The 52,721-nt window shown below is 48.5% G+C and overlaps 2 protein-coding genes across 2 annotated transcripts; both read left to right on the top strand.

The window, feature by feature from the left end:
* The first annotated feature begins 16,985 nt into the window (after nt 1-16,985).
* Nucleotides 16,986-41,592, top strand: LMBR1L (limb development membrane protein 1 like). The gene is made up of 17 exons (XM_049783432.1): nt 16,986-17,158; nt 22,599-22,683; nt 24,665-24,698; nt 25,839-25,978; nt 26,123-26,226; nt 27,380-27,503; nt 28,162-28,230; nt 28,357-28,421; nt 28,962-29,034; nt 29,121-29,204; nt 29,298-29,374; nt 30,399-30,476; nt 30,582-30,655; nt 30,879-30,969; nt 31,073-31,139; nt 40,646-40,807; nt 41,005-41,592. Exons 1-17 carry the CDS (start codon nt 17,084-17,086, stop codon nt 41,070-41,072), a joined length of 1,470 nt encoding a protein of 489 aa, XP_049639389.1. The 5' UTR covers nt 16,986-17,083; the 3' UTR covers nt 41,073-41,592.
* A 2,442-nt stretch (nt 41,593-44,034) lies between these two features.
* Nucleotides 44,035-48,323, top strand: DHH (desert hedgehog signaling molecule). Its single transcript, XM_049783499.1, has 3 exons — nt 44,035-44,337; nt 47,029-47,290; nt 47,625-48,323. The coding sequence occupies exons 1-3, from the start codon at nt 44,035-44,037 to the stop codon at nt 48,248-48,250; spliced, it is 1,191 nt and encodes a 396-aa protein (XP_049639456.1). The 3' UTR covers nt 48,251-48,323.
* Nucleotides 48,324-52,721: the final 4,398 nt, after the last annotated feature.

Genomic DNA, 52,721 nt, shown 5'->3' with positions numbered 1-52,721 from the left:
TACAATGTCACATTTCTAGCTAAAAGAGCAATTTATTAAGTTTTTTGTTTGTTTGCTTTTAGGCCTTACCTGGCAGTGCTCGGGTTACTCCTGGATTTACGTTCAAATATTACTCTTGGTAGGCTAAGGGGATCATATGAAATGCCAGGGATTTGAACCCAGGTTGGTCCCATACAAGGCAAAAGGTCCTACCTTCTGAGCTATCACACAGGCCCCTACTATTTATTTTATTTTATTTTATTTTTTATTTTTATTTTATTTTTTTTTGGTTTTTGGGTCTCACCCGGCAGTGCTCAGGAGTTACTCCTGGCTCCATGCTCAGAAGTCACTCCTGGCGAGCACGGGGGACCATATGGGACACCGGGATTCGAACCGATGACCTTTTGCATGAGAGGCAAACGCCTTACCTCCATGCTATCTCTCCGGCCCCTATTTTATTTTATTTTTATATACTTTTGGTGTTTGGGCCACACACGGCAACACTCAGGTTACTACTGGCTCTGTGCTCAGAAATCGCTCCTGACAGGTTTAGAGGACCATATGGGACGCTGGGAATTGAACCCAGGCCTGTCCTGGATCGGCTGAATGCAAGGCAAACACTGCTATTACTTCAGCCCTCTTAAGTTTATTTTTATTTATTTTTTTTGGGGGGGGCCCACACTGGTGAGACTCAGGGGTTACTCCTGGCTATGCGCTCAGAAGTCGCTCCTGGCTTGGGGGACCATATGGGACGCCGGGGGATCGAACCGCGGTCTGTCCTAGGCTAGCACTGGCAAGGCAGACAACTTACCTCTAGCGCCACCACGCTGGCCCTTAAGTTTATTTATTTATTTATTTATTTATTTTTTGTTTTTGGGCCACACCCTGTGACGCTCAGGGGTTACTCCTGGCTATGCGCTCAGAAGTTGCTCCTGGCTTCTTGGGGGACCATATGGGACGCCGGGGGATCGAACCGAGGTCCGTCCTAGGCTAGCTGGGACGCCGGGGGATCGAACCGCGGTCCGTCCTAGGCTAGCAGGCAAGGCAGGCACCTTACCACCACCTTGCCACCGCCCGGCCCCCCAAAAAAAAAATTCCTTAAGTTTATTTTTAAGTCTGACTGGCTCCATGCTCAAGGGATCATGCTGTAATGCAACCGGGCCTCTTGGGTTCTAGGCATGCACTCAGTCTATTGAGTTATCTCCCCAGCACTGCACTTTAATTAGCATGAGCTACTTATGACATGTGCATCATGGTCCAGTTTGTTCTGTTTTGTTTGGAACAGGAGAGTAGTACAAAACCTAGCAATGCTCAGAATTTCTGGCTCTGTGACCTCTTGGTGCTGGGGATCTGATCCCTGTTAGCTACATCAAAGCAAGAACTCCATTGGCTGTCCTATCTCTGGCCCAAAACAGAGAGGGGGAGATAGTATAAGGATAAAGTTCTTGCCTTAATGCAGATAGACTCCTGACCCCAAGCCTGCATGATATCAGAGAGTACTGCAAGTTGTGACCCCTAAACCCCAAAATTAAAGTAGAAAAGCAGACCAGGGACCAGGAGATCTTTTTTTTTTTTTTTTTGGGGGGCCACACCGGTGATGCTCAGGGGTTACTCCTGGCTACACCATATGGGACACCAGGGGATCAAACCTCGGTCCATCCAAGGGTAGTGCAGGCAAGGCAGGCACCTTACCTCTAGCGCCACCGCCCGGCCCCCATAGACCAGGAGATCTAACCTATTTGCCTTTCATGTGGTGAGAACCTGAGTTCTATTCCTGGAACAGAATGGGGGATGGGTGAGTTATAGGAAAACTAAGATCAGCTAAAGATCTTGGTTACATGTACCACAAGCAATCTTCTGGCCTAGAACAATAGTACAGTGAAGAAGTGTGCTTGCCTGTACATTGCTAACCTAAGTTCTAGCCCTGGCACTTCAGAAGTGATACTAAATATTACCTGGCATGGCTCCCAAACTAAAACTAGAAAAAAACAAACAAACAAAAAAAAAAAACATCCAATATGTGTGGCCAGAGATGTAATTCTCAGAATTAGACTAATTGTCTTGCAAGTGCAAATAGTGGGAACCACTCCTGCTGGTGGGGGTAAGAGGAATTTCAGCAACTGAGATGGAACCTAAGTGTGTGTTACCATCTGCCACTGGAGCTACAGGAGAGAGGCAGAGCACCTTCAATTATGGGCAGCACTGGAGATTAAGGTCAAGACTTTAACCTTACCCCAGGTGCTTCCTATGCCACTGAGTCATCTTCTAGGTCCCAACATTTTTGTTTGGTTTGATTTGGGGGCCACACCCAGCAATGCTCATGGTTTACTCCTGGTTCTGTGCTCAGTGATCCTATTGGGCTCCAGGGACTGTACATGTTGCTAGGAATAGAATCTTGTTTGTTATGTACCTTATTTACTATACTATCCAGCTACCCAGTACTTTGTTTTATTAAGTGTAAACCTTCTGCTTTAAGAAGAGGAGGTTTGGGCCGGAGAGATAGCAAGGAGGTGAGGTGTTTGCATTTTATGCTGGCATCCCATATGGTCCCCTGAGCCTGCCAGGAGTGATTTCTGAGCATAGAGCCAGGAGTAACCACTGAGTGCCACCAGGAGTGATTTCTGAGCATAGAGCCAGGAGTAATCACTGAGTGCTGCCGGGTGTGATGAACCCCCCCCCCCCAAAAAAAAAAGAAGAGGAGGTTTCCATTTTTTAGCTATTTTGTTTGCTTTTGTTTTGGAACCACACTTGGTGGTACTCAGGGCTTACTCATGTCTCTATACTCAATAATTATTCCTGGTGGTGCTTAGGAGCCTGTATGGTATGGTAGGGGTAAAACCTATGGGGCCATAGTGATTAGCACAACGGTAGGGTATTTGCCTTGCACGTGGCAAACCCGGGGCCGACCCAAGTTCTATCCCCAGCATTCCATATGATCTCCCAAGCCTGCCAGGCGTGATTTGTGAGCACAGAGCCAGGAATAACCCCTGAGTGCCACCAGATGTGTCCCAAAAACAAACAAACAAAATACCTACATTGACTTTATGCAAGGCAAATACCCTATGAGATATATAAATAAATATTATATATAAAATAAAAAATATATATTTTGGAGCCACAGCTGGCCATAGTTAGGATTTACTCCTGGCTCTGCACCCAGAAATTACTCCTGGCAGGTTCTAGCAATATTATGAAATGCTTGGGATTGAACCCTGGTTGTTGCAAGTCAGCCCCTGAAGAGGTTGACTGATGGAGGGATGGAGGATGAGGTCTTTCCCCTCCAGCTCGGAGCACGCATCTGCCACCCTGTCCAGCTGACGGTTCTGAGGTGAAACGGCGGGTAAACAGCTCGCAGACAGTCAGGCTTGTGGAAATATTAGCTTTATTCGGTGGACAAGACTGAAGTCCAAAGACTCAGCATAAGTTCCAGCCAAAAGCCTCTCACCTTCCACAGACCCTTGTTTTTATCCCCCAGAATCAGTTACCACCCAATGGTGGGATCAGATACCACCCAATGGTGGAAGCAGAATCAGGTACCACCCTAGGGTGGGGGCAGAATGCCAGGTCACACCCTAGGGTAGGGCACAATCACTGATCAGGGTAAGATCAGTAACATAATAATCCCCTAAAATATTTACATACACAACACCTGGTCATTTGCATGCAAGGCAACTCTACTTGCTGTACTATTGTACTATTGCTCCAGGCCCTTAAACTCAAATTTTATTTATTTTTTATTTTGTTTTTGGGCCACACTCAGCGGTACTCAAGGATTACTCCTGACTCAGCTCAGGCATTGCTCTTGGCAGGCTCGGGGGACCAACCATATGTGATGCTGGAAATCAAACTTGGGTCCATCCAGGGTTGGCCACATGCAAAGCAAATGGCTTACCACTGTGCTATCTCTCTAGACCCAATGCAAGGTAATCAATCATCTTACTCTCTATAGCCTCTCCCCAGGTTTCTTATTTTCCTCTTTGCACTAGATTTTTTTTTTGGGGGGGGGTTTGTTCTAGGGCCACACCCAGTGACTCTCAGGGGTCACTCCTGACTCTGCACTCAGAAATCGCTCCTGGCTTGGGGGACCATATGGAATGCCTCCGGGGGATCAAACTGGGTCCATCCTAGGCTAGAGCGAGCAAGGCAGATGCCTTACCGCTTGCGCCACCATTCCGGCCCTGCACTAGATTTTTCATCCTGCCTTTGTTAACTAGAGGTGCCAATAAGGCAATCAGGTCTTGAAGGACTTGTAAACTTAGAGATGTGTGTCCAAGATTAGATGAGGAGGAAGACACTCCAGAGCTTGATATTTCAGTAGCATTCCAGAGCCATGAAAATAACCTTTGGGCCAAAGAGATGGTACAGAGATTCAGATGTTTCGTCTTCCATGTAACTGTCCAGTAGAATAATCAGCACCTTAGGTGGCCACCAGGAGTGATCCTGAGCACTGAACCAGTGGTAAACTCTGAGCATATCTAGGGCAAAAAAAATTGAAAAGTAAGTAGTCACTTATTCAGAAAAGAAGTAGAACTAAGGGACAGAAATATAATACAGGGGGTTTGGTACTTGCTTTGCATGTGGACAACCCTGATTCAATTCTAACATCCCATATGGTGTTTGTTTGTTTGTTTGTTTTTTGGTTTTGGGGCCACACCTGGCGGTGCTCAGGGGTTACTCCTGGCTATCTGTTCAGGAATAGCTCCTGGCAAGCATGGGGGACCATATGGGACGCCGGGATTTGAACCAACTACCTTTGGTCCTGGGATGGCTGCTTGCAAGGCAAACACCACTGTGCTATCTCTCCAGCCCCCATTTGGTCTTCTAAACCAGTCAGAAGTAATTCGTGAGGGTGCCTGAGAGATAGCACAGCGGTAGGGTGTTTGCCTTGCACGTAGCTGATCCAGGATGGACAGTGGTTCGAATCCCGGCATCTCATATGGTCCTCTGAGACTGCCAGGAGTGATTTCTGAGCACAGAGCCAGGAGAAACCCCTGAGCATCATCGAGTGTGCCCCCCCCAAAGCAAACAAACAAAAGAAGTAATTCCTGAGAGCAAGTAGAGCCAGAAATAATATCTGAGTATCACTGGATATGACCCAAAAAACAAATACAAGAAATAAAAATAAGTTTAAGCCTGGGGGAGTTATTTTGTGTTAATGAGGTTGATGATAGTAATAACAATATTAACTTTATACCAACTCTTGCCATTTGTACATGCCTGTTCTTTTTGGGGGCCACACCCGGCAGCACTCAGGGCTTACTCCTGGTTCTGCATTCAGAAATCATTCCTGGCAGGCTCGGGGGACCATACAAGATGCCAGGGATTGAACCTGGGTCTACTATGTGCAAGGTAAATGCCCTATAGCTGTGCTATTGCTCTGCCCCCATCTTTTTTTTTTAAACACTAAAATACTTAAATGTCTTCAAACCCAGAATTGTTTCTTTGGTTTTTTTGGGGGGGGGGGTCACACCTGGCAGCACTCAGGGGCTACTCCTGGCTCTATGCTCAGAAATCGCCCCCTGCAGACTCAGGGGACCATATGGGATGCTGAGATTCAAACCACTGTCCTTCTGCACGCAAGGCAAACACCTTACTTTCATGCTATCTCTCCGGCCCCCCAGAATTGTTTTTTAATTTTTATTTATTTATTTTAGTTTTTGGGTCACACCCGGCGATGCTCAGGGGTTACTCCTGGCTGTCTGCTCAGAATAGCTCCTGGCAGGCACGGGGGACGATGTGGGACACCAGGGATTCGAACCAACCACCTTTGGTCCGGATCGGCTGCTTGCAAGGCAAACACCGCTGTGCTATCTCTCCGGGCCCTTGATTTATTTTTTGTTTGGGAAACACATCTGGCAGTTTTCCCAGAGAATCTTGGGGTACATGAGACTGAATTCAGGTTCTTTACATGCTTTTAGCCCTTTGAGCCATCTCTTTGACTCTTGGAATCCTAGCATTCTCCCTTCTTTTCCTTCCTTCCTCCCTCCCTCCCTCCTCCCTCCCTCCCTCCTCCTCCCTCCCTCCTCCCTCCCTCCTCCTCCCTCCCTCCTCCCTCCCTCCTCCTCCCTCCCTCCTCCCTCCCTCCCTCCCTCCTCCCTCCCTCCCTCCTCCCTCCCTCCCTCCCTCCCTCCCTCCCTCCCTCCCTCCCTCCCTCCCTCCCTCCCTCCCTCCTTCCTTCCTTCCTTCCTTCCTTCCTTCCTTCCTTCCTTCCTTCCTTCCTTCCTTCCTTCCTTCCTTCCTTCCTCCTTTCTTTTTTAATCTCATGGAGCCCCATGTCTCTTTTTTGTTTGTTTTTTGGGCCACACCTGTTTGACGCTCAGGGGTTACTCCTGGCTATGCGCTCAGAAATCGCTCCTGGCTTGGGGGGACCATATGGGATGCCGGGGGATCGAACCACGGTCTGTCCTACGCTAGCGCTTGCAAGGCAGACACCTTATCTCTAGCGCCACCTTCCCGGCCCCCCATGTCTCTTTTTCACAGGTGAAAAATCAATCAGGGAAGAAGGAACAAGATTTCACAGCTGGGCCCCGAGAGATAGCACAGCAACGTTTGCCTTGCAAGCAGCCAATCCAGGACCAAAGGTGGTTGGTTCGAATCCCGGTGTCCCATATGGTCCCCCGTGCCTGCCAGGAGCTATTTCTGAGCATCGCCGGGTGTAGCCCAAAAACCAAAAAAAAAAAAAAAAGATTTCACAGCTGTTTATTGCCACAAAATTAGAGGAAATAGGGGCCCAAGCAGTGGCCCAGCAGTAGGGCATTTGCCTTGCACATGTCTGACCTAGGACGGACCATGGTTTGATCCCCCAGTGTCCCATATGGTTCCTCAAGTCAGTAGTAATTTCTGAGTACATAGCCAGGAGTAACCCCTGAGAGTCACCAGGTGTGGTCCAAAAACCAAAAAAAAAAAAAAAAAAAAAAAGCCCCGAGGAAATAAAGGTCTTTCATATGTGGAAGTGTGGAAGATCAAGGATGTATTTATTGTAGGGACATAATGAGGTTAAGTTGCTTGAACAACATTGACAGGAGTGTATGGAATGACCAGAGTTGAGGGGTTAAGACCCTTTGAGATTGATCCTGAGCACTGTGCTTCTCTAGGATGTGCAGGGGTAACTCAGGAAATCCCCAGCACTTAAATGCTTTAGCATGAAATACTGGCCAGCAGCTCAGAATTGCTGGGAAGGGACCTTCTTAGCAAAAAAAGAAAAAAAAAAAAAAAAGACAAAATAGGGAGTAGAGATGCCATTTTCCCCTCTCAAGCTTATCAGATTCCTGGGATATTCTTTAATGCCCTGCAGATGGCACCACCAACAAGGATTTCTCTAACCAGAAGAGTTCATTTGTGAACTCTGCCTTATCATTTTGGAACTAAGCATAGAAGACAAACAAACAGGAAGTGACTAGTCTGGCATCCCAGCCCATTAGCATGCTTATCACCTTTGTCCTGTCCATTCCTGCAGGTGCCTGAGTCTGATGCCAGGTCATTAACCAGACAGCTACCAAACATGTTGGAAGTTCTGAAGTTCCTCAACGCCTGAGGAACTGCATCCAGAACTTGATGTGAAGGAAAATATGACCTTGGGGAGGTCTCCTTATAGAAATGGAGGGGGGCATATTCTAGATCAAGCTTACGTCAAAATCCAAAATGAGAAGTTGGAGAGACAGTACAGTGTCCAGTGCATCCAGTTTATCAATTAACCCCGGATGGTCCCCTAAGGATTGCCAGGAGTACTTCCTGAGCTTAATTCCTCAGGAGTAAACCCTGAGCATTGCAGTGTGACTCCCCCCCAAAATTTTTTCAAAATAATACAAAGCCACTAAACACCTGAAGGCAGCATCATGCAGATTCTGATGTGTTATGGCTTCTTCTGCCAGCTGGCCCATGAATTACAATAATACCCTCTACCAACTTACTGATCCATCTCCCAACTGACAACATGCTAGATCCAATTGTGATAGAATTGTGGAGACGAGTTCTGAACAAGGAGGGATGCCATTTTGTAAAGGCCACATGGCAGACTTCTCTTCTGTTCTGAACAAGGAGGGATGCCATTTTGTAAGTACCACATGGTGTAAGCCACATGCTAGGTTAACACAAGCCTATTTCCATTAACACCACCCCAAGCTACCTGGCCATATCAAGTAGACTATCGGGAAGGACACAAGGGAGCAGGGCATTTGCTTTGCACGTGACAGGTCAGGTTTGATCCCCAGTGTCCCATATGGTCCCCTGAGCCAGGAGTAACCCCAAACAACCACCAAGTGTGGCCCCAAAACTAAAACAAATAAAAACTATCTTTCCAGCCTTGAAAAGAATTACTAGGGGCCGGAGAGATAGCATGGAGGTAAGGCGTTTGCCTTTCATGCAGGAGGTCATCGGTTCGAATCCCGGCGTTCCATATGGTCCCCCGTGCCTGCCAGGAACAATTTCTGAGCCTGGAGCCAGGAATAATCCCTGAGCACTGCTGGGTGTGACCCAAAAACCACACACAAAAAAAAAAAAAAGAAAGAAAGAAAAGAATTACTAAATAAAATCCCTTAGCACCATCCATGGCTCATGATACAATCATGCTCACATTGATCAAATGAATGCATGTCATGAACCAAGGTAAAACTCATCTATTAAAACAAGATGATGTCACCTTAGACAGTGTATAAAACTGGGGAGGTGAGCTTGTACCATCCTCTTCACTGAGATCATACTACTGCGATCTAGTTCTGGCATTTCAAGAATTATTATAGGGCTTGGTAAGATAAATCAAAGAGGTGGATGGAGCACATGTCTTGCATACACAAAATACTGAGTTCAGGTGAGCACGACTAGGCCTAAGCATTGAACCATCTAATTCATACTGCTGGAGGAAATATTTCTGCCCACAGGTTGCCCCAGTCTTAGAGAAACACTGAGAAAACTCTTTTTTTTTTTTGGTTTTTGGGCCACACTCGTCGGTGCTCAGGGGTTACTCCTGGCTGTCTGCTCAGAAATAGCTCCTGGCAGGCACGGGGGACCATATGGGACACCGGGATTCGAACCAACCACTTTTGGTCCTGGGTCAGCTGCTTGCAAGGCAAACACCGCCGCTGTGCTATCTCTCCGGGCCCTTTTTTTTTTAATTTTTAAAAAATTTTTTGGTTTTGGTTTTTGGGTAACCCGACAGCCCTCAGGGGTTACTCCTGACTCTACGCTCAGAAGGAAACTCTTTTATTTTTTTTTTAAATTTTTTTTAATTTTTCGGACCACACCCGTTTGATGCTCAGGGGTTACTCCTGGCTAAGTGCTCAGAAATTGCCGCTGGCTTGGGGGGACCATGTGGGACACTGGGGGATCGAACCGAGGTCCTTCCTTGGCTAGCGCTTGCAAGGCAGACACCTTACCTCTAGCGCCACCTCACCGGCCCCTTATTTTGGTTTTTGAGTCACACCTGGCAGCGCCCAGGGGTTACTCCTGGCTCTATACTCAGAAATCACTCCTGGTTGGCTCGGGGGACCGTATGGGATGCCGGGATTCGAACCACCAACTCTCCACACGCAAGGCAAATACCTTACCTCCATGCTAACTCTCCGGCCCCGGAAACTCATTTTTTAAAGTGTGTGTTGAAGTAGTAGAGCAATGCAGTTTGGGGAGAGTAATGACCACTATGACAGTGACAGTTGGAACTGGTGTTGAACAGAGATAGAGTGATAATCACTTTATGGATAAATCACTTTATAGATAATTACTTTATGCTATGGAGGTACCCTATAGCAATTGTGCAAGCCACAATCTCTAAGAGAGAGAAAGAGAGTCTGTCCTGGGTCAGTTGCCTGCGAGGCAAATGCCCTACCACTATACTATCTCTCTGGCCCCTAAAGTATTTTTTGTTGTTGTTGTTGTTGTTTTTGGGTCACACTCAGCAGCACTCAGGGGTTCCTCCTGGCTCTATGCTCAGAAATCGCTCCTGGCAGGCTCAGGGGACCATATGGAATTCCGGGATTCAAACCACCGTCCTTCTACATGCAAGGCAAACGCCCTACCTTCATGCCATCTCTCCAGCCCTCATGCTTTCATGACCTCAAACAACAAGTTTTCAGATTCAAGTTACAAAAAAAACCTCTGAAGTTTTGATTTCCCTGGCTCCTACATAAGAAGCAATTCCAGAGTCCATCTGCTAGACAGCTTAAAAGACTAGGAAATATGTTTTGCATGCTAGAAGCTCAGGTTCAGTCTCCAGCACCACATGGTCATCTGAGCACATTGTTCAGAGTAGCCCTTGAGTACCATAACCAAAAAAATAATTAGGTTAAATAAAAGGACATTTCACGACCACTGCAGATAGGTACAACAGGTAGGGTTCTTGGCTTATATGAAACTGACTCATGTTCAATCCCCAGCACTTCATAAGGTGTCTTGAGCACTGACAGAAGTGCTCTAAGCACTGAGTATTTCATAGTATAGTTCCAAAAAAAAGAAAAGAAAAAGAAAGAAAGAATAATAATATAAAGAAGGCAAACCAAAATAGCTGTTTAGTGGATAGGGCATTTACCTTGCACGTGGCCAACCTGAGTTTATTTCCTGGCATGCCATATGGACTTGAGAGCCAGACAGTGCTGGCTCTGAGAGCAGAGCCAGGAGTAACCCCTGAGTATTGCTGAGTGTAACCGCAAAACAAAATAAAAGTTAATGTCAAAAAACCAGTCTGGGGGCTTGAGAGAGAATCTGGAGCTGGGCTAATGGGCCAGGCTGAGGTAGAAACAGTGTATACCTGAAAACTCATTATAAGATAAATCAGTGTCTAGAGGGTAGAGAGCTAGTAAAAAAAAAAAAAAAAGAGGCAAGGTGCTTTCTCTGCATGCTTCTGACTGAGGTTGATTCCTGACACCCATATATTACCCCCAAGCCTATCAGGAGTGATCTAAGCACTGCTGGGATCAGGAGGTCATATTGGATTAAACCCAGGAAAGCTAAATGCAGGCAAGAGCCTTACCTGCTATACATTATTATGGTCTGATAGTTACTTTTGTTTATTTTGGGGTCAACCCAATGTTGCTCAGAATTTTATTACTGGTAGGGATCAGGGGATCCAATGGGATGCCGGGTATAGAACCTAAGCTGGCTGTGTGCAAGACTAGAATCCTAGCCACTGTACTATTGCTCCAATCTTGGCAATTACTTTTTTCCTTTTTTGGTTTTTGGGCCACACCGGAGGCACTCAAGGCAGTATGGGATGTGGGGGATCATACCCGTATAGCTGGGTCAGCCACATGCAAGGCAAATGCGTTACTTGCTGTGCTATGGCTCCAGCCTCAAGGGCTAGAGCTATAGCACAGTGGTAAGGTGTTTGCCTTGCATGCAGCTGACCCAGGATAGATACAGGCATTCCATATGGTCCCCAGAGCCAGGTGCAATTTCTGAGTGCAGAGCCTGGAGTAACTCCTAAGTGCCACCGGTGTGACCCCCCCAAAAACAAATAAACAAACAAACAAAAATTTAACAACCAGGGGCTGGATTGATAGCATAGTGGATAGGGTATTTGCCTACCCTATCTACACGTCTGACCTGGGTTCTATCCCTGGCATCCGCTATAGTTTCCCACCCCCACCCCACCTCCCACCCCCGAGCCAGGAACAAATTTTGAGTGAAGAGTTAGGAGTGAACCCTGACGACTTCTGGGTTTGGCCCCAAAACAAACAAACATGGCCGGAATGCTAGCACAGCGGTAGGGCTTTTGCCTTGTGTGCATCCAACCGGTTCAGTTCCTGGCATCCCATGTGGTCCCCCATGCCAGCCAGGAGCAATTTCTGAGTGCAGAGCCTAAAGTAACCCCTGAGAGCTGCTGGGTGTGGCCCAAAACTAAAAAAAATACAAAAACCAACCAAACTTAAAGTGTCTGTTGTGATGGCAGATTAGGTGTTGGATGGGGGGTTGGGATATGGGATAGACACTGGGAACATTGATTGGGGGAAGTTGACACTGGTGATGTATTGGGGATGAAACATTGTATGTCTAAAACTCAACTATTAATAACTTTGTAAATCACTACTTTAAATATAAATATTTAAAAATAAAAGTAAAATGTAATTGTTTTTGTTTGGGTCTCATGTTTATGGTAGTATTGAACCTAGTAGTTTATTTGGTTTTGTTTTTTGGGTCACAACCAGCAGTGCTCAGGACTTACTCCTGTCTTGGGAGCCATGTGGGATGCCAAGGATTAAACCCAGGCTGGCAGCATGTGAGGTAAATGCCCTACACACTTCACTATCTCAGCAGTATCAGGATCTGGTCATTTAGATATAAACAAATATTTTGCCTTTATATAGTAGGACAAATATTTTAAAAAACCACACAACTTCTAAAACTGTGTTGTAGGATGAGTGAGAGCAATAGTACAGTGGGTAGGGTGTCTGCTTTGCACGCAGACCCTGGTTTAATCCTTGGCATCACATATGGTCCTTTGAGCTCTCCTGAGATTCCCGAGTGCAGAGTCAGGAATAATTCTTGAGAACTGCTGGGTATGGGCTCCCTTTTCCAAAAAATATATTGTAGGAACTGGAGTGATATTATAGCCGGTAGGATGCTTGCCTTTTATGCAACCACCTGGGTTCAATCCATTGCACCACATACGGTCATTGATCCCACCAGAAGTGATTCCTTGAATACAAATGCAGGAGTAATTCCCAAGCACTGCTGGTATGGCCCCCCAAAAAACAAACAAAAAATTCTATGCACAGTCAACCCTACTTCAATACTTTGGCACAGCTAGAAGTGAACTTTGAGCAGAGTCAGGAGTAATCCCTGAGAACAGGTGTGGCTTAAAAACCTAACAAATTTTTTTGGTTTTCACTTTTCACTTATGGGTAGAACCATACCCAGCAGTGTTCAGGATCTACTCCAGCCCTGAGTTTGGAGTGGCTACTGGCAGTGCTCAGGAGACACTATGGTAACAGTTCCTGAACCTGGGTTTTAGGTATATAAAACATATACTGACCCTATTAAGCTATCTTTTTGTCTACCTCTCAACTTTTTAGAAATCTGCAAATTGATGATTGGGGTGGGCAATGCTCTCCTGCTTACAAAATGTTGTAGGTAAGGAAACCCAAGTAATATATTTTTGAAAAATAGTAAGATTTTTTTTTTGTGTGTGTGGTTTTTTTTGGGTCACACCTGGCAGTGCTCAGGGGTTACTCCTGGCTCCATGCTCAGAAATTGCTCCTTGCAGGCACGGGGACGCCAGGATTCGAACCAATGACCTTCTGCATGAAAGGCAAACACCTTACCTCCATGCTATCTTCTGGCCCCAGGAAATAGTAAGATTTAATAAGAGATTACCTAGCCCTGAAATAGTCCAAAGGCAAGAAAAAAAAAGAACTCATCCTTTTTTTTCTTTTATTGGTTTTTGGGACACACCGGGAAGTGCTCATGAGTTACTCCTGGCTCTGAGCTCAGAAATTGCTCCTGGCAGGGATGCCAAGGATTGAACCCGGATCTGTCCCTGGTCGCATGAAAGCAAGGCAAATGCCCTTCTGCTGTGCTATCTATTGCAGCAGGCAGACCTGATCCTTTTGACATATACAAATCTTATACTATTTTGAAAAAAGAAACTGAGGGAACACCCAGATGCAGAAATCCAAGGCCTTACTCAGAGGATGTGGACCCTTCAGTAAAGGAGAAGCTAAAGAATATGAGATTATGAAAAAACCATCAACAGTGGAAGGATAAGATTATGAGATCATCAACAGTGTATGCTTTCCTGTGATTTGTTTGTTTTGGGGCCACACCTGGCAGTGTTCAGGGGTTACTCATGGCTCTTCATTCAGAAATCACTCCTGGCAAGCTCAGGGACCATATGAGATTCTGAGGATCAAACCTGGGTCAGTCATGTACAAGGCAAAAGCCCTACCATTGTTTGCTATGGCTCGGCCCCCTGTGACATTTTATGTATGCAAAATTCCAGAAAAAGATCATTTGCAAGAGCTGAATAAAAGCTCTTCTCAAAACCATTTTAAGACATGCTCTTCAAGCCCATGTTCTTCTTTGAACACATATCTCGCTTGGTTGTCTCTACGTTTCTTTGCTTGCTTATTTCCACACTAAAAGAGCCTGTACTCTCTCTCTCTCCCCCCCTATCCTCCTCCCTCCCCCTTTTCTTTTCTATTTTTGTTTTTGTTTTTGGGCCACAACTGTGGCCCTCAGGGGTTCCTACTGGACCATAGAGGATGCTGGGGAACTGAACAGGGATCATCCTGGTGTTGGCCACATGCAAGGCAAACGCCCTACCACTGTGCTATCACTCTGGCCCCTTTTCTCTTTTCTTTTAGATCACATAAGGTGTTGCTCAAGGATCATTCCTAGCAGGCAAGCCATGGTGTCATATGGAGTGCCAGGGAAGGGTTGGTTGTGTGTAAGGTAAATGCCCTACCCAATCTACTATCACTATACTGTACTATATACTAGAGATAGTACAGCAGGTAGGGTGCTTCCCTTACATGTGGCTGACCCAGGTTTGCTCTCTGGCATCTCATATGCCAAAGCCCACTAAGTATAATTCTTGAATGCAGAACCAGGAACTAAACCCTGAGCACAGCCAGGGATGGCCCCAAACAAACAGATACTATTTTGCCTCCTCCTGAAATTCTTATTTGTGAGGGATAGGCATAGGTGACTCACAATGCCTGTGCTAAGTTTAGGATTGACCTGATCCAGGCCAAGCATTTCTCAGAGCTCTGGTAGTCGAGGTAGGTGGAGCATAGAGGTAGAAAAATTATTTTCTCATCACAGCGGTAGGGCATTTGCCTTGCACACAGCGGCTAACCTAGGACATATGGTGGTTCAAATCCCCGCATGCCATATGATCCACCGTGCCTACCAGGAGGGAATGCTGAGCATAGAACCAGGAGTAACCCCTGAGAGCCACTGAGTGTGGTCCCAAAACAAAAGCAAAACAAAATAAAACAAAAAGAAAAATTATTTTCTCAATCTCCCTTACTTCCTGGAAATATCAATATGCACTTTAGCCTTCTGAGATCGGTTTTCATGTAACAATATATAAAATATTCCCAAGCCACACCCTCCAGTATGTCTCATTTTCCCCACTATCTCAGGGTCCCTTCAATCTCAGGGTTCCACTGCCTACTCTTCTATCTCAAGGTTTTACACCCTACTCTTCTCCATGCCATGGTAAGATTAGACCACTTCTCAGGCTCTGTTGCCTGCCACTGGCCATTTCTGATTCTCTTATATACTTCTTTATATCCCACACGTATCTCTTTCAGTCGACTTCATTCAGCGAGATACCCTCCAGTTCCACCCTTGTAGTCGCAAAGGGCATGATTTTGTCATTTATTATAGCTTAGTAGTATTCTTCTGTGTATTTATATGTCCCATAGTTTCTTTTATCTGTTCTTTGGACACACTTGATTGTTTTTGGCTTTTTTTCTTTTATCCCCCTAATATTTACTTATTTAATTAATGTGTGTTGTGGCCCCTCCCCACTGATTTTGGGAGGGTCCACATCCGGTGGTGCTCAGAGGTTAGTAGCTCGGGAGGAGTTAGTAGTAATTCCTAGATCTGCTCTCAAGATTTATTCAAGATGGGGCTCAAGGAACCTTAAGGAAAGCCAGGCTCAAACCCCAGTCTGCCTGCCACATGCAAGGCAAAAGCCCTACCCACAATCCTTAAAAAAAAACCGCTCAGGCCCTTATAGTAGCAACCTGGGGGTTAAAGGAGAGGGATATGGGATGCATGCTGGGAACAGGGGTGGAGGGAGGACAACACTGGTGGTGAGAATGCCCCTGATTCAATGTCTCTATGTACCTAAAAAAGTACTGTGGAGGGTACCAAGACCAAACAGTTGTATGAACATTAAGTTGAAATAAAAAACATGATCGGACATGCTAGACACAGAGGGGACCATTTATAGCAATCTGGGTGGTAAAGGAGGGGAATGTGGGATGCATGCTGGGAACAGGGGTGGAGGGAGGACAACATTGGTGGGGGGAATGCCCCTGATTCAATGTCTCTATGCACCTAAAAAAATTACTGTGAAAGATTTGTAATCCACTTTGGTCAAAATAAAAATTAAGGGGCCAGAGAGATAGCATGGAGGCAGTGAGTTTGCCTTGCATGTAGAAGGTCGGTGGTTCAAATCCCGGCGTCCCAAATGGTCCCCCGAGCGAGCCTGCCAGGAGCGATTTCTGAGCGCAGAGCCAGGAGGAACCCCTAATTGAGCGCAGACGGGTGTGACCCAAAAACAAAAACCAAAACAAAACAAAGAAAATCAACATGGGCCCGGAGAGATAGCACAGCGGCGTTTGCCTTGCAAGCAGCCGATCCAGCACCAAAGGTGGTTGGTTCGAATCCCGGTGTCCCATAGGGTCCCTCGTGCCTGCCAGGAGCTATTTCTGAGCAGACAGCCAGGAGTAACCCCTGAGCACCGCCGGGTGTGACCCAAAAACCAAAAAAAAAAAAAAAAAAGAAAGAAAGAAAACCAACAACGCTCCGGCCATGTCTCGGCTTAGAGGGCTCAGTTAAGTGCGGCCACAGTCAAAGTTTGGTCGTGGCTACTGAACCGCAGGAAGCCTGGAGGGCCGCAGCGGGGAAGAGAGGACAACCGAGGCCAAGAGCATCCTTCCGGCTTCTAGCGCCTCCGGAGGGCGCGTCACGTGGCCGTGCCCGAGCGCCGAGGAAGCCGAGGAGCCAATGAGATCGCGCGTCCCCGCGGAGAGCCCGCCCCCGGCTTGTGTCGTCACGCGGCGGGTCCCCGTTCGGGAGTGGCCGGCGCGGCTTCCGGCCTGCGGTGGGCGGGAAACGTGCCGACCGAGCCCCACGCCGAGCCCGCGGCGGGGAGGAGGCGGAACGGGGAAGGAAGGCCGCGGCTCCTCCTCCGAAGCGAGACGCGCGGCGGTGCCGCCCCTGGCAGGGCGGGGCGTCCGCGTCCCCGTCCCAGTCCCTGCGGGCCGAGTCCGAGTCGGAATCCGAGCCCCAGATTGCGCCGCGTTCCCGTCGCCGGCCGGGGAGGAGGAGGCGCAGGCGAGCAGGGCGCGGGGTCCGGGGGCTCGGCGGCGGCGGCGGCTCCCCCGCTAGGCCTCCCCGGGCCCGGAGACGCGCCCGCCCCAGTCATGCTGAGCGGAGCATGGAAGCGGCTACGGACTACGAGGTGCTGACGGCGAGGGAGCAGCTGTTCCACGAGAGGGTCCGCGAGTGCATCGTGAGTCGGACGCACGGACGGGCGGACGGATGGACGGACGGGCTGACTGTGACGGACAGACGCCGGGCCCGGGCGGGCGAGGGCGGCGTCGCCCGGCCAACCCCAACATCCACCCGACCCGGCTCGGGGAGCAGCCGGTGGTAAACAAAGCCAGTTGGTTTCCGTTCCTCCACCCGCACCCCCTTCCCGCCGGCGATGCGGGCGCGGGGCGTGATGGGCAATGCGAGGAGTTGGATCCGTTGGGGCCTGGAGGGAGGGAGGGGAGGGATGGATCTGCCCGAGGGGAGCCTGGTTTGATCCCCACCCACCTCGTGGCTCTGCTTGGGGGAGCCTGATTTGATCCCCACCTTCCAACTAAACCTGCTGGTGGCCTTTGCTCGGGAGACGCCAAGTGCACCCCGCGCTGGCCTCTCTCTTCGAGAGGCCCTCGGGATTCGAATGTGTAGCCGTGATCAGCTAAACTTTTCTTACCTCCCTCTTCTTGTTGTTTGCTAGAAATCCCAAAAGCCTAGTTTCCGGGCTATTCTGGGATTTCTCCTTAAGTAGGTCCCTGCAGAGTTCCAGAAAGTACCTGATTGCCTTCGTCCCCTAGAGGAACGGCTGAATATACCACACAGCACAGCACTTCTGGCTTCCTAGGAGAAGGGGACACTCAGGGGGGGACTCACAGTTGCTTGCTATTCTCCTGTCTCCCTCTGAGAGATTCTCAGATATTAAAGAGAAAAGGAGAGCTTTGGAAGAATGGAAGTGGGCCCCACTTAAGGAGTTATCCTTCCTTCCTTTTCCATTCTCTGGTCTCTGATGTGTGGGTGACTTCAGAGCTGAGACGTTATTGTCCTCTCTGTGAGGACTGAACTATAGGAATATGTTAGTCCATCTCTGTGGAACTCCAGGTCTGAGTTCAGCAAAACTTCCTTGTGTATGCCTTAGTGGACAACTCCACTGGTAGGGTTGGTTGAATGGGGGTGGCATGCACAGGTCTTGAGACAGCACAGGGCCAAAGACCCACATTCCTAGGAAATTGAAAAGGATGAGACTTTGGACAGAGAATAGCCTGCTGGATGTTGAGGCCCTATGCTTCTATCACATTAATTAAGAATGTGACAAAGTAGTTGTTTCTCTCACCTAGCTATCATCTCCTGATTTGAATGACCTAGCCTCTACTGGAACTGCGTGGAACTCCATCCTGACCTTTTGACCCCACTCCCAAGCTTCCTGGCTATTATGCAAGCCTAGGACCAAACACAGGCTGTAAAAAATTTCCTGACAATCTAGCTCACTCTACTTTTCTTTCCTTGGGGTGGGGGGGGGATGTTGTGTATGTAAATATTTTAGGGGATTACTATGTTACTCACCCTAAACTGATTGGTGATTGTGCCCTACCCTAGGGTGTGACCTGGCATTCTGCCCCTAGGGTAGTACCTGATTCTGCTTCCACCATTGGTTGGTATCTGATCCCACCATTGGGTGGTACCTGATTCTGGGGAATAAAAACAAGGGTCTGGGGCCCGGAGAGATAGCACAGCAGCATTTGCCTTGCAAGCAGCCGATCCAGGACCAAAGGTGGTTGGTTCGAATCCCGGTGTCCCATATGGTCCCCCGTGCCTGCCAGGAGCTATTTCTGAGCAGACAGCCAGGAGTAACCCCGGAGCATCGCCGGGTGTGGCCCAAAAACCAAAAAAAAAAAAAAAAAACAAAAACAAGGGTCTGTGAAAGGCCAGGGCTTTTTGGCTGGAACTGAAGCTGAGTCTTGGGACTTCAGTTTTGTCCACCGAATAAAGCGAATATTTCCACGAGCCTGACTGTCTGCGAGCTGTTTACGCCGTTTCACCTCAGAACCGTGGGCTAGACAGGGTGGCAGACACGTGCTCCGAGCTGGAAGAAAAAGGCCTCATCCTCCATCCTACCATCAGTCAACCTCTTCAGGGGCTGACTTGCTACAGGGGGGCACTCCTGGCAGAGCTCAGGAGTTACTTGTGGCTCTGAACTCAGAAATGACTCCTGCCAGGCTCAGGGTACCATATGGGATACTGTGAATCAAACGTGGGTCCATCCTGGCCAAATGCAAGGCAAATACCCTACCACTGTGCTATTCGGCCCTACTTGGCTTTTCTAATGTCAAAAGTTGTAACTTTGTTCCAGGCCCATGATTTTTCTAGCTTTCCATGGTTAATGCCCATGTATGTATGACTGTACAGACTCTGTGGAGTCAGCTCCTCTAAGACACCCATGAGACTGATCCTGTCACTTTGGCCTTTACAAGCTTGTAAATGCGGGGCCAGAGAGATAGCACAGTGGTAAGGCATTTGTTTGCCTTAGATGTAGAAGGATGGTGGTTCGAATCCTGGCATCCCATATGGTCCCCGGAGCCTGCCAGGAGCGATTTTGGAGCATAGAGCCAGGAGTAGTAGCCCCTGAGCGCTGCTGGGTGTGAACCAAAAACCAAAAAAAAACCACAACAACAGACTTGTAAATGCAATTTATTTTATGTTCGTTTTTGGGCTACACCTGGCGGCAGCTCTCAGGGGTTACCCTTGGCTCTGCACTCAGAAATCGCTCCTGGTAGGCTTCTGGGACCATATGGGATGCCTGAAACCAAACCTGGGTCCGTCCTGGGTCTATCCTGGGTCGACAGTGTGCAAGGCAAATGACCTGCATTTGTGTTATCGCTCTGGCCCCTGGAAATGCAATTATTACATCTCAAGTAACCTGATCAGTCCACGACATGGGACAAGCCCTTAGAGATCTGAGTTTTGGTTCAGTTCTAGTAAGGTAGATGTTTTCAGCCTTTATTTTTATTATCATTATTATTATTATTGCTACATCTAGTGGTGAACTTACTCCTGTGCTCCTTACTCTGTGCTCAGGGATCACTCCTGGTGGGGCTTAGTGTGCTGAGGCAATGGGGATTGAACCTATTTGGTTGTGTGCAAAGTCAGTACCTTACCCTCTATACCAGTGATAGCTAACCTTTTGAATCCAAGTCCCCAAACTGCCGCACAATGCCCGGTCCTCCTTATGGCCAGTCTGGCCCTGTTGCCAGGTGAGCTGCAAAGCAGACAATGGCACACTCGCCTCTCGCCATGCCACATATCTTAATTGCGGACCTTCCCATGTGCCAGCAGCAAGGCCTTCGCGTGCCATAGGTTCACCATCGAGGCTCTATACTATCACTACAGCCTATTTATTTATTTTTTTTTGGTTTTTGGGCCACACCCAGCAGAGCTCAGGGGTTATTCCTGGCTGTCTGCTCAGAGATAGCTCCTGGCAGGCACGGGGGACCATATGGGACACCGGGATTCGAACCAACCACCTTTGGTCCTGGATCGGCTGCTTGCAAGGCAAACGCCGCTGTGCTATCTCTCCGGGCCCCCTATTTATGTATATAGTTTTGGGTTGACACTTGCTCAAGCTCAGGGCTTACTTACAGGGGACAACCACGTACAATGCTGGGGATTGAACTAGGGTCTGCCACATACAATGCAAGTATCCTCTCCCATCCTGTTTTTTTCTTTTTTGCTTTTGGGCCACACCCATGGATGCTCTGGAGTTATTCCGGGCTCTGTGCTCAGAAATCACTCCTGGGGGCCGGAGAGATAGCATGGAGGTAAGGCGTTTGCCTTTCATGCAGGAGGTCATCGGTTCGAATCCCGGCGTCCCATATGGTCCCCCGTGCCTGCCAGGAGCAATTTCTGAGCCTGGAGCCAGGAAAAACCCCTGAGCATTGCCGGGTGTGACCCAAAAACCACAAAAAAAAAAAAAAATCACTCCTGGCAGGCACGGGGGACCATATGGGATGCATGCCAGAATTTGAACTGGGGTCCATCCTGTGTTGGCTGCATGCAAGGCAAATGCCCTACCACCGTGCTATTGCTCCAGCCCCACCATCCTGTTTCTTGAGCTGCAAATAAATCCTACTGTGAGGAGTAAGAGATTTAATGAGACTTAGATTTGACCCAGGCGAGACGGATTTATCAGGGGACCTGAATGAACAGAGAAGTTGTATTTAGTTTTGTAAGTAGAATGATCCTAACTTTATTCTCCTGTAGCCTGGATTGTGGGACGGCATTGAAAGGAGGAAAAGTGGACTGCTAGGACAATGCAGACATTCCCTTTTATTCAAGCTTGGTTTTTTGTTCTTTTGGCTTTTTGGGCCACACCCTGTGACTCTCAGGGGTTACTCCTGGCTATATGCACAGAAATTGCTACTGGCTCGGGGATCAAACCTAGGTCGATCGTGGGTTAGCCACATCAAACCTAGGTCGATCGTGGGTCAGCCACATGTGAGGCAAGCGCCCTACCTCTGTGCTATCACTCTGGCCCCTCTTCAAATGTCTTTTCCTTTCCAGTAACAATTGGGGAGTAAATTGCCTCAGGTTTTTCTGTGACTAGCAAATATACCTGCATCCATGAGCGTCTCTGGTCATTTACTGAAGAGGTTTCAGCTAAAGCCTTTTTCTTTTTAAGGGTTTTTGGCTATACCCAGAGATGCTCAGGGGTCACTCCTGGTTTTGTTCTCAGTATTCACACTGGCAAGCTTAGGGAACCATATGGGCTTCCCAGACAACCCATGCTATGGGGTCAGCTGCATGCAAGGCACGTAGGGCCACTGTACTATCTCTCCAGTCCCTGAAGCTGTTTCCTTAGGCAAGCTGTCATAATGCTGGACATTGTGCTATTTTTTTCTTCTTTTTTTGGTTTTTGGGTCACATCCGGTGTTGTGCAGGGGTTACTCCTGGCTGTCTGCTCAGAAATAGCTCCTGGCAGGCACGGGGGACCATATGGGACACTGGGATTCGAACCAACCACTTTTAGCCCTGGATCGGCTGCTTGCAAGGCAAACACCGCTGTGCTATCTCTCTGGGCCCATGAATTTCTTTTTTTACTCCCTCCCCAACACCTAGTTTTTGGGCTATGCATGGCAGTGCTCAGGTCTTACTCTTGGCTCTGCATTTGGGGATCACTCCTGATGGGATTAGAGTGGGGTATATGAAGTGCCAGGGATTGAACCCAGGTCAGATGTATGTTAGACAAGAGTCCTATTCCTTGTGTTATTATTCCAGCCCTGGTCCCTGAGTTTTTTTTTTTTGTTTGTTTGTTTGTTTTTTGGTTTTTCGGCCACTCCGTTTGATGCTCAGGGGTTACTCCTGGCTAAGCGCTTAGAAATTGCCCCTGGCTTGGGGGGATCATATGGGACACCAGGGGATCAAACCTCGGTCCTTCCTTGGCTAGCACTTGCAAGGCAGACACCTTACCTCTAGCGCCACCTCGCCGGCCTCAGTCCCTGAGTTTTTGAGTAGAAGAAAGAACATTGGAGAAAGATGGGATCCCTGAAAGTATGAAGCCCCACATGGATGGGATAATGACCATCTGGAATTGACATGATGCTATGAAATGTGCTGGGAATCAAAATTTATCATTCTCATTTACTCTACCACAGATCTCAACACTTCTGTTTGCTACACTCTACATCCTCTGCCACATCACCCTGACCCGCTTCAAGAAGCCTGCTGAGTTCACCACAGGTACCTGTTATTGCCCTCCCTTCTGCCTGTTCTCTGCAACTATTTCTGTTGCCATGGAGTCAGCCTTGGGGATATGGGCCTGTGGTGCCTGCTGAAAAAAGAGAAGTTGATCCTCTGGATCCTTTGCTTCTCTCCTGCACAGGCAGGAACAGGTGGTATAGAAGAAAGTCTAGATAGAATATCAATTGATAAGGCCACTGGGAGAGTGCTTTCAGCTTCTCTGGCTCTGTTTTGTTTTGGTGTTTTAGGTGGTTTGTTGTTTTTGGGGTGGCCATAACAGGAGATTCTCAGGGGTTATTTCTGGCTGCACACTCAGGAATCACTTCTGGTGGGCACTGGGTACCATATTGGGTGCTGGGGATCCAGGTGCCAGGTTGACCACATACAAGGCAAACACCGTCCCTGTTGTACCATTTATTGCTCTTGGCCTTCTGGCTCTCAGTTTTATCAACAAAAGGGGCCTACAGTCTACCCAGCCTGTGGTCTTGTATAGACCAAGCCAAATGAGACAGTGAACGTGTAGGACAGTAACAGGAGAATGCTATACTTATTATATAAGCTTTCTCCCTCCTAATCACTGCCACACACAGAACTGAGTTGCCTTTGACCACTTGCGATGGCGGCCATTGTCTTTGTAAGGCACCTAAGAGCTTTTTTTCATGCAGGCTTTGTGTAACTGGGAGAACACACATGCTCCATTTCCTAGCCACAGCCTGTCTAGTTGATCTGATCTGTCTTATCCCCTCCCCCTGAAGAGGCAGCTCTGCTCTTCTGTGTAATTTTTTTTCTCTTTTTTTTTTTTTTTTTTTGGGGGGGGGGGGGCTTTGGGTCAAACCTGGCAGCGCTCAGGGGCTACTTCTGGCTCTGTGCTTAGAAATCACTCCTGCCAGGCTCGGGGGACCATATAGGATGCCAGGATTGGAACCACCATCCTTCTGCATGCAAGGCAAGCGCCCTACCTCTATGCTGTCTCTCTGGCCCATGTGTAATTTTCTTTCTTACTTTTTTTTGTTTTGTTTTGTTTTTTGGGCCACACCCGGTGGTGCTCAGGGGTTACTCCTGGCTATCTGCTCAGAAATAGCTCCTGGCAGGCATGGGGGACCATATGGGACACTGGGATTCGAACCAACCACCTTTGGTTCTGGATCAGCTGCATGCAAGGCAAACGCCGTTGTGCTATCTCTCCGGGCCCTTTTTTTTTTGGGGGGGGGGTCACACCCGGCAGTGCTCAGGGGTTGCTTCTGGCTCTATGCTCAGAAATCACTCCTGGCAGGCTCAGGGTATCATATGGGATGCCGGGATTCAAACCACCGTCCTACATGCAAGGCAAATGCCCTACCTCCATGCTATCTCTCCGGCCCACTATGTGTAATTTTCTTTTTTTTTTTTTTTGTGGTTTTTGGGTCACACCCGGCAGTGCTCAGGGGTTATTCCTGGCTCCAGGCTCAGAAATTGCTCCTGGCAGGCACGGGGGACCATATGGGGCGCCGGGATTCGAACCGATGACCTCCTGCATGAAAGGCAAACGCCTTACCTCCATGCTATCTCTCCGGCCCCGTGTAATTTTCTTAAGGACTTCCTCTGCACATCAACTCCTCACACTCTATTTTCTTCATTAGACCCTGGCACTGGTAAAACCAACCTCATAGAATTGTCTTTCATAGTTTCAGCATACAAAGAGGAACCTGTGATTGAGAAGAGCAGGAGAAATTCTGGTCCATCTTCTCTCTATCTGGAACCAATGAGCTTTAAGCTACCACCTCAGCTCAAAAATAAGCTGCAGGGGGGGTGGGCGGGCAAAAAAAAAAAAAATAGGCTGCAGGGTTCATGGGCTGCAAAGTCTTCTAGAACTTCCTATCCAGCTCTGAATCTAGGTTCTTCATTTGGGGTCAAGGAGTGGGCAAGAGGGCACGCTGGAGCCCAGATGGCTCTCCAAGCCAAGAAATGTTCTGTCTCTTCCCCTTACCTCTGTCTTTTGTAGTGGATGATGAAGATGCCACCGTCAACAAGATTGCGTAAGTGTCACTTGCCTGAGGACCTGGAGCTAGGGGACGAGTGGAAGTTGCACAGTAAAGAGAGGGCTTCTGTTTTCTTACAATTTCTGGCTTCTTCCAGCTTTATAACATCCTGGCAATGCTTGGAAATGCCGTTCTTCCTATCTTCCTGATTAGAGTAGGAGCTTTAGGAGTCTTGTGGCCAGGAAGTATTGGCTGGGGCCTGAGTTACTGGAAATGACTCTCACTTGGCTTCATTTCCTATAACCATTGGACACTGAGTTGGGGCAGTTTTGGAAGAAAACAGGGATTTGGAGAGGTGGGAAAAGTAGAACTCCTAAGGGTAGGGTATGCTTGATTCTGAGAGGATGGCCCTTATTTCAACTGTAGTGCATAAAGAGAAATAAGGAGATGATTCCTCTGAGCCAGTAGAAGAAGGTAACCTTTCCCCCTTGGTGGTCCAGTTAGATATGTGTCCTGTTTTTATTGTTGGTTGAGTTTTCTTGTTGTGGGGATGGGGGTAATTGGGTTTGTTTTGGGGCCTCAGGTACTATTCCTGCTCTGCTTGTATCCAAGTTGCTACTGGTGGAGCTCAGGGAATACGTCAAACTTCCCTCCTGCAAAGCATGCTTGATATGCACATCACCCATTTAGCTATCTCTGCAACTCAAGTGTCCTCTTCTAAGCTGAAGCAGCTTAGAACAAGCTCAAACCTTGACTTTTAGGTTATGTGTTAGTGCTCCTGCTTTTCTGATTTGCCTTTGTGTATAAGCCACATGGACTGACCTTGCTGATATCTGACCCAAAGGAGGCAAGCTCAGAAATGTACATCCCTAAGCGGAAAAGCCATGCCCCTTAATTTTGGTACTCTGCCTGGAACACCCTGCAAGCATATGTGAGGACCACATTCTGGGGACAGTGGCTAAGTAGCTTGGCAGGTGACTAGGTTGTCATGAATGTTCAATGTATGCCTTGTACCAAGACTTTCCTAGGAGGTAAGGGCAGGGGTGGAAGGTCAGCTGGATGACACTGGTTAATAACTACTGGAGCGGGTTCTAGGAGAAGCCTCATATGTGGGGGGCAGGGGGCAGCTAATTGGTGTTCTGAGGCCCAGGGAAATGAGAATTTGGTAAACACAAACCCAACCCTTTCTCTGTTCAGGCTTGAGCTCTGCACCTTCACCCTGGCGGTCGCCCTGGGTGCTGTCTTCCTCTTGCCCTTCTCCATCATCAGCAATGAGGTGCTGCTGTCACTGCCGAGGAACTACTACATTCAGTGGCTCAACGGCTCTCTTATCCATGGTTTGTGGTTTCAGATTGTAACTTGGGATGGGCTCAAGTAGATATAGCCTTGTATCCTATTCCTCCCCACTTCCTGCCAAAGGGTTTGACCCTTGAATGGGTTTACTGATTGTTTACTGACCACCTCTGCTTTTTTTACTCTAGGCCTCTGGAACCTTGTTTTTCTCTTCTCCAACTTGTCCCTCATCTTTCTTATGCCCTTTGCATATTTCTTCACTGAATCTGAAGGTTTTGCTGGCTCCAGGAAGGTAAGTGGGGGACCTATTCATTTATCTAGGCAGAAAATAATTCCATTCAATGGTTCAACTGAAGAAAAATTTATTTTTGTTTTCAGTTTGTAGTGTTTAGAGTAAACCTGCTGTTGCTGGGGTGCTCTGACTCTGCTTCTAGTTGTGATTGGCTCTAATATAGGTTCTAGCAGATGAGCTTTCTTTCCAGTCTATGATTGAAAATTTTTTTTGTTTTTGGGCCACACCCAGTGATGCTCAGGGGTTACTTTTGGCTATGCGCTCAGAAATCACTCCTGGCTTGGGGCAGGGAGATCATATAGGACATCGGGGACTGAACTGAGGTCCCTCCTGGATTAGCCTCATGCAAGGAAAATGCCCTACCACTGTGCTATCCCTCCAGCCCCTGATTAAAATTTTCAAGGTTTTTTTTTTGTTTTGTTTTTGGGTCACACCCAGTGACCCTCGAGTTACTCCTGGCTCTGCATTCAGAAATTGCTCCTGGCAGGTATGGGGGATCATATGGGGTACTCTCCTAGGACAAGGCAAACGCCCTATGGCTTTGCTATCTCTCTGGCCCCTGATTGAAAAAAAATTTTTTTTTCTCATTGAAATTTTTTAATGAGGAAACTTATTAGCAGAGATTTAGTCTGTTCAGAGGACCGCAAGGAGTTTGAGGTTCTATTGAAAGCAGAAAATAATTACTGACTGTGCCTGTGGTACAAAGAGATTAAATAATTTCTCAAATCTATTATATACATAGATAACAGAGAGAGCCAGTCAATGACAGTGGAGCTGTTGTCTTAGGGAGAAGCTAAATGATGGTGTCAAAGGTGGCAAGAAGCACAGGAAAAGCACTTTCCTGCCTGTTCTCTTTTCCCTTCCACTCTCCTGCTGACGAAAACCAAAGGGAGAGAACTTATTTGATACAGACCCCAGGCGATCTCCCAGGACAGAATAGTGAAGGGATCTTGAGAGACGGGCTACAAATGACAAGTATCCAACAGAGGGACTGGTCCCAGGTTGCCATGGGGAGGACCAGAGTAAGAGGGAAACACAGTTTCTTGTTTCCTGAACCTACCTCTGAGTCTCTCAGCCAGGCTGGCATGGCCTGCATTCCCTGTATCCCCCTGATGTTCCCCTTTCCCGCAATTAATTCATGTCTTTCCTGTAGGGCGTCCTGGGCCGAGTCTATGAGACGGTGGTGATGTTGATGCTCCTTACACTGCTGGTGCTGGGCATGGTGTGGGTGGCTTCAGCCATTGTGGACAACAAGGCCAGTAGGGAGTCACTCTATGGTAAGAACACTAGTCACTTCCTGCCCTTTAGGCTCAGCGGGCTTTCACTTGAGTCATGTATCCCCCAACCTAAGACTACTGTATCCCTCAAAGTTGGAGAAGATTGAGTCACTAAAACTGAAATTTCAAACTGGGGTGCAGGCCAATTTATTCTTCTGAAATATTCTATTGGGTGTATGCAGTGATTCAGAATTATGTAAATCAGCTAGCACCTTATTAAAGGTAGATTTTACGCTAATATCGAGGTTTCTGGCTCTGTTCAGCTAGGTTGAAGATCTGTCCACGCCTTCCCAAATAGGTTGTGCCTTTTCTTTTCTAGTCTACACCCAGCAATGCTCAGGGGTTACTCTTGGTTTTGTACTCAGGAATTACTCTTGGCATGCTCATGTGACCATATGGGATGCCTGTGACCAAACCTGGATCAGCTACATAACAAAACAAATGCCCTGCCCACTGTACTATTTTCCCAGTCCAGGTTGTGCTGTTTAGTTAGGACTTGGATCACCAACTTGGCATCTCAACTCTCTGTTTTCTGGGTCTCACAGGCCCTTTCTTGCCTGATCCCTGCAGGTTTCTGTGTCCAGTTCCTGCCTAATCTCTTGCAGCCATTTCAACTAAGAGAGGTGTATAATAAAAGGTTACCTTTTTTTCTCCTTAGACTTCTGGGAGTATTACCTCCCCTTCCTCTATTCCTGCATCTCCTTTCTGGGAGTCCTGCTGCTCCTGGGTAAGAGTTCAAGGGTTTTTAGGATGGAATGGATAAAGGAATGGGGCCACAATAACCAGGGTGGAAGGAAAGGGAATGTAGAGGGAGGGGGAAGATCTGGTAGATGACTGGTTCCTCTTTCTGCAGTGTGTACTCCACTAGGTCTTGCCCGTATGTTCTCTGTCACTGGGAAGTTGCTGGTCAAGCCCCGGGTATGTTGTCCTCGCCTTTTTACTCTGCCAGGCTAGCATAGTGCATAGCTTGTGGGGATCATAGCTTTTGTACCCTAATACCCATCATGTGGAGCCCATCATTAGACTTAATTACAAGGCAGAACATAAAGCAGTTGGAAGGGTTGGATCACATTACTGGCCACAGAGTGGTGATGGAGGGTTATGAGAAGGAAGGGAATTATGGAGCCCTAGAGATGATTAAGATTCTGCAGGGGGGGGCAGCGAGGTGGCGCTAGAGGTAAGGTGTCTGCCTTGCAAGCGCTAGCCAAGGAAGGACAGCGGTTTGATCCCCCAGCGTCCCATATGGTCCCCCCAAGCCAGGGGCAATTTTTGAGCGCTTAGCCAGGAGTACCCCTGAGCATCAAACGGGTGTGACCGAAAAACCAAAAAATAAATAAATAAATAAATAAATAAATAAATAAATAAATAAATAAATAAATAAATAAATAAATAAAAGATTCTGCAGGGGGTTGTGAGGGTCAGGAAACTTCTGATAATCTGCCTTTACCCTGCTCCAAGCTGTTGGAAGACTTGGAGGAACAGCTGTACTGCTCAGCCTTTGAGGAGGCAGCTTTGAGCCGCAGGATATGTAGTAAGTTGCTGTCCTTTCAGTGGGGACTGTGGGTATGACCTGGGCAGGGGCTGTGAGACTGGGGCAGCATCATCTTTCTGTCCTAGATCCCACCTCTTGCTGGCTACATTTGGATATGGAGCTGCTGCACAGACAGGTCCTGGCTCTACAGACGCAGAGGGTACTGTTGGGTAGGTGAATAGATAAGGATTAAGATGCTTGGGTATCCACCAGACTAGTGGTCCCTGTTTCAGACCCTTGCTAACAGCTTGTGTTCTATGCAGAGAAACGACGGAAGGCTTCAGCGTGGCAGCGGAACCTGGGCTACCCTCTGGCCATGCTGTGCTTGTTGGTTCTGACAGTAGGTATTCTTGCCTTGGAATGCTCTTGTTATTATTACATCAGTAATAATAGTTACCTCTCTCTAAGTGCGTGCTTTTTATGTACTGTGCACACACTATTTTGTAGATAAACAGAGAAATTAAGGAATTTGTTCAGGGTCTGGAGCAGCCCAGCGGTAGGGCATTTGCCTTGCACGCAGCTGACCTAGGACGGACTGTGGTTCAATTCCCGGCATCCCATATGGTCCCCTGAGCCAGGAGCAACCCCTGAACGTCACTGGGTATGCCCCCCCCCCCCCCCAAAAAAAAAAAAAGGAATTTCTCCAAAGCCACACAGAGCCACTGAGTTTGCCTGAAGGTTTGACAGGTTTGTTTGGAAGTGACAAAAAGTGTTGAAATTCACTTCATACCCCCATTTGCCCATATCTTGAACTTAGGAATGAATCTTAGTGATCTGAAGAAAGAGATATCCTTGGGCTTTTAAGACTTTTTTCTTTCCTTTCTTGGTTTTTGGGCCATATCCAGCAGTGCTAGGACTACTACTTCTACGCTCAGGGATCACTGGTGGGACTTGGGAGATATATTATGATTTGCTGTATGGTTTGCCAGGAATCAGACAAACCCTGGTCAACCACATGCCAGCAGGTGCTCTGTCTGCTGTACTAAATCGCTGCTTCCAGGGCACGAGCACCTGGGATTGAACCTAGGTTGACCCTTATGCAATGTAATCATTTTACCTGATGCACTAGCCATCTGGATCCTGGTTTGGGCTTTTTAAAGTCCTCCCGCCTAAAGTGGTACAGTGCTTAATCAGTCTTGGAAAGAGATGCTTTATTGTTAGCTTCAGGCTTGAGGAGATCCCACACAACTCACCTTAGTTTAATCCCCAGCATCCCAAATGGCCCCCCAAACCCCACAAGGAGTAATTACCATCATTTCTGGGTGTGGTCCAAAAACAGAACTGAAAATGTTGGACTAGAGTGCTGCAAACATTCAACTCTAGATACTGACAGCCGGTAGCTCCATTGAGTTTGCCTCTTGCAGGGCCTATCAGTGGTCATTGTGGTCATTCACATCCTGGAACTACTCATTGATGAAGCTGCCATGCCCCGGGGCATGCAGGTATGGTGCTATCCTAAAGCTTTGGGGAAGGGCCTAGCAAAGGCTGGGATGACACTTGGGTGGTGCTGTTGATGTACCCTACAGTGACTCTGCTCCATCCATCAGGGTGCCTCCTTGGGCCAGGTGTCCTTCTCCAAGCTGGGCTCTTTTGGTGCCATCATTCAGGTTGTACTTATCTTGTATCCTTCTAAATCCACAATTGCTTTGTTTACTGAACCCATGTCCTTTGGGATTCTGAGAGCTTTGGTTTGTGATGGGAAAGTGGGCAAGTCTTCACCAACTTTGGATTTGAAAAGAAGGAAGACGACTTCATTTCATGGATGATTAAAGGAAAAGTTCCATTCCCCTTTGAGATGAAGTTCATCCTATCAAGCCAGTTAGTTTTTCCCTAACCACTGGCAGTTACCTGATGGTCTCTTCGGTCGTGGGATTCTATAGCTCTCCACTGTTCCGGTGCCTGCGGCCCAGATGGCATGACACAGCAATGACTCAGGTATGAAGAAGACAGAAAAGAGGAAGCTTCCCGGGGTGGACATTAGTACCATAAATGCTTGTATTTCTGTTACCCTCACCTACCCTTTCCTTACACCCATCAGATAATTGGAAACTGTGTCTGTCTCCTGGTCCTAAGCTCAGCACTTCCTGTCTTCTCTCGAACCCTGGGTAGGTAATAAGAGCAGGTAAGAGAATCTCTATTTTTTGTTTTTTGGGCCATACCCGGTGATGCTCAGGGGTTACTCCTGGCTTTGCGCTCAGAAATTGCTCCTGGCTTGGGGGACCATATGGGGATTGAACCAGGTTCGTCCTGAATCGGCCTTGTGCAAGGCAAATGCCTACCACTGTGCTATCACTCTGGTCCCTGTTCTTTAATTTCTACAATAAAGTAGTATCCTTGTTATACAGATGAAGAAATAGAAGATTTGTAAAATTTCTGTGCTTCAGAGTATTGTTAACTGAAAAATGCATTCCTTTTTTCCATTTTCTACATTCCACATCTCCCCCATTTATGTTCTTTTTGTGTTGTTTCCTTGATTTATCTGGCAATAGTTGTGTGCTCAGGAATTACTATTGCCAGGCTTGGGGGACTATATATGGTGCCAGGAATCAAAACCAGGTTAGTTGCGTGCAAAATAAGTGCCTCTGTACTGTACTATCACTCTGGCCCCTATGCTTTGTTTTGTTTTTGGGCCATGCACAGCGGTGCTCGGGTTTCTCCTGGTTTTGTGCTCAGAAGTCACTCCTGGCAGGCCCGGGGGACCATATGGGATGCTGGGAATTGAACCCGGGTCGTACCCAATTGGCTGCCTGCAAGGCAAATGTTCTACCGATGTGCTACCTCTCCAGCCCCTGTTCTTTTTTTTAAGCATTGCAATTTAGAAAATTATTCATCATTGAGTTTTAGACCATGTTTCAGCAATATTCCCACCACCAGTGTCCTTTTACCAACTTCCCTCCAACCAATGTTCCCAGAGTCCATCTCATGCCACCACCCCACTGCCGCCTATGTTCATTTTTGATAAATATCACTTTTCCTCAAATCTTCTGTTGAGATGGATCACTAAATAAACATTCTGTTTTGTTTTATTTTTTATCTATTCTGTTCATTTTTCAGTATCAGTCTCTAACAAAATTTGCACATGCAAGTTTTATCCCCATCTAAGCTTTTTCTTCATCTCAAATGTGCCCACATATATATTTTTGGCGTTTGGGGCCACACCTAGAGGAGCTCAGGGCGTACTCCTTTTTTTTTTTTTTTTTTTTTTGGTTTTTGGGCCACACCAGGCCTTGCTCAGCGGTTACTCCTGGCTGTCTGCTCAGAAACAGCTCCTGGCAGGCACGGGGGACCATATGGGACACCGAGATTCGAACCAACCACCTTTGGTCCTGGATCGGCTGCTTGCAAGGCAAACGCCCTGTGCTATCTCTCCGGGCCCTCAGGGCATACTCCTAGCTTTGTGCTCGGGGATCACTCCTGGTAGTTCTCAGGGGACTCTATGGGATGCCAGGGATCAAATTCAGGTCTGCTGTATGCAAGGTAAGCACCTTATCCCTATATTATTTCTCATGCCCAACCATTCTCCCTTGTATCCTCCCCTGTTCTATATATTCTCACTTTAAAAATAAGTAATAAGGGCTGGTCCGAGTGCAGTGGTGTTTACAATTAATTGATCATAGCCAGTTATAGATTTCTTTGTTCCTTCTCCACTCCCACTGCCTCACTTTAGCCTAAAAAAAAAAAAGTAATAAGGGGAGCCCGAGAGATATTACAGCAGATAAGGTGCTTACCTCGCATGTGGCTTACCTAGGTTCAATCTCTGGCATCCCAGATAGTCTCCCAAGCCAGATTGTAGAGCCAGGAGTAACTCCTGAGTGTCCTGGGCTATGTTTAAGTCATATTTCTGACTCTGTGCTCAGGGACCACTCTTAGTAGGGCTTGGGGGACCATATGAGGTGCCAGAGATAGGACCTAGGTTGACTACAAGCAAGGAAAGTGAGCAACCATGGACTGGAGAGATAGCATGGAGGTAGTGCATTTGCCTTGCATGTAGAAGCACTGTGGTTCGAATCCTGGCAACCCATATGGCCAGGAGCAATTTCTGAGTGTAGAGCCAAGAGGAACCCCTGAGCACTGCCGGGTGTGACCCAAAAAAAAACAAAAATAAAGAAAGAAAGAAGAAGGAAAGAAGAAGGAAGGAAGGAGGCAGGGAGGGAGGGAGGAAGGAAAGAAAAGAAAAGAAAAGATTATTCCTGGTGGAGCTCAGGAATTTTATGGGATGTCAGAGAAATAATCCTGGGTCAGCCTTGTGCAAAGCAAGAGCCCTATCCACTGTACAGTTGCTTCGCCCCTTTATTTTGGTTTTGACAGCACCCAGGGGTTGCTGGCTTTATACTCAGGGATCACTCCTGGTCATACTTAGGACATACTGGGTGCCAGAGTTTGCTAGGATAGTCTTGTGCAAGGCAAGCACCCTACCTACTGTGCTGTTGCTTCAGTCCCTACTTTCACATTTTAAATAATTAGAATCTTAAATACAGATGATATCACTTATATGTTGTATTTAGAATAACTACATGAAGGAATGCAGTGGTTTAAATGGGAATTGTCTAGAATACTGTTGGCCACAGAGTATAGTGAGAAGTTAAGAAATTGAGTGGAAGGGGCCGGGCGGTGGCGCTAAAGGTAAGGTGCCTGCCTTGCCTGCGCTAGCCTTGGACGGACCTCGGTTCGATCCCCCGGTGTCCCATATGGTCCCACAAGCCAGGAGCAACTTCTGAGCACATAGCCAGGAGTAACCCCTGAGCGTTACCGGGTGTGGCCCAAAAACCAAAAAAAAAAAAAAAAAAAAAAAGAAATTGAGTGGAGAGGCCGGAGAGAGGTAAGATGTCTGCCTTGCAAGTGCTAGCCAAGGAAGGACTACTGTTCGATCCCCCGGCGTCCCATATGGTCCCCCCAAACCAGGGGCAATTTCTGAACGCTTAGCCAGGAGTAACCCCTGAGCATCAAACGGGTGTGGGCCCCCCCCCCCAAAAAAAAGAAATTGAGTGGGGGCTGGAGAGATAGCACAGTGGTATTTGCCTTGCAAGCAGCCGTTCCAGGACCAAAGGTGGTTGGTTCGAATCCCGGTGTCCCACATGGTCCCCCGTGCCTACCAGGAGATATTTCTGAGGAAATAGTTAGGAGTAACCCCTGTGCACCGCTGGGTGTGACCCTAAAAAAAAGAAATTGAGTGGAAGAGGAGAAAGACAGATTTGAAATAATGGAGAACAGGAGCCAAGGGTTATTTGTGATATTAAGAAAGGACAGGGGCCAAAGAGATAGCATGGAGGTAAGGTATTTGCCTTGCATGCAGAACGTTAGTGGTTCGAATCCCAGCATCCCATATGGTCCCCTGAGCGCCGCCAGGTGTAGCCCAAAAACCAAAAAAAAAAAAAAACAAAGAAAGAAAAAGGAAAGAAAGTGAGCAACCTGCTGTATCATCTCTCTAGTGTCTTGATATATTTTTTATTTTGTTTTTGTTTTGGGATCATACTTGGTTGTGGTGGTCTGCCCCTCCCCAATAAATAAATAAGGATAAATAACAAGTCTGAGCGATAACTCAGTATAATTCTTCTCTGGAGAGACCCCTGAGCAGGATGCTGAGAGTAGCTCCTGAACACCTCTAGGTATAACCCCAGACCAAAATATAATAAAGATAAGATAATATAAAAGGAAAGAAAGAGAAAAAAAGTAAAAAGAAAAGAAAAGACAATATATCCAGAGTTGGGGCTGGAGAGATAGCATGGAGGTAAGGCATTTGCCTTGCATGCAGAAGGTCGGTGGTTCGAATCCCGGTCCCCAGAGCCTGCCAGGAGCGATTTCTGAGCATAGAGCCAGGAGTAATCCCTGAGCACTGCTGAGTATGACCCAAACACCAAAAAAAAAAAAAAAAAAAAAGAAAAAAGAAAAGAAAAAAATGTATCCAGAGTTATACAGCTGAGGGTCAGGTCAGGCTATGATCTTATTTATTTGGATTTTTTTTTTTTTTTTTTTTTTTTTTTTTTTTTGGTTTTTGGGCCACACCCGGCGGTGCTCAGGGGTTACTCCTGACTGTCTGCTCAGAAATAGCTCCTGGCGGGGCCGGGCGGTGGCGCTGGAGGTAAGGTGCCTGCCTTGCCTGCGCTAGCCTAGGACGGACAGCGGTTCGATCCCCCGGCGTCCCATATGGTCCCCCAAGAAGCCAGGAGCAACTTCTGAGCGCATAGCCAGGAGTAACCCCTGAGCGTCACAGGGTGTGGCCCAAAAACCAAAAAAAAAAAAAAAAGAAAGAAAGAAATAGCTCCTGGCAGGCACGAGGGACCATATGGGACTCCGGGATTTGAACCAACCACCTTTGGTCCTGGATCGGCTGCTTGCAAGGCAAACGCCGCTGTGCTATCTCTTCGTTTATTTGGATTTTTGAGCCACACCCAGCAGCTCTTGGATTACTCCTGGTTTGTGCTGCTCAGAAATCACTCCTGGTAGGCTTGGGGGACCATATGAGATAGGAAGAATCACCCCCGAGTCCATGCCGGTCGGTGCTGTGCTATCACTCCAGCCTATATAATCTTTATTTTATATGGGTGATTTGGGCCATACCTAGTAGTTCTCAGGGCTTACTCTGGCTCTGTGTTCAGGAATCACTCCTAAGATCACTCTTGGTGGTACCCAAAAGACCATATATGTAGGAGCTAGGGGTTGAATCCAGTTGAATCTAATGCCTTGTCCACTGTACTATCCAGCATCCAGGCTAGAATCTTTATCTTTTTTTTTTGGGTTTTTTTTTTTTTTTTTTTTTTTTTTTTTTTGGTTTTTGGGCCACACCCTGTGACGCTCAGGGGTTACTCCTGGCTATGCGCTCAGAAGTTGCTCCTGGCTTCTTGGGGGACCATATGGGACGCCGGGGGATCGAACCGCGGTCCATCCTAGGCTAGCGCAGGCAAGGCAGGCACCTTACCTCCAGCGCCACCGCCCGGCCCCGAATCTTTATCTTCTATAGAATATTTTTTAAACTTTTATTTACTTATATGTTGACTGATTGATTGATTGATTGGTTTCTGGCCCACTCCCAGCGGTGCTCTGGGGTTACTCCTGACTCTGCATTTAGAAATCACCCCGGTAGGCTGGGGGACCATATGAGATGCCGGGAATCGAACCAGGTCCCTCCCTGTTCTGCCGCATTCAAGGCAAACGCCCTACTGCTATGCTATCTCTCTGGCTCCTCTTCCATACAATCTTTATCTTCTGATAAAAGTTTGGTGCCTGCTGCACACAACAAAGACTACAATTATCTCATCTGAATAACTGAATTAGTGAGAGTTGGTGAATATGTTCAAGAGTGGGCAAGAATGATGTCCCAGTGGGCTGAATGCATCATGCTTGCATTGATTCCTAGTATCATTCCCCAAGTGTTTCCAGGAGTGACCCCTGAGCACAGAGTTCAGTAATAGTCCCTGAGTATTACCAGTTATGGCCAGAAAACAAAACCAAACAAATAATGTTGAAGAGTGTATTTGATTTATCACAGGATAATATGGTAGGGCCAGAGAGTGCGCAACAGGTTAGAACAAACACATGGGCCCTGAGCACAACTGGGCATGACCCAAAGATAGCAGCAATGAGAAAAAAATCCCAAGTAAGGGGCCAGAGATAGTTTAACGGGTATGGCGCTTGCCTTGCATGTGTCTGACCCAGGTTCAATCCCCAGCATCCCTTGTGTTTCTCTGAACACCACCAGGAGTGATTCCTGAGCACCAGATCTCATATGATCTAGTTGATTCTAAAAGAGATTATGCTTCAGTGATTTGTATCTACTTATTTGATTTTTGGACCACACTCAATTATGTTCAGTGATCATGAGGTACTGGGGATTGAACCCCAGCCAATTGCAAGTGTCCTACCCACTGTACCCCAGCCAATTGCAAGTGTCTGACCCACTGTACTGTATCTTTCAGGCACCATAATTTTGTTTTAATTCAGTTTAATTCAGTTCTAGTTCTACATATATGCTTTACATGTAGGAAACGGGTTAGTTTTGATCCCTAATACATTTCCCGCAGCAGTCAGTAGTAGCCCTGAGCACCACTGAGTGTGACCCAAAATGAGTAACAGCAAAAGAAATCAGTTGCTGGGGCCGGGCGGTGGCGCTGGAGGTAAGGTGCCTGCCTTGCCTGCGCTAGCCTAGGACGGACCTTGGTTCGATCCCCCGGCATCCCATATGGTCCCCCAAGAAGCCAGGAGCAACTTCTGAGCGCATAGCCAGGAGTAACCCCTGAGCGTCACAGGGTGTGGCCCAAAAACCAAAAAAAAAAAAATCAGTTGCCTATTTTTTATTTGTTTGTATTTGGGGGGGGGTAAAACCCAGCGGCTCTCAGAGGCTACTCCTGGCTCTGCGCTCAGAAATCATGCCTAGCAGGCACAGGGGCCATATGGGATGCCAGGATTTGAACCACTGTCCTGGATCAGCTGTGTGCAAGGCTAATGCCCTACCTCTGTACTATCTCCCCGAACCCTGGTTTGTTTTCTTTTGTTTTCTATTTTGGTTTTTGGGCTATGCTTGGAGAGGTGCTCAGGGGCTACTCTTGGCTCTGCACTAGGAGCCACTCCTGATAGGGTTTAGGAGATTATATGGGATGCCAGGGATCAAACATGAGTTAGCTGTGTGCAAGTCAAGTACCCTTTAAGCTTTGGCCTATTTTCTAGGTTGTTTTTTGTTTTTTTGTGTTTTTTTTTTGTTTGTTTTTTTGTTTTGTTTTTAGGCCACACCCATTTGACGCTCAGGGGTTACTCCTGGCTATGTGCTCAGAAATTGCCCCTGGCTTGGGGCGACCATATGGGATACCAGGGGATCGAACCGCGGTCCGTCCTATGCTAGTGCTTGCAAGGCAGACACCTTACCTCTAGTGCCACCTTCCTGGCCCCTGTTTTTTGTTTTTAAGGAATGCCCCTATTGTTTTCCAAAAGTGTCCTGCCACTCTACCTGGAATATTTTTAAATATTCCATAGAATATTTACATTCTAGGGCCCGGAGAGATAGCACAGCGGCGTTTGCCTTGCAAGCAGCCGATCTAGGACCAAAGGTGGTTGGTTCGAATCCCCGTGTCCCATATGGTCCCCCGTGCCTGCCAGGAGCTATTTCTGAGCAGACAGCCAGGAGTGACCCTTGAGCACCGCCGGGTGTGGCCCAAAAACCAAAAAAAAAAAAAAAAATATTTACATTCTATAGGCATAGAACTAGGGAAGTGATCTGGAGAGCATGCAGGAGCAAGAGTTACTGTATTTTTCGCACCACAAGACACCTCCCCCCCAAATTGCGTCTTGATGGAGTGAATACCACCTGGAGCTAAGCCTAAGTGCAGGGGAGAGAGAGCATCTAAAAATTATGTGCGTCTTATGGTCGAATGCGTCTTATAGCAAAAAATACATAATTCCTAGTATGATTGTTCCTGAGCACCACTGTTAAATATGGCCCCAAAACAAAACAAAAATAAGAGCTAGAGATCCCTCTGTCTTTTGTTTACTTTAATTTGGGGGCTAGTTGGTTTTTGGGTCACCTGGAGGCTCTCAAGGGTTACTTCTGACTCTGCACTCAGAAATCGCTCCTGGAGACTCACGGGACCATAATGGATGCCAGCAATCAAACCCAGGTCTGTCCCAGATCAGCTGCATGCAAGGCAAAAGCCCTGCCACTGTGCTATCTCTCCGGCCCTGGTCTTTTGTTTATTAATATGATTAAGGACTCAATAAATGTTAGAATAACAACATATGTTGTTGGGGTTTGTTTGTTTTTTTTTAGGGTGGGCTATCACACCTGGTACCACACCTAGCAGTATTTTGGGGCTTCTCTTAGCTCTCTGCTTAGGGTCATTTCCATTGGTTTTCAGAATCTAATCTGGTTGATGGTTTTCAGAATCTAATCTGGTTGATGGTTTGAAGCAAAGGCAAGAGCCTTAATTCTTATTGCTCAGGGATCCCAAGGACCTCTTTGGCAATTTTCTGCCAACCAGACAGACCAGACAATTTAATGCTACAAAGCCCAGTGTACTCATGCCTGCAATACCAGGAACTACCAGCACCATATTAGCAGTGCTTGGGAGCTATCATATCAGTGTTGCACCCAGTAATGCTCAGGGAAACATGCTGGGGATGGAATCATTGTTGGCTGATTTGGTACTTCAGTACTGTCTTTCTGATCTATCTATCTATCTATCTATCTATCTATCTATCTATCTATCTATCTATCTATCTATAGATAGATATAGATATATATGATATAGATATATATGATATAGATATATATGGTATTTTATGTGCCATATCTTATTTATTTCTGTTATTTTTCTACATAATTTAAGGAAACTCAGTCACATGTTTAGGGATTAGTTCCAGATCATATATAGTAAGTGGAATGTTTTGCTTTGCCTTTTTTTTTTTTTGGTTTTGAACACCAGCGCTGTTCAGGGGTTCCTCCTGGCTCTACGCTCAGAAATCACTCCTGGCAGGCTCTAGGGACCATATGGGATGCCGGAATTTGAACCACCATCCTTCTGAATGCAAGGCAAATGCCCTACCTCCATGCTATCTCTCTGGTCCTGGAATATTTTGTTTTGATTTGGTTTTGGTAAACCTGGTGATGCTCAGGGCTTATTCTCCTAGTTCTGCACTCAGGAATCACTCCTGGCAGTGCTCAGGGGATAATAGTGAATGTCAAAGAGCAAACCTGTTTGCACTATGTGCAGAGAGAGCATCCTACCCACTGTACTATCATCTAGACTTGTGCGTAGAATATTTTTTTTTGGGGGGTCACACCCGGTTACTCCTGGCTCTATCCTCAGAAATCGCCCCTGGCTCGGGGCACTATATGAGATGCCAGGAATCAAACCACTGTCCTGGGTGCGTTCGTGCAAGGAAAATGCCCTATTGCTGTGCTGTCTCTCTGGCCCCCCCTTTTTATTTCGGTTTTTGGGTAACACCCAGCAGTGCCCAGTTTACTCCTGGCTCTACACTCAGAAATCGCCCCCAGCAGGCGTGGGGGACCATATGGGATGCCAGGATTTGAACCACTGTCCTGCATGGAAGGCAAACACCCTACCGCTGTGCTATCTCTCCGGCCCATCTGGCCCCAAATTTTTATATGACCAACATCTGATCAGAATTTGAGTTCTTTACCTCAACACTCTTCTGTTTACCTAAATACTCAGGGACCAGCTTGTTGGTTCTAGGAAAAGGAGTGCATCCAAAGGGGTCTTTGGGGATACCAGAAGTCAGTGAGGCCTTGGAGATACAGATAAAACCTGGAAGGGAAAATGGAAGCTAGCCTAATGCTGATACAACCAATGAACAGAGAGAAGAGGGGAAGCAGGAATAATGTAGAGGAGAGAGCAAACTTTGTCTTGTTTATATATTTTGGTTTGGGGCCATACTCTGACAGAGCTCAGGCTTACTCTTGGCTCAGCACTCAGGAATCATTCCCGGTGGGCTCAGGGGACTGTATGGGACACTGGGGATCAATCTAACCCGGGTTGGCCAACCATTTTACCTGTGCTGGGGATAACAACCTTTAAACTGCAACAATACTGCATTATAATGTGAAACCACGGGGAGGCAGCAGAAAGCTGGATTCTTCCCACTCATCCTGGCCTTTCTACTTCAGGACTCACTCGCTTTGACCTTCTGGGTGATTTTGGACGCTTCAACTGGCTGGGCAATTTCTACATTGTGTTCCTCTACAATGCAGCCTTCGCAGGCCTCACCACTCTCTGTTTGGTGAAAACCTTCACTGCAGCTGTGCGGGCAGAGCTGATTAGGGCCTTTGGTAAGTGGGAGGAGGGACATTTACGTGGATTGGTTGTGAGAGGGGATCCTCTGGAACACTGTTACCCCAGCAGGGGGAATGGCACTCTCTGCTTTGTATATACCTTATTTCCCCATTCTGTTGCTTGGTTGTCTTACCATTTGCCCCTTAGGTTTAGACCTACGCTTAACTTTTGACTGCCTGTTTCTCTTCTCCAGGGCTGGACAGATTGCCATTGCCCGTCTCCGGTTTTCCCCGGGCAGCCAGGAAGACCCAGCACCAGTGATCTCCAGCTTGGGGGTGGAAAGGAGAAAACTGGACACTGCCATCTGCTGCCCAGAGCGAGAGGGCACCCGGGGGTGGGTGAACCTTGAGGCTTGGAATCTGAGGGGGTGGGTAGCAGAGGGGAGCTGGGCCATCTGCACTTGCATAATCTGAGCCAGTTTGGGACCAGGGCCATCTCTTTTGCAGATTTAATTGTGGGCCTTAATATGAGGTAACTCTGGGTCTGGCCCCTGGTCCCAAATCCGTTTACACATCAGTCTGCCTCACTGCTGTTCGGGCTATGCCCACTAGCCATGTTTACATGATTTGATGTGCAATAGGGTGGGTGGGGGCAGGGGAGGGACTGAGCCTGGGACTGACCTGTGAGGCAGATTGTCTCCTTGGCCTTGGCCCAGCTAAACCTTAAGCACTGTGTTAACCCTAGAGGTGCTTTGGACCACCTGAGAGATCAGGGTATAGGGAGGAAGAGACCTCAACCATTAGCAATAAAGTTGATTCCAGGGTTGGTTTGGTTTTGCAAACGGACTATCTATTTATTTGATAGCTTTGCTCGCACTAGTTGAGTATTGATAGAAAAAGGGATTTGGGGGCTAGAGCTATAGTACAGTGGTTGGCGCACTAGCGTTGTATGCAGCTGACTCAGGTTTGACCTCTAGCATCACCAGGAGTGACCCCTCAGCAGACCCAGGAGTAAGCCCTGAGCATCCCCAGGCTTATCGGAGCTTCAGAGATCATCATCAGTTAAGATCATGTGCCTCATGTACATATGCAGTAACAGGGATCCAAGTTTAGATCTTGGTTCTCTCACCAGCACCACAGGACATAGTCCCCTGCAAGCCTCCAGCACTGCTGAGCCCAAGAAGTCCACAAGCAAGGTGACACACATAGGCCCCTGAGCACTGCTTAGGAACTTCCTCTTGCCCCCACCAAAAGAGTGGCTGACAGGGTTAGTCTTGTCTCAGAGAACTATTGTGTCAGAGTCACTGCCTCAAATGCAATGCAAGTAAGTCCCCCTGATCTTTAGGTTAAGTGTAAAATTGCTGCTTAGGGTTTTATTAAGCTTAAGTATTATAGTGTCTCTGGGTGTCATTAGTCTCAGCCACTACACTTAGTTACTTTATTGCTGATGACAATCAGGTATTGCAAAGGGCATTCAAGAGGGAAGCTCTTTTTGTAAAGTTACACAAACTTGGCTCAGTGCTATCCCTAGAACTGAGGAAGAGGTGAATATGGAGTACACAAAAGTGTTAGAATTTGCAAATAATTGTTGAGCACCCTTCTACAGTCCTGCACTTCATTGATCTTGGGGTACAAGAGAAATGTACCTTTAGGAACTGCATCATTGTTAGGCCAGGGAAATAGCTGTAAGCTGTTGCACATACTTTGCATAGGGGACCCCTGGAGTCAATCTCCAGCACTATATTGGGAATAGTCAAGAGGGAAAAAAGGCCTTGTCAAGGGAAAAAGTTATTCTAATACACACTATTCAGCAACGGAACAGATGGCAGGGTGTGACATCTTGGAAGGCTCCTTATAAGTAATTTCAGGGGGCTGGAGAAATAGCAGGTAGGACATTTGCCTTGTATATCCAGACTACCTCTTCCCCGATATGGTACTGCAAGAACCACTGGATATTGCCCAACTACCTGACCCCCCAAAAGACTGTGGGGCTGGAGAAAGAACAGGAGATAAGGCTTGTTTGGCATGCTATCACTTATCACAGTACAGAGCTAGGAATAGTCCCTAAGCACTACCAGGTGTGACCAAAATCATGGTTTTTTTGGGGGGAGGGCGGTCACACTGGGCCACACTCGGGTTACTCCTGGCTCTACACACAGAAAGGCTCAGGGGACCATATGGGTCCATCCTTTGTTGGCTGTGTTCAAAGCAAATGCCCTACTGCTGTGCTATATCTCTCCAGCACCAAAAACATTTTTAAATGATAACATTGATTAGTTATTTAGCAAAAAGCTGAGACTAGTGGTGGTATAGCATCTTGCACATTGCTAACCTGGATTCAATTCCCAATACCCTCTGGTTCTTCCAGAGCCTGCCAGCACCTCAGAGATAAGTTCTGAGCACTATTAGGTATGGCAAAAGCAACAAGGCACCCACCAGATTTCACAGAACCAGCATATTCCAGCAGCTTCCTATCAAGTATCTCATTTGAAAAGAAGTAGTTGAGTTTTAGCAGTGGCAGCTTTAAAATCCTAAACCAGACAGTACCAAGCCTGGTTTGACTGCAAAGCCAACGGGAAGAGATTTGCTGGTGTCCTCTCTCCTCTCTGCCAGACTTGGTTAGTTCTGAGTGAAGGGAGATGCAAATTGGGGAACATCACAGCTTGCCCACCCACCCAAAGGGTTTTGCTGGTGGTGTACAAGAACTGGAAGCCCATTCCTTGGTGGATGTTACCAAGAGGACATGGTCTGCCAGGTAGCTTTTGGGACATGAACCAAGCATGTGGTTCAGTGCCAGCTTTCCGCAGAGAGGCAGAAGGATGCTTGTCCGGGCGCTGAGAATGTAACTACTAAATTTCTTGATTTACCTAATTTTTTGGATGGGACACACTTGTCACAAGGATAGGTGGTGATCTGCTAGAGCCCCCGCCCCAGTGGGAGGGGGCGGGCGGTCCTGGAAGAAGGGCGGGGGCGGGGCCTGGGCCAATTTAAGGCGGAGCCGAGCGTTCTGGCAGCGCCAGACCCGGCGAGAGCTAGGGGCTGGACTGGCACTCACCCACCACCACCTTTCCTTGCTGTGATGACCCGTCAGTAGCAGGTTCCAGGTCCCCCTGGAGCATGTAGGGAAGGCTCCCGGCAGCCAGGTGTGCAAAGCCACAAGCGCTCTAGGGCACTTTGTGGGTAGCACTGCCTGTTGCACGCTCTGGTGCCTGGGGAAATGCCCAACGGACGGGCTTGCTGGTGAGAACAAGAACATTCCCTTTTGGTCCGAGTTCGCTCCACCCATGGCGCTGCCAGTCCGTCTAGTGCCCCTGTGCTGCTTGGCACTCCTGGTGCTGCCGGCCCAGAGCTGCGGGCCTGGCCGGGGGCCGGTGGGCAGACGTCGCTACGTGCGCAAGCAGCTCGTGCCGCTACTCTACAAGCAATTTGTGCCCAGCGTTCCCGAGCGGACCCTGGGCGCCAGTGGGCCGGCGGAGGGGAGGGTGGCAAGGGGCTCCGAGCGCTTCCGGGACCTGGTGCCCAACTACAATCCCGACATCATCTTCAAGGATGAGGAGAACAGTGGCGCAGACCGCCTGATGACAGAGGTAAGGGGGCCCCTCTGCCCACCTTAGATAGCAGCAGCACCTTAGGGACTGCCACCTCTTGATTTCTGTGGCAGCAAGGTGAAGTGAGTCTGGCTTTGCCTAAGGGACCTGGGTCTCAAAGACCTTTCCTCAAAACCCCCACCCCAAATGCCGCATCACAGGGTTGAGCAAGCAGAGGGCATCCCACTGGGAGAGCCTGGGCTGGGGAGATGAGGGGAGGAGGGACTAGTGAGGGTAAAGCTGCGAGAGACTGAGGGCGGGGAAAGGAGGATGGCGGCAGGCGAGACGGGAAATGGCTGAGGCGTGGACCGGGGGTCAGTTACCCAGCCAGGCAGGAAGGGCTGGGGTGAGCTGGGGGCCAGAAGCTGGCTTGATTATAGAAGCTCGATGGGCCAGAGATTGAAAGCAGGGGGTGTGGCAGCCAAGAGTCAGTCTGGTTGTCAGGTAACTTACCTGAGGAGGGGCCGGACCGGAGTGACGTCTGACCTGGCAGAGGACTCCTAGGACCAGGGCAGAGTCTAGACGAATTCCTAGAAGAAAAGAAATTCTCCATGAAAACTGATGTCCCACCTGAGAATCAAATGGTTCCCTTGACCTTCCAGCTCAGCTTAGCACCAGAAGCTTTCCTTAGAATTCAGAATATAGAAGCCGGAGTGATAGCACAGCATTAGGGGATTTGCCTTGCACGTGTTCCACCCAGGACGGACCCGGGTTCGATCCCCAGCATCCCTTAATGGTCCCTTGAATAACCCATGAGCACTACTGGGTGTGGCCTCAAAACACAAACGAAAAAAATCCAAGAATTCAGAATATAAATCCAACTACCACTTGTTGAGCGTCTGTCGGAGAGCAGAACTTAAACAATATGGGGTTAACAGTACCTGGCGAGAGAATCCTGGTCAGCCATTTCTAATGCCAGAAGTGGGAAGAAACTTGAAGGTCACCTTCCATGCCCACCCCCATTTTGTAGATGAGAACTGGGCCCCAGGAAGATAAGCGATTCAATAAAACATTTACAATTAAGTCGTGGCATGGTTGGGACTAGAATTCAGTACGTCTGGCCCTATGTGGCCTATACTTTCCATTACACCACCTAATTGTGTATGGAGTGGAGTAGGTGGGGAGAGAGGGAGGGGTACGGATTTCCTTTGATTAATTGCCATAGTTTTCTAGGTCACTTTGTTAGAAAAACCTGTGGGGGGGCTGTCTAGATCTTTCTTGCTCTTGCAAAGCAGTCTTGCTCCTATCCAGCCATTGGGAAGGGGCCACTCTTTCCCTCCTTGGTCCTAGGACAGAGTTTGTGGGCCTTTGCTCTAGCTGAGGTCTTCAACAGTGGGAACAGAACAAGGGACAGTCCCAAGAAGAACCCTGACAGGCCTGGGAACCCCCTCATCCTGCTTATCTCCCACACGCTGGCGGCTAAAGGCATCCATTGAGTTGGCTCTGCACTGGGCTGCAGCCCCCGCAGGTCAAGGACTCAGGGCCTCGTTAGGGGACAAAATGACAAAAAGTTGGAAGGAGTTACCACTTTTCCTGTCCCCCCCCCCCCCAGCGCTGCGGAGGTGTCAAAGGCTCGGCACAAGGATAGTTAGACCAAAACCCGGGCGGAGGGGAGAGCCAAGGGGAGCAGAGGAAGCTGTGCTCTGCGCCTCCTCCCCAGGCGGCCGCGTAGCGGAGTTCCAAGGTCTCGGGCTCCAGGCAGAGATAAGGAGGCGCTCACTCCCGGGGTGCACATGTCCATCTGCTACTGCTAATCCTCCACTCAGATCCCTGCAGGGGGCCTCGCAGATCTGCGTCCGGGCACCTCCCGTTAGCCTCAGGTGCTACTCCCACGCCGCTCCGGACAGCCAGGAGCCCAGGGGCTGCAGGGCCCGAGCTGGGACCGGGAGGGCAGGCGGCCCTGGGGGAGGGGACCCGCCGGTGGAGCGGGGATGAGGGGCGCGGCTTTCTGCCCTTTCCTCTCGCTGTGCCCGGGCGGCTGAAAAGCGCCTTTGTGGGATTTAGCTGCTGAATCCGCTTCTCCCCGCGCGTCCCGGCCTCGGCCCGGGATTCTCGCTCGGTTAAGTCATCTCGGAGAATAGCCATTGTACTTGGCGCGGCCCCCGCCACCCCAGCCCTTTGCTCCGGCAGCCTGACTCCCGCTCCGCTCCCTCGGGCACCTCGACGGGGGGCACTTGCGCCAACAAGGGTTAATGCTCGGTGCTCGAAAGGAGGAGGAGGAAGGAAGGAAGGAAGCGATGCCCCTTGCCAGGAAAGGCAACTAAACAAAAGATGAGTCAGGCCCAGGGAGGGCAGCGGGGCGCGAGACGGGCCCAAACGGGGGCTCTTCTCCGCGCCAGGCTGCTCACCCGCTTGCCGACCCGGCTGCCCAGCTCGCCCACTCAGACTCTTGCCCCCGCTCAGGGTGAGCCTGGTCCCAGGCCGAGAGGTGGCTAGGACGGGCCTAGAAAGTGGGAACGCGCAGGTATGTGCGCCCCTTGGCAACTTCAGCAGTGGACTCCGCAGTGGCCCAACGAAGCTCTGGCGAAGGGGGCTCTAGAAGGCGACGACTCCCACACGGCTTCTCGCTTACCCAGACGCCCTCTGTCCAGCTGAGAGCCCAGAAACTGGGGATGGGGGGGAACGGGTGTGCTAGAAAAAACAGGGGACGCGCTCGGCTTGCGCGCCTCCGACCACCTTCGTGCCCGCCAGCGTTGCAAGGAGCGCGTGAACGCCCTGGCCATCGCCGTGAGGAACATGTGGCCTGGAGTGCGCCTTCGCGTGACCGAGGGCTGGGACGAGGACGGCCACCACGCGCAGGACTCGCTGCACTACGAAGGCCGCGCCCTGGACATCACCACGTCGGATCGCGACCGCAACAAGTACGGCCTGCTGGCGCGCCTGGCGGTGGAAGCCGGCTTCGACTGGGTCCACTACGAATCCCGCAACCACGTCCACGTGTCGGTCAAAGCCGGTACAGTAGGTGGTGGGTGGTGAGACCATTCCCATAGGGACCCCCTCGGGGACACTGAGGCTGCGGTCCTGGAGGCCGCGGGGCGTGACCCAGCAAGGGCTTTGGGAGTGATGCTGTGAGTCCCCCTGGCCCAGGCCAGCAGCTGCGTCCTGGCGGTGGGAGGCGCAGGGAGGCGTGTTGCATGGTGCCCGGGTACGGGTGAGGTCTTGGGGTGGGTAGGGTGGCCTGTCCCCCGTCTTTGAGGATCCAGAACCTGTCGCCTCGGCCCGCCGAGAAACGCAGACTCGAGCCACGAGTCCCAGCTCAGCGCTCCCCTTCCCCTCTCCCCCCGCAGATAACTCCCTGGCAGTGCGCGCCGGCGGCTGCTTTCCGGGCAATGCCACCGTGCGTCTCCGGAGCGGCGAGCGGAAGGGGCTGCGGGAACTGCACGGCGGAGACTGGGTCCTGGCGGCAGACGCGACAGGCCGGGTGGTGCCCACGCCCGTGCTGCTCTTCCTGGACCGGGACTTGCAGCGCCGCGCCTCCTTCGTGGCCGTGGAGACCGAGCGGCCCCCGCGCAAGCTGCTGCTCACGCCCTGGCACCTCGTGTTCGCCGCCCGAGGCCCGGCGCCCGCGCCCGCCGACTTCGCCCCGGTGTTCGCGCGGAGACTCCGCGCGGGGGACTCGGTGCTGGCGCCCGGCGGGGACGCGCTCCGGCCGGCGCGCGTGGCCCGCGTGGCGAGGGAGGAGGCCGTGGGCGTGTTCGCGCCGCTCACCGCGCACGGGACGCTGCTGGTCAACGACGTCCTGGCCTCGTGCTACGCGGTCCTGGAGAGCCACCAGTGGGCGCACCGCGCCTTCGCCCCTTTGCGTCTGCTGCACGCGCTGGGGGCGCTGCTGCCCGGAGGAGCCGCGCAGCCCACGGGCATGCATTGGTACTCTCGGCTTCTCTACCGCTTGGCCGAGGAGCTGCTGGGATGAGCGCTCTGGGCAAGGGACTCCGGGTGCCTGATGCCGAGGTCTAGCGTGCGCTTAGAGATCTGGGGGAGATGGGGGCCACGCACCGTGCTGATTGGGAGGGAGGGAGGGATGGATTAGGAGAAAACCGACTCAGGAGGCGATGCAGGGCTCCTTCCAACAGGGAGGGAGTGGTTCCAGGTCCTAGGGAGGTGGAGTTGATGTTGCTCATCGACAGGGAGTGCTTATCTCCCTCCCCGGTGCCTCAATCCTGCCGGTTGTTTTATTTTATTTTTATTTATAAATAGTAATATAGAGGCCAGCTTGCCCAACTGGGAGGATGAAAGGCATGGCATTCACACTGACAATTTGACATCTGACATTTTCCTACAGGTGGGTTAATAAAGGGAAAGCATCCAGGAGCCAATGGAAAATACATCTCTATTCAGAGAGTGATTCAACTCCATAAAGGAGGAAAAAGGAGACCAACCCAGAGTCAATATCTACTTGACTTTTTTTTCCACCTTTTTGCAACAGATTTTATCACCCTTATTTTGAAGGATGCAGCTCCACTCTATTAGAAACAGACAAGAAGAGGGCCTAAGTGATAGTCCAGTGGGTAGGGCTCTTGCTTTGCAGATAGCCCACCAGAGTAGAACCCTGACATTCCATATGGTCTCCAGGACCCTGCCAGAATTAATCCCTGAGTACTGCTGGTTGTGGACCCAAAACAAAAACAAACAAGCAAAAACAGATATGAAGAGTTGGGTCCTGTTGGTCCTTTCTTCCATCCAGAGAGGTCCAGTAGGTCCACAAACTTGAATGAACTGTTGAAGTGGTCTGGGGCCTTTTTGTTGTTGTGTTTTTTGTTTTTTTTTCCTCTGTTCAAAGGCTCTTAGGGGTTCCTGCTGGGCTCTGCCCATTATTGTTTTGATGCTCAAAGAACTGTTCCCCCTCTCCTTAGCCCATTAGCCTGTCATCCAGATAACCCCCCCCCCTCTTGTTTGCTTGCTCAATTGACAGCCTTTGGTTTTTGGACCATACCTGGTGGTTCTCAGAGATTTCTCTTAGTTCTGTGCTCATGAATTATTTCTGGCAGACTCTGGGCACCATGTGGAATGCTGGAGATTGAACCTAGGCTGCCACGTGCAAAGCAAATGCTCTCCTCATTAATCAGCCTAGTCTCAGTCTATCCTGGTGTCTGAATGGGGCTGATTATTTTGGTTTCTGGGAAGACACTGGATAACACATGGGAATTCCTAGATAATTCATCACTGATAATTTTCACTCACTACCAACAGAAGACAGAGGGCTGTCATCTTTTTCTTCTGAAGGGTTATTCAAGAAAGGGGGGGTGAGAAATAGATTCTCCATGTAGAGATTTCCTTACAGATACTATCCTGTGTTTGCATCCACTATTTTCCTTTCCTATCTCCCACTTTTGCCAGCTGTTGCTCTGGCCTGTATGTTTCTGGAGTCTTTGGGTCATAGGGATAGCAGACATCTGTAATCCAGGCAGAAACAGTCTCCCCATATAGAAGTGGAATCTCTGAGGAAGTTGGTCTACACACTGGAAGGAGAGTCTCTAAGGGCAGAAAGTTGGTGCGAACACTGTTTTCACTAGGAGTTCTCCCTCCCTAGGACCAGCTTGGGATGGCCCAGCCTGGAGGGTCCCTGCTATACAATGCCCTCTGGTGGCCTTCAGGGTCAATTCTCTTTTAGATCCAAGGAAAGAGCTATATTCCACAAGGCTAGTCAGATTGTACCTACACAGACTAGAGGTGAAAGATGTGGATGGACTTGTTAAAGTGCCTGGACTCAGTCCCTGGAAGAGTTGGGGGTGGGGTGAGGTGGTCCAGTCACTTGTTTGATAGGAAAGCACTTTCAAACTTCAGCACTTTCATATTTTTTCTGACTGGTTTAGCTGTGGCTCCTGGATGCCAGAGATACAGTGGAAGCCTGCAGCAGTTCAGATATCTGGGGAATTAAAATTGCCCCTTATCCCCCTTTCCCTTGTGGTCCCAGAGTTCAGTGTTTGGAGGTTAAACATACTTAGAATTCTAGATATTTCTCCATAAAGGCAACAGTTGGAAACAGGCTATACTCTTCTCTTCAGTCCATGCCAGTTGCCTGCCCCTCTGCTGATGACAGAAACACAGGCTGTGGTTGCTTATGTCTCCCTCTGTCAGACTCTGCTGCCCTCTTTCAGATCACACCAGGTGATGACTAATCTGATAAAACCATTAATCTCGGTTTCCTCTGGTTTCCTCTTACTGCCCCTCCCTTATAGTTATCTTTTTTGGGGGGAGAGAGGTGGGCCACACCCAGTGGTGGTTAGGGTTTGTTCACTCCTGGCTCTGCACTCAGAGATCACTCCTGGTGGGCCCTGGAGGCTACATGAGGTACTGGGGATTGAACTATGTTATGTTATGTGCAGGGCAAATACCCTACCTGTTGTACTATCACTCTGTCCTTGTCCCTCATAGTTACCTTTTTCTTGCCCAAAATAAGATTTTATGCTATAGAACATTATGATGCTTGTTTCTAGCACTTTAATAAATTGGGGAGGGAGAAAATTGGGTAAGGAAAGACTACTTTGATTTTCTTTGAACTATATTTTATCTACTTCTTAGGCCTGAGGCTCTTCTTTCACACCTGACTTCAGTCTCTTACATTTTCATCTTCTCAAGCCACTTCTCCCATCCAAGTACTAACCAGACCCAAGCCTTGCTTAGCTTCCAAGATCAGACCAGATCGGGCGCGTTCAGGATGATATGGCCATAGATGTCTCAAGCCACTTCTAACTCCTTAGTTTTTACCATAAGTAATTTAAAAAGTTATCACTTTCCTCAAATGCCAAAGAACATTATCTCCAAGAAGTAGGCCAAGAAGGCAAGTTGGCCATTTAGCATCATCAGTTGCAACACCTATTCCTATCAATAATCACAGGCAGTGAGGTGAGCTGAGAGACAGTACAGGAGATAATGCCTTGTATGTGCCTAGTCCATTCAATCTCCAGCACTGCACACACACATATACACACATATAAATATATATATATGGTCTCCTGAGCATCAACAGATGATTCTCAGTTCCCTGCACATTGCCCCACCCCCAAAAAACAAACAAACAAAAAAACGGGCAGTGAAGATTAGAGGGAAAGCCAGATTGGGAAGTTAGATTTAATGGCATCTTCATGCTGGGATGATTGTGGAGATCAGTATCTGTGCCCATGTGGAACCCAGGCACTGGGCATTATAAATGTTTTCTCTATTCTGTATCAATTTTGTGCTGCCTTTACAGCTTCTCTGCTCACCATTTAAACTAAAGTACTAACAACTGTTCCCAAACTTTTATGATTTGCATTGCCATATAATTGTTTGATTTCATAACACTTTTTTTGGAAGGCCAGAGTGGTAGCACAGTGGTAGAGCATTTGCCTTGCACATGGCTAACCTAGGATGGACCGCAGTTCGATCCCCGGACTCCCATATGGTCCCCCAAGCCAGGAGCGATTTCTGAGCACATAGCCAGGAGTAACTAACCCCCGAGCATCACGGGGTGTGGCCCAAACAAAAAAAAACAAAAACTCATTTTTTTCCCCACAAAGTGTTGTATACAAGATTCCAGTTTTAGAACTAACATGTAACTTAGAGATAGTCTCTGATTTATTTTGTGATAACCTGGAAGAACTCTGCAAGTGGAGGATTGCTGTTCCAAGTTTCAAGAGACCATTTTGTTGCCTTCATCTGATTCTTCATATTCCAATTCCCCATCCTCCATTCATTTTTGTTACTGTTGTTTTTGGCCACATGGAGCAATGCTCAGAGGTTACTCCTGGTTTTGCACTCAAGAGTCATTACTGGTGGTGTTCCAGGAAACCATATGGGATGCCAGGGATCAAACCCAGGTCAGCTTTGTGTAAAGTTCAGGTCCATACCTGCTATACTATGGCTCTAGCCAGTCCACTTTCTACTCTTTTTTTTTTTTTTTTTTTTTTTTTTGGTTTTTGGGCCACACCCGGTAACGCTCAGGGGTTACTCCTGGCTATGCGCTCAGAAGTCGCTCCTTGCTTGGGGGACCATATGGGACGCCGGGGGATCGAACCGCGGTCCGTCTCCTAGGCTAGCGCAGGTAAGGCAGGCACCTTACCTCCAGCGCCACCGCCCGGCCCCACACTTTCTACTCTTCAAGTAAGATTAGGAATATCTACAAAGCGACAGTGTATTAGGCATGGTAAAATTCCACCAAAAATAAGACAAAATTTGCATTGCCATGTAATTGTTTGAGTAGCCAGAGAGATATTTAAGGCACTTGCCTTGCATGTGGCCAACCTGATTTCATTTTATTGGTTTTTGCTTGTTTGTTTGTTTGTTTTTGCTTACCCTATGGTTCCTCCTGGCTCTGCACTCAGAAATTACTCTTGGCAGTGCTCAAGGGACTATATGGGATGCCAGAGATTAAATTCAGCCAGCCTCATGCAAGGCAAGCAACC

This window comes from Suncus etruscus, chromosome 11, assembly GCF_024139225.1.
Source record: "Suncus etruscus isolate mSunEtr1 chromosome 11, mSunEtr1.pri.cur, whole genome shotgun sequence".
Lineage (NCBI taxonomy): Eukaryota > Metazoa > Chordata > Mammalia > Eulipotyphla > Soricidae > Suncus > Suncus etruscus.
This window is presented reverse-complemented; position numbering and strand designations above follow the sequence as displayed.

Coding starts and splice junctions, on each gene's coding strand:
- LMBR1L (XM_049783432.1), top strand. CDS start 17,084: ATGGAAGCGGCTACGGACTACGAGGTGCTGACGGCGAGGGAGCAGCTG. Junction 22,684..24,664: donor GCCTGCTGAGTTCACCACAG/GTACCTGTTATT, acceptor TGTCTTTTGTAG/TGGATGATGAAGATGCCACC. Junction 29,035..29,120: donor TTTGAGCCGCAGGATATGTA/GTAAGTTGCTGT, acceptor TTTCTGTCCTAG/ATCCCACCTCTTGCTGGCTA.
- DHH (XM_049783499.1), top strand. CDS start 44,035: ATGGCGCTGCCAGTCCGTCTAGTGCCCCTGTGCTGCTTGGCACTCCTG. Junction 44,338..47,028: donor CAGACCGCCTGATGACAGAG/GTAAGGGGGCCC, acceptor CGTGCCCGCCAG/CGTTGCAAGGAGCGCGTGAA. Junction 47,291..47,624: donor CCACGTGTCGGTCAAAGCCG/GTACAGTAGGTG, acceptor CTCCCCCCGCAG/ATAACTCCCTGGCAGTGCGC.